Source organism: Magnolia sinica, chromosome 14 (genome assembly GCF_029962835.1).
Source record: "Magnolia sinica isolate HGM2019 chromosome 14, MsV1, whole genome shotgun sequence".
Classification (NCBI taxonomy): domain Eukaryota; kingdom Viridiplantae; phylum Streptophyta; class Magnoliopsida; order Magnoliales; family Magnoliaceae; genus Magnolia; species Magnolia sinica.
In genome coordinates this window covers 30672741-30744829 of record NC_080586.1, presented here as the reverse complement: position 1 = coordinate 30744829, position 72089 = coordinate 30672741, and the positions used below count along the sequence as shown (strand labels likewise).

Sequence of the window (72089 nt, the reverse complement as noted above, 5' to 3'; positions counted from 1 at the left end):
TTTTCTGATGGGGGCCCCACCTAGGAAAAACTTCAAAAAAATAAATTTTTTTTAAAAAAACAACAGTGCAGTTGTTGCTGCTGCACATCCAGAGGACGCTGCAGCAGCGTCCTGATGCTGCATGGGCGGAAGAGGCAGGGACCCACGATCCCAACCGTGGGCCCCACCGTGATGTGTGTTGACATCAACACTTTGCATTTAGTGGGCCCCATTCTAGCCATGGGCTACCCCAAAAATCAGTTGTATACAACACTCAGGTGGCCCACATCACAGGAAACAAAGGTGATTGAACTTCTGCCATTGAAACCCTTTTCGGTGTCCCAGAAGTTTTAAACCATTATGAAAATTATTTTTCTTCTGCATCCAGGTCTGCATGACCTTATTAACAGATTGGATGGAAAGTTAACGTTATGGTGGGCCCCACATGGGACCCACTGATGTATGTGTTTTACCCACACCGTGGTGGGACGGCTGGTGTACCTCACTCCGGCCATAGTAGCTGGAGTGGCGTCACCAAGTTCCATGGGTCCCACCTGTCTTATCCACGCCACCCATCTATGGGGCCCAACAAGATGCATGTGTTACATCCAAGCCGTCCAACCCTTTTGAAAGCTCGTCTTAAGGCTTGAGACTAAAAATGAGATGGATGTATAATTCAAGAAGACCCCCACCATTTAAAAATAGTGGGGACAGTGACATTCACCGTTCAAAACTTCTTAAGGGCCACTATGGTTCCGATCAAGCTGATGTTTTTGCTTTCACTTCATCTATCTCCATGTAAATTAATGAATAGATCGGATCCTAAAACAATACAAAACGATGGGCCCTGTATGATTTTTAATGGTGGAAATCATTGTCACCACTACTATTTGAAGTGTGGTCCAGTTGATCTTTTGATATAATTCATATATATATATATATATATATATATATATATATATATAAAAGGCAATATGATTGGGCCCGTCTTGATGTATTTGTGGCCGTCCGTTGAGGCCCACCTTGGTATATATATAAGGCCCATGTGATTAGGCCCATCTTGATGTATTTGTGGCCCGTTGTTGAGGCCCACTTTGGTATATATGAGGCCCATGTAATGCGGCCCATTTAACGTATTTGGAGCCCTTGGGTCGAGGCCCAACGAGATGTACATAAGGCCCATTGCCATATGTGATTCCACCATGGTTTATGTAATGATGTTCATGGCAGGCTATGCCTTGGAAGCAATGATGGTTTGACGTCCACATTGTAAGAGCAATGATGGTTAAATGTTCGCATTGTAACTCTCCCTAGGGCCCATTGATAGGCCCATACTTGTAGTGTGTAGGATGTCTAGGCCCATCTTCGTTATGAACAGAGTCCATCATCATATAATATGTTTAGTATAGATCCATGATTCTTGCTTATACGCATCATATGTATGCTTGATATGAGGAGTGACTAATCATAGAATATGTCTTCGGGCAGATTGTTTATGGGCTCCCTGATAGGCGGAGTTGCCCTTTATGAGCACGCGGTATGCGCAGGATTGTTGCATATCTGGTAGAGTGATTCATGCACTTGTATCTGTGTGATTGTGATTATTGTATGCCCTAGCGACATCAGGGTCATAGCCTTCACAGACACATCGTGGATGGCTGGATTGGATACCGAAAATACCGTTTCTAGTATCGAGGAGCCATAGATGTCCCTAGGTAAAAATTTATAAACCCGACGATACCAGAGGATGACTCCAATGTTGAGACCGACTGGACATATGAGCGCATGAGGGCCATATACCAGTAGGCCACGTCTCTCACTATGTCGTAGTCGGTTGGAAAGAGGTGTGACCTTACCCGCCTGAGTGAGGGAGCAATATCTAGGTTAAGTTTGATCAGCTTAAGGAATGGGTCCGCTATCGACGAGTCGGGCCCGATATTGGCAGGCGGATAGTGAGGTCTCTTCCACTCTCCCAGTTGTGCGTTCAGATAGAGGTGGCAAGTTGGCTTAGAGTGTACTAGACTCCAGTGATTATCCAGAATGAGAACTGTTCTGATATTTGATGAGTTGTATGAGGATTTGAATAAGGATTGGCATGATTGAGTTGCATCTCGCATCGCATGGTCTTGATATGGCCGATAGCATTTATATCTTGCACCGCATAGCCTGGTACGACTGATTACTTTTATATACCCATCAGCATGATTCCGTATTACTCTGGAATTATATTCTGAGCGCGTTCATACTACGCACACACTTACACCACCCTCTAAGCTTTCTATAAGCTTATACATGATTGATGCGTGCAGGTGACGTCAGGACACAACCATAGCCTCGCCATAGTTGGAGTATGCAGTCGAGCTACTAGAGTTTCTATTATTTTCATTATCTCGTATTTCTCTTTCATATGTATTGTACTCAAAGTTTTTGATCCTAGTGGATTTTGTGATGGTGTTTTTGTGGTTATTGTTCGTGGGTTATGCTCATGGTTATGCTCATTACAAATCAAATCATATTTGAAATCCTCCTTGTAGGATCCCAAGATCTGAACCTGGTGTATGGGTGCCGGGAGCCGAGAATGAGTTACTATGGATGCAGTCAGCACTGGATTTGGCGATCGAAAATTTTGTGAGCCCGATTTTCGAGTTTGGGTGTGATACCCTAAACACATCAAAGTGGGTCCCACATGTGGACATTCCACATAGGAGATGGCCACACATATGGGGTCCACAATATGAAGGATGGCATGGACAAAACATACATCATAGTGGGCTTTAGGAGGGTGGACGGCAAGCCCATGTCTGGACGCCAGCCCTATTAGGACGTCCAGCTACGTCCCAGCAGAGCTGCCATCCGGCAGCCACACTTCAATTTTCTGAGGTGAAATTGGTGGCCCACATCCCCAAGATGGGTCCCAACATGATCGGCCACAAGATGGGCTATTAGGGAAGCCATAAGCCCAAGCAAAAACATGGAGAAATTTCATAGACAGCAAGGTAAGAATTTAAAATTCTGCTGTACAAAAGTTGTTGTGCATACAATGTTCACCCCAAAAAGTGGGCCCAAACTTTGCCTAAGAGGGGAGGAATGAGTGTTTGATATTTTTTTCATAAAATACAGCAAGGTGGGGTCCACAAAAATGGCCCACCCCTCAAAAATTCAAGCTGGGTATTTTTTTTCCCCCCCCCCCCCCCCCCCCCCATTTTATAGGGCTAGACGGTCCAGCAAGGTGGACCGCCCACACCCCTATGGGCCTCATTTTTGGGTGCTATTGCATGGACAATCTAAGGTGTGATCCATCACACCTCAAGGTAGTGTCCACTCCTTCAAAATACACCCCACAACAAGAAGAAAAATAGTGAAAATCATGGACCAACCCCATGCCAAACATCAACTACAATCCATGCAAACAGTCCAGATTTTTGGACAGTTATATATGGCTGGACATACCAGCCCATAACTGAATAAATACAGCAATTTAAGAAAGGTGTGGCCTTCCTTAGTGGTCCCCACACATGTCCAGATCAAGAACTTAAGTTAAGACACTTGCATGCATCAAATAAGGTAGTAAATAGGACACCAGTCATCATGAAATGGGTAGTAGGGACGTGCCACTATTGCTGGATTTTCTAGACATCCCAGGCCCACCAAGTGGGCCACACATATCACCATCCACAAATAAGAGAAAAGAGAGGAAGAAGGACAATCTGGCCATGGGGATAGGGCCCCGCCACTAATGGGCCCTCCCAAGAACAATCACACCCATAGATCTACATTAATTTGTACTTACAATCATACAACTAACACATTCATGGTCTATAACTACAATGGATGGTTGGGACGTCATCCCAACATGATGTTAAGGTCTAGATGACCTTAGGATGTTGTAGATCATGAGATACATCATGATGGGGTCCATGGAAAATGGCCCCACCATGAAACATAACATGCATGTAGGATGGGCCAAAGGGCCACATTCATGGGATCAAATGGGATCCCCACCATGGATTGGTGGGTCCCATATAATCCATTCATGAAGAAATAAGAAGATTAAAGGATAAAAAACAAATCAGCAAAAATATAGTCACCCACATGCAATCCAAGCTCTCAAACTTCCACACCATGTATATCTTAGGCCAATGAAGAAGATTTGATGGTTAAGATGAGTTTTTAATGGTGGGATTGGAGGGATTTTGGAGCTTTAAGGGCTGGAGAAATGGGGGATTTTAGGACGTTGGGGAGAGTGGTTTTTGCTAGCATGGAGAGAATGAGGAGGGAGAGAGATAAAGAGAGAGAGAGAAAGAGCAATGATTTCCTTGTAAGGAGTAATGATTGCCTATGGGAGGAGAAACCAAAGTGATAGGCTTATGGTAGGCTTTAGTGGTGTGTGGGGTGGGTAGTGTTTGCCATGAAATTTTTGTGTGGTGTGTGTAGTATGCTTTGGAACATGTGACAAGGGTGGGGTCGCATGCATCATATCTAAGTGGGTCACGTGATTAAGGGTCATACAATGAAATGTTCACAACTTTTGATCTATATATTGGATGGACGCACAAGACGCATCGTTGGAACCGTGACGACGATGCGATCAAGATGGCACAGGTTTCAGGCCGATCCGAGTTGGGTCAACGTGACCAGACTTAAGGATGACCGTAAACACTATCCGAGGGTCGCGGGTCGCCGGGATTCAACCGGTAAGACCGCGGGACCAAGAGAAATGAAATGCATACCTACACACACACATGTACACACAAGAACTCGAGTCAGGTCTTACAAATACAATGCATACACGAGGTGGGCTTACAATGTGTGCATAAGATATACATCAAGGTATATTCACATTACTACAATGCATACAACAAAGTGGGTCAAAAGTTGCCATACAATGCATACATCAAAGTAGGCCCACGGTCGGATACAACATAAACAAGAAGGTAGGCTTATGGCGTGGTCATAACCTGTACATCAAGGTGGTCCATGACATGGGCCACAATACACGCATCCAAGTAGGGCCACGTCGCGGGCACAACATATATATATATATATGTCAAAGCAGGCCCTATGGTGCATCACAATGGCCCCTACACTTTGGTGGGCCTAAAACAACTAGAGAGAAAATAGGCATTACGATAGGCCCTACAAATGTTGCAATGGTAGGTAAAGTCACGCCATCTATATGCAACATGGTCCACTAAAACAGCCACGTGGTTAGGATTAACCCACCATCAAGGTGGGCCAGACCACACCCACTGGACCAGCAAGTGCGTCTAGCAGGAGGGCTCCCTCACTAGCATGGATAAGGCACAAACATTATAGTGTGCCTCTTAAGTGGATGGCCTAAATAACACATATATATCATGGCAGGGTCCACTGTGGGCCCCATACGCTGAATAGTTAGTCAAAAGTTACAATGGGCCCGGTGGAGTTAGTAATGATGGACGTCAATCACCATTATTTCTAGAGTGCAGCTTAGTTGAGGTTGGATCTTTAGTTTTGGGATCACACTCAGAAATGACCTGACACAACAGAGACGGGGGATATATAAATGCATGCACCATGGGTGGGTTCCACAGCCCTTGCCCTAGTAGTGACTGAACGACACTAGGCCCGACGCCCTAGATAGTCCAGTCGTTGGACAGGTTGTGGCTTAGATGGTGGATAAAACACAAACATTATGCTGAGCCTCTGCAGGGAAGGTTTTAACGGTAGGTGTCATTATCCTACTGATTCCTATGGTGGCTAATTACCACCATTCCCTAAGTTGTGGTCCACCTGAGAGTTGGACCTTGTTTCACAAAATCATGTCTCATTGTGATCTTTCAAGACAAATGGACAGAGTCGATTAAGCACGTACAACAATGTGACCCACCCACTAGATAGTCAACATGGATATAGAGAGTGCATGCATCATGGTGGGTCTACTCTAAAATTTTCAAATGACGACTGGGATAAAACATTTACTTGACAGTGGTATCCAGGGGGTTCTAACTCCCCCAATTGCATGTCAGTAGGCCCTGCCCTACACAACTTGGAAAAATGGAAAGATGATGTGTATGTTCAGTGGATTCCTATAAGAAGAGCTACAAATGTCTTAAAGGGGGGTGAATAGGATTAAACGAATTTATGATAATCAATTGTGGAAAATAAATTCACAATGGTAATAGATATCGAAATGTTGATTTCAATTGAATTGTAAGGCAACCATATTTTATGATGTCCTTGAATTCAATATTTCAAGATAATAAAAACAAAAATAAAATTATCAATCACCACAATATACAAAGAGTTATAGTGGTTCGGTGTTTAACACACCTACTCTACTCTCAAAATTACTACTCTACGTAATTTTGGCTTTCCACTATTTTCAAAGTTTTCACAAGATCACCTCAACAACCTCTTACAGTTCTTATGATTTTCACAGGCTAACCACAATAAAACCTCAAGTGATTTTCACGGGCTTATCACTCCACAACCTTATGAGATTTTCGAGCAATCTCAATAAACTCAATTGAAAGAATATATTGAAAATAAACACTTATCTTCTTATTGACGAATTTCTATGTAAAGATATTGATGAAGCCTTTTTGAAGTAGATGCTTCAATAGATGCACTGATCATTTTTCTTAGATGATGATGAAGCAATGTATGCTCAACCAAGAAGGATATAGGGACATAATTTCTCAAAGAATTAAACCCTAAAAGCTGCAGATTTAATTTTCTAATCTCAAGTTGAGTATAAAGTAATCTTTAATTGAATTTAAATCTACTTGAGAAGAGAATTGAATAAGCTATAAAAGAAATATAATAATGAATAAGAAAATAGCTTGAAAAATACTAGAATTTATATCTTTTGTTTCTAGAAGATTTCTCTCTTATTTTCGTACTTTGAAATAATTAGAAACGGTCTCTATTTATAGCCAAAGATTTGGATCTTTGGTTAGCCTAAGAATCCCTTCGGCTGGCCAGAGTTTCTCGATATTGTTCCAACAGCTATTAAATTTCGCGGGATTGGATTTTATCCAAACTTAGGCTGGCCCAAGCAAGCTTTGGCTGGTCGGAGACATGGTTCGCTAGCCTAAGAATCCGAAAATAAGAAATTTTACATTGCTGTAAACTTGACCTAAGCCACTCTTGGGCTTACCCAGGTTGGGTTCGACTGTTCGAAGGCAAGGTCAGGTTGTCCGAAGTTCCAGGACAAATAAGGACTTTTGTTGATAGAAACTTGACTTAGGGTGATGTTGGGATGACCTGAGATGGTTCAGCTGGTTGAAGGTATGGTTGGGTTAGCGGAACCCCCTTAATTTTTTAAGTAAAATTGCCACAAGTTAAATCTTAGAAAACCATATTGATGCACTTTATCCTAGGATCTTTTCTAAGGTCATCTTTACCTGTAAGTTGGCATATAAATGATCATTCTCTTAAAAACATTTTGAGCCTTCTACTCTAGAGATGTTGAGTCACGCTCTAATATTGAAATATTGAAAGAGCTGAAGTGTGTTGAAGTTCCATACATTATATGTAACGCCCCGAACTTTTCAATACCCGAGTATTGAAAGTTCTTGAGCGTTACCGTGAGATTTAACGTAACACGTACATGGGTACGATACCAATCTAGCTATCCTCACCTTGTGTCTACTCTTGAACACGAATCTAACCACTGGGAATGATCTTCATCCATAAATCAAGTCATCCGACTGTTGATCATGTGATGGGATACATGTACCTTCCTTTGACTAAATCGATGAATAACTCTTTAACTATAATAATTTAGAGGAAATTTATTTTATAAGAAATATTTAGAAATGGGAATAGAACCAAGTAGAACCATTAGATTTCACAAAACTCTTAGATCAGCAATAATTACAAAAATGCCACTAACCTAGACCCTGAATCATATATCACATGGTTCCCATTATCCGTTCAATGTAAAAATTTGTACTATTCCTATGTATCATAAATTAACCATACACGTCAAATTTCAGCTCTTAAATCATTGTGAAAGTGACCCAATCAATAAATCATTCCCTTAACTGTTGATTTTGGTGTCCATCAAATGAAGAAACCTTGAGGGTAGTCGTAGTTAATATTTCCCTTCATATAAATGACTTGGATTGCCCATCATATGGACCAAGTAGAAAATATAAAGACCCCAGTTTGGTAAACCTTTCCTTAGGCGCGAAGTTATCCTTTCAATGCTTATCAACTTGTTATAAATCTAGATCTTTAGATCTAGCCATTTTCTACCGTCCATCAAAACTCAAACTTTGACTACACCTTGGCCTTACATGAATATGACATCATACAAAATTTGTACCTAGATCTGTGATCCTACATCGTTGAACGCTGAAGTCAGTTCTTCCCTTTTGACGTAAAATGTGGTATTTTAGATCTAGCCTCTTACAACCATCCATCAACCATCAAACTTGGTCCAAGGGTCTACCTATCTTGAATGCACAATTCCTCCAAGAATTGGCTTTAATCATTAAGCGTGGACCAGTAATTAAGGTCAAGTCTGTTTTGACGTCTACCAATATGACTATCCAAATAAAGCCTCCAATCAACTCCACACTTGGGCCATAGGCCAACACAGCACATAGAAATCGATGAAGAGTGTGGATCTTCTTAATTGTCATCACAGTGGGCCCCACCTATGATGCATGTGCAAAATTCATGTGTGCACTCGTTGTGCACTAGTCCAAGGGGATCGGTCAAACCAGCCTGACCCGTGAAATACAAGGAAAGAAAGGGAATTTCTTTCCGTTTCGACTTTCCTGCGCCGCAATGAGCGGATAGATGATGTCCGCTCAAATGTGTTGTGGCCCATCATCCATGATCGGATGACCGATCCAAATCGTCCATCATGCGTTTGGGAGGAATCTGATCAACGTCTAGAAGATTCCACCCCACGATCAGCGAATAGAGGGCCACCCCACGCTCATCTGTACGAATTATCCAGAGAATAAGATCACCTCATATTTTGCTTCCTGGACTGAAATTCCACAACAAACCCAACGGAAGGATCAGATATCCCGTACAGCTATGATGGTGGACCCCACAGACTCCAACAAGATCCAGGTTTCTCCTGCATCAACTGAGAAACCGGACTTCTCACGATTCTTTCCGCGTTCGGGAACTTGAAAGCGACTGCACCTGTAAGATTCGGTTAAGTGGGCCCATTTAAGGTCAGATCATTGATCGGGACCGTCCGTTTTACCCTTAGGATGAGTCCGACACTCCCAGAGACGTCGAATGGTTGGAACGGAACTCGTTTCATCGGAGGTTCCGGATTTTTTGGGCATCCACGCAAATCGTAGGAAAGTTCTCCTGAAAGACGATCCAGATCCTACATCTAGGACGTCCATCTGGTAGGATCCATGGACCTCTTGGAGACCTACCCAAATCCGACCGATCCCAACAGGAAAGGGAGAGGAGATCGCGGAGTAAAGGACAAGGACCGCAGCTCTATTTCTCGGTTACGCGCAGCCCTGTTTCTCGGTTTTGCAGAACAGCTGCTGCGTAGGATTTTTGAGTCCGTTTTCTCCCTGCCGCATAAACAGGGATTATGCACGGAACTTTCTGGATTCAGACAACCTATAAAGGCTCGGCGTGCAATCAACCGCCCTTCCCACTACCAGGAAAGAAAAACCGAGAGAAAGCGGGAGAGAGAGAGAGAGAGAGAGAGAGAGAGAGAGAGAGAGAGAGATCGGTCGTTGACTTAGATTAAAAGCCATAGCCACCTGCTGCAGGAAAGAGAAAGAGAAGGAAAGAAAGAAAAAGAAAAGAGAAAGAGAAGAGAAAGAAAGGAGAAGGAAGAAAGAAAGAAAGAAAGAAAGAGAAGAAGAAAGAAAAGAAGGAAGAAACCCGAGTTGACTCACTGAGTGCTGGACCGAGTTAGGGCCAGGGTCTAGTTAGTTTGGGTCCTGTGAGTGCTAAGAACCCCAGTGAGAGGTATTCACTAGGCAGAGTTATATGCGCTATTAGTTACCTTGAATAAGGTAAATTATGTATTCACCTACCATCTTGGTTCAAGTTATGCTTAAATAGTTAATTAGTTGAGTCCGAACACTAGATTTAATCCTAAGCTTGTAAGCCTTATAGATTTTATAATATAGGATAAGATCGAATGTGAAGGAGTATGTAAGAACACCTAGCCATGAGGACAATTCGACTTTAAAGGTGAGGGTTTTATCCTTTAAGCTTACACTAATGTAAATTACTATATTTATCTTGCCTTTTCATACCTTTTATGATATGAATTATCTTGCCTTTTTATACTTTAATAATGAGAGTTATCATGCCTGTTCATAATGATGTGATTCATCCTGCCTTCCATGTTTATATTTTTTTTGCGAATTATTCTATCAATTGATTCCATTATTATCATTACAATTATTGGCCCTTTGGGTTTATGACATGATGTCAATTATAAAGGATTTCTCTAAATTTGTGTGAGGCCATGGATGCAAGCCTTGCCCCTGCCTCATCAGCCTTTTGAGTTGCTTGTCTCTTTATTTGAGTTGGCCATTGCCACTCTTCATATTATAGAGTTGACCATTGTCACTCTTTTCTTATTATGTTGGTCATTGCCACTTTTGTTGAGTTGACCAATGCCACTCTTCTTTTTATTATGTTAGCTTCGTGTTATCCATTTTTACGGCTCGGGCATATGTCTTGTCATTACAGAACCTCCATAATTCAATTGATATTCTTTATTATTCGGATTCTATTATATTTATTATAATTTAGTTTATATTCTCTATAAGTGCAAGTGATGTGTAAGATGTATCACAACTAGTGATTCAAATATTCTATCATGGACGTAATGCACTCTGGGTAGAGACCCTTTTGGGGCACGTAAGTTCTTGAGCTTTCGGGTAGTGGTGCACATTTCGATGTGGGTAATTCTCTACTATAGTTCCATATCACCTCGGGATTGGATGTTCACAAATAGTCGCTCCATGAACAATCGTGTCAAGTAATTCACCTAGCTCATGTGTTGTGCGCTCTGAGGACCCCTCATAAATCCACGGTAGCGTTGGCCATGCCGGCGAATATCCATAGTTATAGGATGCAGGTCAAGCTGGTTATCTATAAATCATATTCCACAATGTGATGATCACTACATATGATGAGCCCCACATACTTTGCTAGGCATGCATCTTATATAGGTTGTTTGCGCATGCTGATATTGTCACGCCCCAAACCCGGAAATCGGATTCACAGGAATCCCGATCACCAAATCTGGTGCCGACAGCCTCCGTAGTATCCCATTCTCGGTTCATAGTGTCCAAACGCTAGATTTCCGATCCTGAGATCCTACAAGGAAGATTTTTTTTTTTCAAAGTACATTTAACTCATAATAAGCATAACCATAAGATTACCCAATTCACAAAGGCAACATTATCATCACATATCCACTAATATAATCATTTGAGTATAATGTTAAAAGGAAATACATAAATCGAAAATCAAGCTCCAGAAGGTCGCTGCACGCTTCCAAGCTCAACACTGCGACAACCTAACATCACCTGCACGCATCTATCGTGCATAAGCTTATAGAAAGCTTAGAGGATGGTGTAAGTGTGTGCATAAGGTAAGTGCCAAGTAAGCAATATCAGAGTAATCAGAGTAAGCGGAAATACTGATAAACCCATAATCATACTATATCAGAAACACTAGCAAGATCATAAATCATACGAAATCAGAGAAATGCGAAAACATACTGATATGGCCATGAATACCATCAGTCTTATCCAGGCTATGCGACGCAGAAATATAATAAAAACAATATCATATACTAATGAAGCAATGTAGATCAACTATGCAATGCGGAGACAACAAGCCAAATATCAGATACCACTGATGCAATGCAATATACAAATCCTGATGAGTCCACGAATACTGTCAGTTGTATCTAGGTCATATAAATGCATAAACATAGTAACCCGAAATGCCATATGTGTCGGATGTAATGCGATATATGGTGCGAATGGAATGACCATGCTGGAGTGTGAAGTCGGGATGATAGTACGTAGTATCGCAGGTCACGGAGTCCATCACAAGGGACTTCTATCCAAACCAGTCCCATACCTAAATTTGGATAGTCAGACTCAATGTGGTAAACTCCTGATCTCAGGTTAGTCGCGCGCCCAACCGAAATCCTGGTCATGCGAATGTACACGTAACAAATGGTTGCGCACCATCCGCCCGAGTGGATAGTGAATGAATAAATGAGTATGCAATGCCTGCTCAATAAGTCCACATATCAGTACGGTTTCTCTCTGGAAAATCACCGGGGTCTATTACACTCCAAACCAGATCGCCGCCCCATCGCGCGCAACAAGGTGAGTGGAAGAGACCTCACTATCCGCCTGCCAATATCGGGCCCGGCTCGTCGATAGCGGACCCATTCCTCGAGCTGGTCAGACTCAGCCTAGCATTGCCCCCTCCTCTCGGGCAGGTAAGGCCGTACCCCCTTCCAACCGACCACGACACAGTGGGAGACGCGGCCTAACGGTATACGGCCCTCATGCGCTCATGCATCCACTCGGTCTAGATGTTGGAGCAACCTCTGGAACCAAGAGGGTTTAGGGACTTTCACCCAGGGATATCTATAGCACCCCATGTAGAACAGATTTTTGGTGTCCCATCTGGCCATCCACGATATGCCTGTGGAGGCTACGGCCCTGATGTCACTAGGGCTCATAATGCAAGATGCATGAGTCATACAATCCAGTCATGCATCAACTCTGCGCATACCGTGCGCTCATGTGAGATAACCTCCGCCTATCAGGGAGTCTCATAACAATCTGCCAAATGAAATATGCAATGATCAACCACATCTTATAACAAACATGCAGATGATGCGTATGGGCATGTATCATGATGCTATGCAGTCACATACTCATAATCGGAATCAATGACCGGCATCGACAATCGACCTCGATAATGTGGACATTTAACCAACATTGCCCCTGATGAATGGCCCTCATAGATCCTAACATATAATGGACCCATGACCTCTCACAAGGGTTAAATATACAACACCATGGGGCTCATTCAAGAGTCGTATATACACAACAGGTGGGCCCTGCTCATGGGTTTCAAATACATGACCTCTGGGCCATACACATGGGTCACGAATACATCAAATGCGTCATACATCCTGGGCCTAATACATATCACAATGGCCTTGCCCATAGGCCACTAATACACCACAACGGGCCTTGCCCATGGGCCATGAATATATCACATTAGACCTCAACTATGGTTCACATATACATCATAAAGGTCTCGACAATCGGAATCGGCTTTGATACTCGATCTCAACAATCGGGATCGATCGATAATCAGAATCGGTAAATCGGTCATAACAATCGAATAGATCGATAATCGGAATCGGTAAATCGGTCACGATAACTAGGATCGATCGATAATCAAGGTCAGTAAATCGGTCACGATAATCAGCCTCGATCGCTAATCAAAATCGGTAAATCGGTCACAACAATCGGATAGATCGATAATCAGAATCGGTAAATCAGTCATGATAACTGGGATCGATCGATAATCAAAGTCAGCAAATCAGTCACGACAATTGGATTGATCGATAAACAGAATCGGTAAATCGGTCACGACAATCGGATCAATCGATAATCAGAATCGGCAAATCAGTCACGACAACCGGATCAATCAATAATCAGAATCGGCAAATCGGTTACAACAATCGGATAGATCGATAATCAGAATCGGTAAATCGGTCACGATAATTAGGATCGATCGATAATCAAGGTCGGTAAATCGGCCACGATAATCAACCTTGATCGCTAATCAAAAATCAGTAAATCGGTCACAACAATCGGATAGATCGATAATCAGAATCGGCAAATCGGTCATAATAATCGGATAGATCGATAATCGGAATCGGTAAATCGGTCACGATAATTAGGATCGATCGATAATCAAGGTCAGTAAATCGGTCACGATAATCAGCCTCGATCGCTAATCAAAATCGGTAAATCGGTCACAACAATCGGATAGATCGATAATCAGAATCGGTAAATCGGCCTCGTTGCAAGGCGGGTCCATAGATGAACGGCCGATGATGGATCAAACAATATCAATAGGGCCCAAGTGTTTGGGTTAACCCACTAGAGGACAATGAGAATGGGCCTATCCAGGCCTAAGGGAAGGTCATAACGTGGATATTTAACCATCACCGCCCATCAATGTGGACATTCAACCAACATTGCTCCCAAGGAGTGACCTACATGGAGCTAAACATATAGCGGCCCACGGCCTCAGACAAAGGCGTAATATACATCGCAATGGGCCTCACTCAAAGGCCACACATGCACCACATTGGGTCTCGCCAAATGGGTCACAAATACATTACAATGGGCCAACTACCTGGGCCTATATACATCCCAATGGGCCGCATCTTATGGGTCAGAAATGCATCAAAATGGGCCTTATCGCACAGGCTTTAAATATATGACAAGTGGGCAGCATTAATGGGTCGTACCAATGGACCTCATATGCATAACAGGTGGGCCTTGCACCTGGGTCTCAAATATATTATATGAGCCTCAATGCACGGGCCTCAATACTAGGCCTCATATACCGAGTGGGCCTCATTACACGGGCTTAACAATAAAAACGGGCGAGCCCTGCCCATGGGCCAAAATACATCATGATGGGTCGCAGAATGGGCTTCATGTGTATCGAATCGGGCCGCACCAATGGGCCTCATGTTCAAACAGGTGGGCCCTATCACATGGGCCTCAAATTCGGAATAGGTGGGCCTGCACCTTCGAAATGGGCCCACCAAATGATCAGCATGGATGAACAATATATGAAACAGTGGGCCACACGTCCAGCGAACTAGACGGCGTGGTTATAGCACATACATCAAGATGGGCCCATTACATCACAAGGTGGACCTAATGGGGCAGCCCATAATCCCGGGAAATTGGGTGGACAGATTGCCTATAATGCATGCCTCAAGGTGGGCCGTTGCACCACCAAAATGGGCCCAATGGGCAGCCTATAATCCAGGAAAAATGGATAGGCAGCCTGGATATACAGTGAATTCATCCAGGTGGACCACTGTCCTGGGCATTGCGAGTATCCAGCACATAGATCACGGTGGCCCTACGTCCCGCGGGCTGTACAGATGTACATCATGGTGTGATCCACATCCAGCTGAACCACACGGCGAGGATGAAATACATGCAACATTGTGGCCCACTTCCAGCCCAACTGGACAGATGGCCGGTTGTACAATCATACATCAAGTGGGCCGTGTACAGACAACGGGTAAATAAAGTTCACATATTAAGGTGGGCCACACGCAGATGGAAGGCATGGCATACCACACATCATCAAGGTAAGGGCCCACACATCCTAAAACCGGCAGACAGCGTGGATGTAAAACAGATACATCAAGGTGGGGTCCACCTGCCCACACGTGTGGGATGGCCCCTCGTCCCAAAATAGATGGACGGATGAAAAGAAAAACACATACATCGTGGTGGAAACCCACCGTCCTTGCACTAGACGGTGAGGATACAACCCTTACATTATGGTGTGGTCCACGGATGATGTGGATAGAACACTTGCATCGGGTGGGACCCATGCCCATGCATGGGCGGGGTGGATTAAAACCCATATATCACGGTGCGTGCCACACCAGTAGATGGATGGCCTTGAGAAAAATTAAGGTGGGCCCCACAGGACTTGGTGACGTCAACTGCTGGTGGGACCCACTGAACTTGCTGCGTTAAAGCAGCAGCTGCAACTGCTGGTACACCACCAAGTGGATGGACGGGATATAACACATACGTTTGGGTGTGCCCCACCGTCCAGATCTGCTGAACGGTGAGGACCAGAACATACATCACAGTTTGGCCCACCGTCCAGCCATCTGAACGGTGGGGATTGCAAAACAGGTGGGTGGCGTGGAGCAAACTAGATGGACACGTTGATACAACGCATGCATCACGTGGCGTCCACACACACGTGGGTCCCACGGCTGCTGTAGCAGCAGGGTAAAACACATATATCATGGGTGGGGCCACAGAACGGGTGATCCTGCTCCCACGTCAGTGCTTGCTGACTTATTACAGCTATTACATACAGCTACTGTAGATACGGTGGGTCCCACGTGGCAGTGGCCCACCAAAATATAACTTTAATATATTATATTATATTATATATAAATAATATATTATAATATAAACATATGGCGTAGAAGCTCCCAAGGTCCAGAGAGTCTGGACGTTGGGTCATTGCATTCAGTAGGGTGGGTCCACGTGGTGGCCCACCACCGTTTGGATCAAGCTAACATTTGTGTTTTCTCTTCTATCCAGGTCTGTCCAAGCGCACACAGGTGGCGTGCCACTGGATGTCAGTGAGATGGGCCCCACAAATGGGACAGCGTGGATAAGATCATAGTGGGCCACAATATCAAAGAGAGAGAGAGAGAGATGGAGGGGACCCGCCACTATGGGCCCCTCTATACAATACATACATCAAGTGGGTCCCACTACAAGTGGGCCCTCAAATACTCAAAATCAAATCATAAACCACCCACCTCTTCCGCTTCTTCTTGGATCAATGGCAAGCCAAGCTCATCGGCTTCAACTTTGACGGAGAATGATGAACATTGGACGGTTAGATTGGGTGGTAGGGAGGTGGGCCACACATGACTTTTTCCTCACCTTAGAAAATCATGGACGGTTGCTCTTGGGAGCTTACTTGAAAATGGAGAAATGAGAGAGAAAGAGAGAGGGATGGGGTGTGAGTGATGGGTGAGGTGAGGTGTACTTGAAAAGGGATGGGTGGAGAGAGGGAGAGTTGACTTTGGGTTGCTTTTTGGGTAATGTGACATGTACTTGATTGATTTGACAAATTGATGAGATTCTCTCGGTATTGCCACGCGCGGTGTTTTCTTCGAACTGAACGCGGGCCCACATCTCCTTGCCTGGGTATCGCCTCGGCGCGCGAGACGTAGCATTGGAACCGCGGCGACGGCGCGGTCGCACGGGTACAAGTCTAGGGTCAAGCGGACTCTGGAAAATTGGATATGACTTAGGGTCACGCGCAACTGCCGATTACAGATCGCGAGTCGCCGGAATTTGACCTAGAGGACCGCAAAAGCCAACGGAACAGTACGGGCTAGGATACGGGCCTTACAGATATCCTCGTGTTAGTGGAGCACGTGACGGATTAGACCCTTACTTTACCGATTATGAATCTCTTGAATTATTGTTAATCTGAAAGGATAACTTTTATTATGAGTAGGGCATTGACCCTCTCCCAACCGTACAGATTATGCAGGTGACGTATAGATTAAAGACTTAGAGAATTACTTTCCTATAGAAGATTACCCTAAAAGAATCTGAAGATATTTTACTATTTAGTTTTATACTTCCGCCGTGAACTCTGATGTTGTAATAAACCTCCCATTAAGAGGGTATTTGGTTATTCTTTTTACATTGATATAATATAATTAATTACAATTGATTTCATTCTTGTGAATGTTACCTTCTTGAATGTATTTGGATGTAAACAAACAAAAAAAATATGGTGCGATTTTCTAAAGCATTCCAATTTATACATTATTAACACTCGGTTTCCTCGAGCACGAGTACAAACTCTGGCAGTGAAAAGTCGGGATGTTACACTATACATTTTGTCTACAAAATTTAACAACTACTTGTGTGCTTAAAACATTAGCACTTATAATCCCCTTTGTCAATTTTGTGACGAAATATTACATATACATCACATTCCACATCACACATTACATTATAAATACTTAATGATTACAAAGATTCAACAATCAAAATCAAAATATTGAAGGCTTCGAATCAAATTGTGAAGAAATTTGTTGTATGCACCCCCTAAGAAATATGCTCAAAACAATCTTATTTTCCACATAAATATGATCTTCCCCCTTTTTGTTACAATTTGACAAAGGAAGATGAAATTCAAGAAACGCATAAGAAACAGTAATATCAAATATTAAGCATTAACTATATCAATTTTCATTAGTTAACAAATCAGTTCAAGTTAATATGATTAAAAGTCTAAAAATATAAAGCAAGTAATATAAGTCAGAAACTTAAATTAATACAAATAATTTAGATTCTGATGAAGATGGAGTAGACATCTCAGGATCAGTGATCTTCAAAGTCTTGCTTAAACTATTAAAGTACTTTTTCATGTACTTCATATTAAGATTTTGATTTAAAGCTATAGCTTCATGAGAAACATGTAACGAATTCATCCTATGCTCCAAAGAGGATAATCTCTCATCAAAACTAGAAGGACAATAATTAGAATTATCCTCATCTTCAGCCGATTCTTCTTCTAATTTATTGAAAATGTCATTCATGTTAACATCTTCTTCCTATTCCTGCCTATCGCCATGTATGCCTTATTGCTCTAGTAGAGGAGTTAAGTTCATCATATACAAATTTAAAGAATTAAAAGGAAGCTACGATAATAAATGATGTCATGAGGTAACCAAATGAAAGAGAACCATGGTTTGGGTGCATCCGATAATGTATGATGGAGTAACAAATGAGAGTTGAAAGACAAATTTTAACTCCAGTAGTTATGGCATAAATAATACGAACCATGAATGGAGTAAGGTCGATTATATTACTGGCTCTTGGATAAACATTGAATGTAAAATTTTGGTGAAGAATGCGGTATTTAGGAAATAGTTTTCCAATTGGAAGAACATTGCCTAATCTCGAATCCGCATCAAAACTACATAAAACTCGAGTGATGGATTCTCTTTCAGAATTTGACATTTTGTTCATAAGAGAAGCAATTGGAATTTCATCCTCCACCAATTCAATTTTCATCAAAGATGTGATTATAGAGGATATAATTGAAATAGTTTCCTCTAAAATTTTAACTTTGAAGAATATGTCATTTTCAAGAGATAAATCAGAAATAGAAAAGTATGTTCCCTGTACAATCGATCGGTATGCATTTCCTCCCCATTAAAGAACCTTTTTTCCCATCCTACCTTAGAAAGAAGTTTATATAACCCATATTTTGTAATATGATTCAAATTTATAAATCTTTCAATAATAATGCTTCTTGTTCTAAAATTTCAAAGATTTTCGTGGTCATCCTCCAGTGGACGAATGACCAAAATATCACGTGAGCTGGATCATGAAGAGGAACTAGAATGTACTTTACGTGTGGTACATTTAGATCGTTATTCCATTACTTTTAAATAAGCAAGAAAATCAAGTAAATCAAATCTATTCGAAATAACTTAATAAATAAGTTTCAAAACTCAAGAAAATAGGTGAAAACAAAATAAATATGCAATGAGAAACTTAAATCAGTAATAAAATAGACTTAAATGCACTTACAATGTATGGAAGATGAGTAACTAAGTGAGGCACCGGGGAGCTAAAGAAGAAGAAGAGGATTTAAGGAAAATGAAAATTTTTCACTTTAAAACGTGTGCAGCACGGTACTCACATGAATTATGTCATAATTACCAAGCATTCGCTTCACCCACATGAGTACAAGCATTTCTTACAATAATATATTTTGTTTCTGCAGTAAATAAGGAAACTGAGTTTTACTTTTTGCTCATTCAGGATACTAGACAATTTTCAATATAGAAAAATCCACCACTAGTGAATTTTCTATCATTAATACTTCATGCCCAATATGCATCAGTATATCCTGCTATTTAAATAGATGTATCATGTGAATACCACACCCAGGATTAGTAATGCTTTCAATATATTTAATTACGCATTTGACAGCCGATAAATATGATTCTTTATGATAAGATTGATATCCGGTACAAATACCAACACTAAATGATATATCATGTCTATTAGCAGTTAATAGAATTATAATTGAACATAGGGCCTTCAGATTATTATTTTTCCAAATTCTTACGTTTGGAGTGTGCCCGAATTGATTGACCCCTCAAACTTTCCCACGATATATTTAGTCTAGTAATAACTTCAATATCTGAATAGTTATGCTAATTTGAATTGTAAATCAAGTAATAATTTACACAATACACATTACATGTGCTAATCTCAGGATGATTAATAGATTTCTTGGACTCTAGAAACTTAAATATATACACGTCATCTATTTAACTCTTGCACATTGCCTTAAGTATCTACAATTGCTGGAATATAACTCTTATTTTGTAAATTTCATATGAACATGAATTATAGCATGTTATTATATGAGTAACGTGTGCTAGATTGTTAGTATGCTTAAAATTGTAGAAATGTGGCAATTGAAACCTAATTGTAAAACCTGTTGAAAAGGCCGAGCTAAGAGTCTCGGGGGAGGGGGGTGTGAATAGGACTATGCCAAATTAAAAAATTACATGTGGAATAAGAAATAAATAAATAAATATAGCACTTATCAATTCGAATAGCAAAAATGAGTAGCAACCTCAAATGTACGAGTATTGAGAGGTTGATACAGATGTTGTTATAAGGACAACCTTACACCAAAAACCAATGGCTTATGGTAGGACAACCTGATTTCTAGAGTGGTCTGTGTATCAAAATTCCAAACAAATATAGAGGAATAAAGAATAAAACAGAAATAAATTTCTAGTACTATTATGACATTCATCGGATGTGTAGAAAGTAAATTACAATCATTCATCACAAATGCTGAAAATAAATTACAATCATTCACACACTTAAGCACATTCAACCATCTACCACAACTCTAACAATTATAGTGGTTCGTTTGTGTGTACACCAACTGTTAAAAACCAACCACACAACTATTCCACTCCCAATATCCTCACTCTCGGGATATTGGCTTCACTATGAAATAGGTTTTCCAAGGTTCACCCAAAACATTCACAACTGTGTTTTTAAAAAGGGCTACCACAATTAAAAACCCCACTCACTGAGATTTTCTGGCCATCTCAGTTAAAATAAAAAATGAAAGATTTTCTGGCAATCTTACAAACCAAATTAGAAAATTGAAATGTACTTATCTGAAGATTCTTCTTTTGATGAAGCCCGGTAGAACCAATTCGATATAGATGTTCAATGTACAAACTCATATATGAAAAGGTTCTTATATACACAAGATTTTTAGATTAAATTGACCTGGGCTAGCTTGATTTGATTTTGATCTCAAAAAGGGTAAAATCAATATTCTCTTTTCAAAAGAAATATAATTGAATAAAGATCACAAAATCAAATACAAAAAGCTATTAAAAGAATCTTAAATACTAACCAATTAGCTTCTCAAATGTGGGGACAAGTTCTCTCAGAGTTGTGACTTAAATATCTTGGAATAGAATAAAAAACTCTGAAAATCGTCCTCAATTTATAGACAAAAATACCGTTAACTCGACTGGCCCAGTGGTCAGTTCGACTAGTTGAAAGACTAACAATATTTCAAAAATTCTGACGTAATAAGATAAGATCGTTACTCGACTAGTCGAGTGGCCTGCTCAAATGGTTGAGCCCTGCACTCGACTGGTCGAGTGGGACTTATGAGTCGAGCCTGCTCGACTGGTTGAGTAGTCTCCAGGATTGGTCGAGAGTCCAATAGAAATTCTGAAAATTCACAATAGACGTTGGACTTGTCGAGAAAATTCTTAGACTGGTCGAGCCAGTACTTGAACTAGTCGAACATAGGCTAACACTAGTCAACAAAAAGCCTATAAAATTATATAATGACCCAAATTAAGTATGCAATCAATATGACCTAATCTATGGTCAATCTAGGGATTCATACCTTATAGGTGAAAATTGAACGTTGAAACATCGTTCGCTTCGGTTGATAGTTTATCTTGAAGTACATGAAGCTTGTTATTATATACTTGAAGATGAGCTTGAACTTGAGAAGATTACTTGAGCTTGATTTCTTAAGTAATGCACACTGTCTTGATATAGTTGAAGCTCGAAGACTTGATCTAGTACTTGAACTTCTTGATGTAGTTCGAGCTTAAAGACTTGAACTTCTTGATGTAGTTCTTGAATGTAGGCAAGGATGACATGAAGTTGATCTTATAGAACAGCTACACAAAATACAGATTCCAAGAGGTTTTGGCACTACAAAATTTGATAAATCTAGGAGCTAGATAAGATAGCATTTACACCTGCGGGCTATTGCAAATTATTTATGTGATTAGGATTGTCATTTTATGAATTATTCATGTTGCTACTTCCATGAATTGTTTATGTATTTTTTATCGTTAATGCTATGAATTATTGAAAGCACACCATGATCTAGTGGCCTTTTTTATGTGTAAGATTGTGTAAACTGGATCAAATCCTTAGGATATTTGTTGTCTTTGTGACTTGGTGAATTAAAATATGTGTTGTATCATTAAATGGACTTAATTGACCTATGTGGCTTGATTGGTTGAAATAATTGTCATGTCCGTGAATGGATTTGATTGCCCTATATGACTTGGTGGATTAAAATATTTTTATACCCTTGAATAGATATGATTGCTTTAAGTGACTTGTTGGGTTGAATTCTTTATGGTGTCCATAATTAGACTTGTGATAGAAAAGATTATTCGATTGGCATATTATTACTGATTTGGTAAGGCCACTATTGAAGGGGATTTTTATAATTAGTTTGTATGAAAATTGATTGGACTAATCATGCATACATGGCATGTAGGCGTTATTGGGCGTCTAACCATTATGAGCACATACTTGTTGTATTTTCATTGGTGAATAGTACATTGTAAGAATGTCTATTTTTTTGGTGGAATTTTACCGGGTGGCTAATTATTATGAGTATGTATTTGTTGTATTTATGCTGGTGATTAGTCACTATACAGCCACCTCCTTTTTGGTGTAGGCATTATTGAGTAGTCAGTCATTGGGAGAACATACTTGTTGTATTTTCTCTAGTGACTAATTAAATTGCACGTGGTGTAGGATACTATAGCTATGCGTGGAAGCTTGACAAAGCTATAGAATGGTGGCTATGTTATAGAAGAGGGTGATTAGGACCAAATAAAATTTATGTATTTTTAGTATATAATTGCCTACTTAAATTAATATGATAATTAAACTAAGACAATTAATTCTAAGGCTTCAAGCCAATAGATGATTGAATTATAAACTACAAATGATATGATAATAAAACGACTAGTCTCTAAACAAGATAGTGTACGTGTGTGGGTTGTGGTGATTATGAACTACTAGCATTCATCTAATCATGCATACATATAATTCATCATTCAATCATATAACCATAATTAAATAAGTGCTCAAATGACAATTCCAAATACAAGCATGTATAATAGTTTGGTTTTCTTACTCCACTCTCAGCGGATGCACTCAACTCATTAGTGTACCGGATTTCACTATCGGAGCTTTTAAATTAAGTTCATCACCTTTACAATCTTACACAAGGATTGACTCCCTCGGAGACTTACATGGTTTTATATAGACTTGATACAAATATCAGTTCTACTTAAAAACTTATACGTACAAGCATGTGTTGGTGGCCTACACAAGGACTTGATTTAGGTCCTACACAAGAACCTAATTAAGCTTGGTAATTAAACTCTTATACTCAATCCTACACAAGATAGGAGTATACATGGACTCTATAAATGACAACCTTACTTGTCAGATTAAGCCATGTTGATGCACCAATCTTGAGTCTCTTCTTCAAAGCTCTCCTGTGCTTGAATCTTCTCCTCAAAATGTTCTATCGATCTTGATGTTGATGTGTTGTCAATGCTTTAGTTTTAAGATCAAATACATTGTATGCGCTGCTCGATGTGGTGACCAAGGTGATGGGAGGTCGTGTGAATCTTCTACAACTAATGGAATGTTGTAATCCTGTAAGATTTACTTAGATGGGTGTTCTAGACGGTTTAGATAAAGATTTGACTATTGGTTTAAGTATAGTCTTTATAATAATGTAGAGATTAACTTCATCTTCTTTATTGAGGTTGGAATCCTCTTTTAAGTGATGAATCACAAGGAAGATAACTTCAATCTCATGAGCTTAGAGGCTTAGGATGAGAAATCAAATCTCGAACTTATAGGCCGAAGATGAGAAATATGATCATAGAATCACATATGCTTCTATTGCACCAAAAACTCATCTATTTTTCCGAGAACCAAATACCCTTTATAAGAAACCAATTTGCAACGGCTATAAAACAAATAGTTAACGGTTTTTTTGATGGGATCAAATGACCATTCGATGAGATTGAATATTACATCGATCTCATCAAGAAAAGCTAAGAATTTCTCTGATGGTTGATGGAGTCATTCTTCGATATGATCGAGTGGACTTTCAATTGGATCGAGTCAAATCAACGGCATATCGATGGGATTGAGGACCATTCGAAAACTGTTATTTTGGATATAAGATTTCACAACATCTTTAGACCGCTTATAACCTTACTTATCGTGTTCCGATTAAGCTCATAAGGCTCGAGGATGATCAAACAAAGTTTACTTATTAAGGTTATGATTATCTAAAGGTTATGTGGTTGTTTCGAGACAAGGGCTAGGGTCACCAATGCACCTTATTTACCTGTTCTTCACTCCTTGATACTCATGTCCTCTTGTGTCTTCGGTCTTCAGCTTTCAAGGGCTCAACCGACTACATGACACATGAACTTACGTGATTGACAAATAAGATGCACTAACAACCATTGTACGAACATCCATTTTGGTATGGCTAGTTATTATGAGCATGTACTTGTTGTATTTTCATTGGTGATTAGCCACTATTTGCCAACTATATGTGCATCCTCAGGTCTGAGTGCATCTCCATGTATCCATGCATTTAAATAAGATCGCATGACAGCTTATTATTATAGTGTATGCCTCTACTTGAAACTATACTTGGTTGTTATGTCGTGAGTAAAATCTTGAGGAATTTTCTCACTGAGCTGGTGACTCACATTGTTTGTTATGTGTAATTGCACCAAACAGGTGGTGGTGTAGAGTAGGTTGTCAAGAGTCTAGAGATGTGGAGTCTTTTTATAGTGTGTCTAAGTTATGAGAGCTCGACTAGTTGATTATGGTTCTTTTCTTGAGCTAACTTTATCCCATACATTCGATTATACATGGTTTGTGCATAGTCTTAAATTGACAAATCCAAAGCTCAAGTGGACCACACCAAATAATGCAATGAGGACATTAATGTCCACCGTTGAAACCCTCTTAGTGCTCACCATGATGTTTATTTACCATCAAACCTGTTCATATTATTTACCATCAAACTTGTTCATAGGGTCACACGTACTTTGAATGAAGGGAAAATACAAACAAAATTCAAGGGAAAATACAAACATAAGCCTGATCGAAAACTTCTACAGCCATCAAGAAGTTTTCAATGGCAGGCATTCAATCTCCACTTCTTTCTATAGTATTGTGGTTCACTTTAGATTTGGATGTGCCTCATTTTTTGCCTCATGCGCTATATTTATCTTGTAAAATAGATGGACGGTTTGGATATAACACATACATAATGGTGGGGCCATTAAACTTGTTACATCAACACACCAATATGATTACACCACGCAATCAATCCGCTAACAGTGGGGAGATAATCCTTACGTGGATTGCCTCCAAAGAGAAGTGGGGCCACGGTGATGTTTGTATCATCAGTTTTGCCGGCTCATTTTAAGACACTAGATAAAATATGAGGGAGATCCAGGACTCAAGTGGGCGCGCATGTCGGGGAAAAAAGTGGTAAAAGAAATGCCCACCGTTGAAACCTTCTTGGAACCTACCTTATATTTATATGCCATCCAAACCCTTTATAAGGAATGACCTGAAGACAAAATAATAATAATAATAATAAAATAAATAATAATAATATTAATAATACTTGCTTGAAGAAGATTTTTTTTTTTTTTGATAGAAGACTTCTACGGCAATACAAATGTTTCAATGGTCGTCATATGATTCCCATTGTTTCCTCTTGTAAGGCAGACCTGAGTTTTGGATTCAGACTGTTGATTTGATGAGCTCCATTGGAGATGGACAACGCACCAAGACTCACCCAGAGTTTCAACCTTATGTCTATTTTTAATTGACTGTGGACAATTCTACGGTATGTCATACATCCCCTGGTGGGGTCCATCAGATCAGCGGCCTGGATAATCAACCATGATCCCGAATGTGCAGAACCTTGTGCCTGAGCCAACTATACATTTACCGAGTTCACGAACCATTGCTTAGATAAGCCCTACAATATCGTTACACGGCTAAAACATCCGACTCATACGACAATCAAAGCAGTTGGATCAGGGGGCTCTTGCCGGTTGATGCAGAGGTTGCTTAGTTTTTGTCTTTCAGTGTCTATTTCCAGGCGATAGGACCATCTGATTGATGCAGTTTATGAGGCAAGGAACTCTAAAATTGGGCCCACATGATGATGAGTCCAATGTCCTCCAAGAGATGTTTTATAGATAATGATAGTTTTCAGCGACCAGTGAGGACAGCATTTTCTACTGATCCTTAAATGGTCAGAATACAACTTCCATTTAAGACCGAATTAGGGTTTCCAATTTATTTTCGTGCCATCTAGTTTCCACACGTGTCACATGAGTAGCCCATATTCGTGTCGGGACATCCCACTTCAACAGGCACAATCTCTAGGCGACATATCCATCAAAAAAAAAAAAAAACACCCATCATAGATGAATCTACAGAACCTAACTACACAGAAACATCAACTTAGGAAGACAGCCGTGCTGCAGCATGCAGCACTTATCAAGAACGAGAATGGTGGGTAAAGAATGGCATTCAGTCTGTTCACTGATAAACCAATCTTCAAAAGTTTAAATGCTGCAAAACACTTCTCAATGCCACTATGTAATGTTTATAGGAGAGCAGAAGGGTTTCCCATCACAGTTTCTCTTTTCCAAGTTATTCATAAGATGGATCACGAGCATCCTTGACTACTCAGACCACGGGCATGCGCTCTCAAATGCCTGTTGCTCTTTGCGGCATAGATCAAACTCGTTGGTGTGATAATACATGCACCCTGCGTAAGCATCCATCTCTTTCGTGCACCTCTGGTGAAGCCCTTTTAGCCTGCATAAGAGCAATGTAAATGTTGAAAAGTGGAGCTTAAAACTCAGCATGAAGGAATTCTATAAGATTGCAGTTCCAATCTCGAGAACCATGTTTTGAAACACAATGGTGAAGAGATTGCAGCAAATGACCAGATAAGATTTTTGCATCCGAAGGAAGAGAAATTCATTAGGGTTCTGTTCGGATGCTGAACTGAATTGAAGTAATTCAATCCATTAAGGTGGAAACACCAAGGTAGGGCTAGCTCTATTCTGTTCATAATGAGGAAGGGCAAGCCCCCCGATTGGAATTACAAAGGTTTCAGGTCCAACAGAAAATGCACAGAACTGCAATCAGGGGTTCGGTCCTCATTACAAAAACTTAGAAGGCAACATCTCCCCTTTGGTTATTCTTCTATAATGAATCAGGACATTGTCATTCAGGTCAATTGAGCATCCAACCCAAATTCAAAGACATAAATATGTAGCCTTGAAACTGATGCAAGGAGAAGCACACTATCCAAATATGCAACAGGGTAAAAAATAAATTAGCAAGGACAGGCAAAAGCAACAAAGCAATGTTGAATAGAGGAAAAGGTAACTAAGGTGCAGTAGATCATCTACTGAGTGTTCTACGTCCTAAAGAATTTGTTACAGTATACAGCTATTGACGTTATGTAGAAAAGAATTGGTAGCCTGTGAGAATTATAATTCTTGCCTTGTCACTGATAGAAGACATGGGACCCAAAGGTGGACAGGACCCTCCATGGTTCCCCATGCGGCAGTCAATAGGAGGTCATAGAGGGTGAGAACTGAGGGTTATAGTTATCAAGGGCTACCAAGTCAGCCTGATTAACAATGGAAAAAGAGAAGAGAAACATAGCTGATGAAACAGACAAACAGATGGCTCATGATATAAGCTCACATATAACCAATACAAGAAGATCAGTGGGCGAAAAATGCACAAGGCAAAGTCCACTGTCCACCACAAGCATGCCAAGTGATCTTCACGGGAGTTATGTGAAGGAGACAAAGCGGTCGACAATGTGGCATCCATCAAGATTTTGCACAATCTCCAAGAGTGTTTGGATGAACCGCGAATTGAATTGTATTTATTAGTCAACAAAACTGTGATTTTGTTAGCCATATCGAGGTTCAGGGACTCCAGGCTCCAATTGCACTGTATGTTACTTCCAAGTCGAGCTTTCAAGGAGCACAACTGCAATTTGCAGGTTATTTCCTCATTACAGACACATACACATCATTATTTTTTGTCATTTTGTATTGATCGAACACAATGTTTTTATTTATTTATTATTTTTTTATTTTATTGAAAGGTAACACTACCAGGGATTGAACCCTGGATCACTCACACACACTAGCTGTCTCTAACAGCTCATCTAACGAGTGGGAGACACAATGTTTGTGATTTTATTCACTTGTGATTCCAAATGCAGCATAAAGGACATTTCCATGTAAAACGTTCTCTTCCCAACAGAACCAAGTTATAGCATCTAAAACTAACATGCAATCCAAAACATTGTGGAGGGAAAGCAACACTAACACGTCAAATCATGACCAACCAAAAGAGAAGGACGAAATCTGGAGAGAATTTAAACACACAATTCTCCACAAGAATTTGAAGTTAAAGGCTAGTCATATTTGAGATGGCACCTCATGATCATCATCATCATCACCCTATCCCAACTAAAAGGCACCTCACCCTTCAAGTTACCCTATACTGTCAGACGAAGTTGAACACAGGAACAGAGAGAAAGAGGACAGGAAAGGCCTGCTACAACCCAAAGAGACTAAACAAAATTCAAGAAGCAAAGATTGGGAGGCAGGACTACCAGTCCACCACCTTCCTTTTGATTAAGGAGAACCCAGGAGATAGGAGAGAGAATTCTGGAGGCTGCTCTTTCCGAATAGCCCAAAGGGTAGCCATAATAACTAGATGCCAGATAACTTTGAAATACTACTTGTCGCCTCCCCCATGACAAGCAAAAAGGGAGATCCCTTGACAGAATTAGGCATAACCCAAGGGGTATTGAAGAGAGCAAGGATGCAGGACCAAACTCCATGGCCGAAAGGGCAATGGGTGAAGACGTGGTTAATTGATTCCACCTTTTCCACACACAGCAAACATTTGTTGGTTAGAGTCATTGCTCTTCACTGCAAATTATCAATAGTTAAGATTCTCCACCTTCCTAGAAGCCAGACCAAGGCAACAGCTTTAGGCAGAGCTTCATAGGACCACATGAAGGATGGACTTTTTTTATTCTTCTTCTTCTTCTTTTTTTCTTTTTTTTTTTCTCTCTTTTTTTTTTTTTTTTTTTTTTTTTTTTTTTTGAGCAAAGAGAAGAGCAAGCTAACCGAAAATCTGTTTGAACTATTAAAGGACCACTAGTGTTTTAAATAGCAGTAGCGTGTTGCATAGCGTTCAACCCTCCGTAGCGTGTAGCGAAATAGTGCAGCGTAAGCTACACAATCCTTCTATTTTTTAATTTAATTTTTTTTTAAAAAAAATGATACCACAGTGGACCCCACGCATGTGGGCCATGGCATAAAACACCACAAAGGACCCCACACATGTGGGCCATGGCATATAACACCATAGTGGACTTCACGCATGTGTCTCACGTGATGGTTAAATGGGTCAAATCCATGTCATACACACCACAACTCCCATGCATCTTTGTTACATAAGAACCGACCTCCTAAAAAGAAAAAAAAAATGAAAAAAATGAAAAAATAACCACAACTTTTCAACATAAATAAAAAGAAAAGTCATTAGCAATAATTAAAGGGCCCCCATGCATCTTTGTTACATAAGAACCGACCTCCTAAAAAGAAAATTAAAATAAAATAAAAAAATGAAAAAATAACCACAACTTTTCAGCATAAATAAAAAGAAAACTCATCAGCAGTAATTAAAGGGCCAAAACATACCTTAAATAGAGATTTAATCAACTAAAAATGGATTATTCTGAGTTACGTATCCAAGTGGCTGCGAAAAGAGGGAAACGTGATTTCTCCCTTGTTTGGGCTTCAATGCTCTCGAAAATCCAGCAAGAAGATACTTTTGTAGGTCCGATTGAATGCCTAAAATCTTATCTTCAAGGGGCCTTTTGATCAGTAGGAATCAAAGCTTGAAAATGGCAGCAAGTGCGGCTGCTGTGGCACTAAGATAGGGCTGTTCTAAAGCCCTATTTCGATAGTTTAAAGTTTTTTTAAAAAAAATTCTTAAAATATGAGTCTCCCACCATCTACTCAACGGGAAAAAGTCTCATCCATACATTTCAAGGCCCATTTTTAATGGTTTAGATTGTAAAAATGTTCAAATAAGTACATATTTATAACCTACAAAGTGCCACATGTGTGAAGGATGGTTTGGATGGATTTACATGCTGCCACATGTGAAAAATATGGGCCACCACCATTTTAAAACAATTTGTTAACTCACATAATAAAATAGAGCTTTTGTTTTAAAGAAAAGTATCGGTCCTGAGGCGTACGCGACGTACGCTACACGCTACCTATGTGTAGTGTACGCTACAACCCTTGTAGCGTATGCTACAGTGGAAATACACTTTCTATACGCTACGTAGTGTTTTTGGTACTCTATGCTACGTAGCGTACGCTACAAGCTATGCTACAGCGCTGTTCACAACATTGAGGACCACAAAAGCAAATCCTCTTCTCTCGGGGAAGGACAGATGCCTCTTAAGAGCTTGAGAAGCCAAAGGAAATCTTCAAGCTCTGAGTTCAAGAGATTTCGCCTACAAAGGGGAGACCAAATCCTAGATCTAACATCCAAGAAGCAATCGGCGACAAAAGTGGATCTATTCAAGGCAATACGAGTTAGGCTGGGGAAGAGAGATTGGAGGGGGCAACCAGAAATCCGCAGTCCTCTTAGAAATGGATACGGGACCCATCGTCAAGAGAGAAGGAGAAGCCTTCTTGCATTTGAGGGCCCATTTGTCAATGGCCTTCCAAATGTGAGAGGCTCTATAAAGAGAATCTCTCGCATCCCATATTTACAGGTGTGATCTCTCTTGACTGACTACCTCCCTCCGAGCCAAAGCACCGGATCCATTTACCAAGGAGGGCCAAGTTCGAGGAGGCTAGATGCCTACAACACCATTTGATATCAGCTTGCATACCTCCTAGCTAAGGAGATAAAATTTGTAGCTATAGGTGCTCCTGCTCCAAAGAAAGCCTCTTTTGAGCCTATTCGACTTGTCCAAAACAGATTTTGGGTAACGAAAGAGAGATGGGAAGTAATCGGGCAAGTTGGAAAGAGAAAATTTAATGAGCGTCAGACGCCCCCCAAGGGACAAGGAACAACTCTTCCAACAAGAGAGCTTCCGCTCAACTCGTTCAATGACCGCATCCCACAGATGCTTGGTGGGCTTGCCAATGCACAGTGGGAGGCCAAGATACCGCAAAGGAAATGAGCTAGCCCTACATCCGAAGACATCAACCAACCTAAATAGAGCAGCGAAAGAAAGATTGATACCAAGCATCTCACCTTTGGACAGGTTAATCTTAAGGCCAAAGAATGCCTCAAAACAATGCACAATTTTTCGCAAGTTTTCGGCAGACGAGCATTGTAGAAGAAAATAGTGTCATTGGCAAACTGAATATGGGTGATGAAGAAACTTGCACTTGCCACCTTGAAACCACTAATAAGGCCAGCAAACACGTTACTCAACATTCTGCTAAGGCCCTCAACAACAATGACGAAAAGGAAAGGGGGGATAGTAGGTCACATTGTCTTAGACCTCTAGAAGATTGAAAGAATCCTTTGGAGGTTCCATTAATGAGAACAGAAAATTTCGCCAAGCAGATGCATACATGAATCCAGCTAACCCCATTTAGAACCAAAGCCGAGCTGTCCCGGCAAGTTAAGGTAGACCCAATCGACATGATCAAAAGCTTTCTCAATGTCAAGCTTGTAGACTACAGACTCCCCTCCCGATGGTGGAAATTAATACATTCATGGGCAATAAAGGCACAATCAGGGATTTATTGATTGGCCACAAAAGCACCCTGGTGTCTGCTCCTTTCATTTACTTATAACGGAGAGAAATTACAATAGAGATAGAGACCAGTGAAAAGGATAAGGTTGCTACAGCTGAATGTAAGATAAGAGCAAATAAAAGGTAAAGACAGCATATGGTGGGGTGTAGGAGCACTGAACTGTGTGCGTATGGGTTGGTGACTTGCACCCGGTACAGTGCACTGCACGAGCACTGGAGCACAATTACATATCTAAAGGAAATAACAGGCTTTTCAGCAGCATGAGGTTTCCATAAACATATTCACTGATGAATTCCCTAACAAACCCCAAAGTGATGTGCCAGATGGCAAGCCTGCATAAAGGAAGGTTGTTGATGATGATGGTGGTGGTCAAAGAGAACAAGAATGGGAGTTCTTGCTTCCTTACGTGGCTCATGAACATGAGTTAGAAAAATGATGTGTTCTAGTTGTGTGATCTCATAGTTGCATGAAGTGTGAAGCAAAGCAGCAACAGATTCAGTTGCAGGAGCGTAGAAGCGTATGTTTCAAAAATATAATCAAGTATAAATGGCTACGAAGCAGGAGCAGGAGCACGAGTCTGAAGTGCAATTCCAAGTGGAACGGCGTGTAGTTAGAAGGATAATCTATTGAATCCAGATCAACATCTCTAACTCTACTAGGAAGCACGCATTATATGTAGGATGTGTCAATGCACTGCCACATTTATGTGTACAGAAAACTGATTAGTCTGATACCATAGTTGAATGAAGCATGAAGCGAAGCAGCAACAGATTCAGGTGCAGGAGCATAGAAGTGTATGTTTCAAAACATAACCAAGTATAAATGGCCGGGAAGCGGGAGTGGGAGCATGAGTCTGAAGCACGATTCCAAGTGGAAGTGGCATGTGGTTAGAACTTAGAAGGATAATCTATTGAATCCAGATCAATATCTCTAATTCTACTAGAAGCGCGCATATAAAGGTTGTGTTAATGCACTGCCACATTTGTGGGTACAGAAAACTGATGAGGCTTTAGGTGGTTTTTCATATTTCTAACTCGTTGATATGATGCTCCATAAACTAAACCCACAGTAAATGACGGCAAGATATTCACAAACTATTGTCTAAGGTTCTAAACTTCCAGTGCCATGTGAAGAAGGTTGTTGTGTCTGTCAAAGAGAATCAAATTGCACATGAAAGAAAGCCTTCTTTAAACTGAGAAACTTCTTGAATCTCTCTGTGGCACATAATGCAATAGGAAAGAGGTGGACAAAGAGACATTAGGGCCTGTTTGGATACCACCAAATAAGTTACTTTTTCTACTTACAGCAGTAGATAAGTAACTTATTTGAGATAAGTTTGGTTTAAGATCAATTATGAGTAACTTCTTTACTTCAACGCACTTGATCACTTCATATTAATAAGTAGAAACCAAGATATAAGCTACTCAAGGCATAAGTAGCTTATCTTAAGTAACTTATGATCCAAACGCACCCTTATTGACATTTCCTTTTTATGTCTTCTCCTAGACAACTTGGGACTAAATCTTCCCATTTGACAAAACCAGGTTTGATCTGTTTACTTTTCCACCAAGATGGAACTCATTATATCTCAAACCTATGGTTGAAAATGACAAATAACACAAGTGACAAAGATAACTAATCGCTGATTATTATTTTTTCTTTTATTTGAAGATTATTAATGTGTCAATGTTCACATCGTACTAAGGGGCATTTGGCTCCTCAAGGCAATAATATACAGGCTGTGACCTTGTTGCAGTTGAGCAGGTGCCTTAGAGCTTAGTTGCACAAATCTTCTAACTCGATGCCACTTCCGCTTTGAGTAACGACTCCCGCTTCCAAACTATTTATACTTGCTATCATTTTTCAAATAGATGCTTCTCTGCTTCCTCACTCAAATCTGCTGCCACTTCCCTTCATGCTTCGTGCAACTATATACTCTACAGCTTCACAACAGTGTTTGCAGTATCGATAGTATCGGTCGTTGCAGGTCAGTGATACAAAATAGCCCAGAAGTTTCCAATCTTCCAGGTATCTTGCAAAATATCACTAAATATCAATGTATCAACGATGTATCGATACATTGCGATATTTTCAAGATATTGCCGTTACATTCTACTTGGTATGGACGATACTATCGATATGTATCAATGGTGTCGATGATACCCAGACAACGCATCCCCCTTCTGAAAATTTTGAAAAAAAAAAAAAAACAATTTTCTCTCAAATTTTTTGCTTCTAATCCCTCCCTTACCTGGTTTCAACCAACCCTAAAGCTTTCTAGCATCTAAAACCCAGAAAGAGTTTCCCTTGCATAACCTTAATTTGATTCCCACAGAGAATATATATCCCATATATAGAAATACCCAAAATACCCTATTCAGTCTTGACTGGGTGATGCCTCAATCAGTAGTTGATTTACTTTGGATGTGGGCTGTGGCAGGGTGTCATGCTCGCTAAGGGGAGGTTAGCAGTTGGCAGTTGATAATGATTGCTGTCCCTTAGAACATCTGGGGGGGAGTGCAATCATCAACTTCCTCAACAAATGGGGGCCATGAGAAGTTGTGTGGAAATTAAAAGAACCGCTGGGGTGGGGGGTTGGTGATGTTTCTTCCATGTTTAGGCTATGATGATGTTTTCCACTCTTGTTGTATTTCTTTTTGTATTCTTTTCTGTTTGCCTTTAAATAAATAATAATAAAAAAAAAAAAAAAAAAAAAAAAAAAAAAAAAAAAAAACACTAGAACTTACCCTGCACTTTTCTACAAAATATGAGAACCTATTGCAATAATTCTTAGATTTATAAATTATATGCATTGATTTGAATATAGTTACATCACTTCTGCCAAACAACGCATAGTTTAGGACCTTATACAAAGCAAACTTATTATGTGCACTTGTTTTTATGATCTTTTGATTTCTAAGTGTGCAATGATTTTCATTTTTAACGTCTCCCGAAGTTCCATTGAAAAATTTGACCAATTTCCCAATGTTTCCTAAAAATAGCAATACATTACACAATACATCATAAATCCAATATTTCCCATGCAATAACCGATATGTTTCCATATCCCAAGGGATACATATGATATTTCCCATGCGATACTTGATATGTTTACATATCCCAAGGGTGCAATAAATCCGTCGATACAAATATTGAAAACAATGCTTCACAATAAGCTCAAGCAAAGGGGCCTTGCTCCACACCTACATCAAGGTATTCCGTAACAGTAACGGTGGCTATAATGGCCACCACCATTACCTTTACAATACGGGCTGTAATGGCTGCTACGGTCTCTTTAAAAAAATAAAAAAATTAAAAAAAATTAAAAATTAAAAAAAATTAAAAATTAAAAATTAAAAATTTAATGAAAAACCTATATCGGCCCCATAATGGGCCATTACAACTTTTACAGAGGGAGGGGTAACAAGCCATTACAGGGGTTGTAACGGCCATTATGAGTCATTTTTTCCCTAACGGCTATTACGACCTCATCACATGTAACGGTTGCCACCGTTACCTTTACGTAACTGTCATTACAGCACACCATGACCTACATAGATGAACTCCTCGAGACAATTTATTGTAACCACTCCAATATATCGATTTGCGAACTTGCTAGATGCCTAACCTTCCTCTCCTTCTGAAAAATTGGGGCAAAAAACATGGAAATGAATTCTACTCAAAATGATATTCCCCCCACTTTTTTGTATAAAATTGTTATGATACACCAAAAGTACAATCTCATGAAAGCAGATGATCATTGGTTAAGTATGGGGAGCATGAGGGGGGTGGTGCATGCAAGCACATCTCAATATAAGGCCATAGGAATTTAGAAAGCTCTTTCATGTAGAGAAATGATTGTCGAATTTGGGGGTGGAAGTCGAATTAGATTATGGAAAGCTCTTTCAAGATATCAAGAACAGCCAATCCCAAAACAAGTTTTGAGAAAAAAAGGAAATCAAGTGTTACTATTCATCTTTAAAATGTTCTGAAAATGACCAAGATTTTCCAAAACCGCCCAAAAAGAATTGATTTTATGAATGAATCTATATGGAGATTATAAACAGACTGCGGGTGCATCACTTAAAAATATCTAAAAATAAAAAAGAAAGAAAATTGGAAAAAAATGGTCAAATTGGAAAAAAATGGTTAATCAACCAAAATAGCTCAATCTCTTGGAAATCCATTAACTTGATTGAGCCAGTGATGGGGACATCACGCGCACAAGCGCGCGCACGCCGCCCCCTACGCACGTACGCTAGAAGGAGGGCCCCACCGTCGATCTGAATCGATGACGATGTTCAGGGAGGGCCTCCTAGTTAGAAAACGAAGTTTGGTTCAAAAAAGTGGGCCCGATAGTTAAGAAAAGTCCATCATGAGATCTCATGATCGTGGCCCACTAGTCGGATTGATTTCATATTTTAGGTTTTGCTTATTGTTATTATTTAGAACATCATGAACGCTTTGGATTTCTTTGTTTGGGTTTTATTTTAGTTTACTTCATCGCCAAGTAATAGGTTGCGCGCATGGCACGAGTTTTGGGATATAGGGTTTTCTTATAAATAGGCACCCCTTGTAGCTCTTTTGATTCATTGAAGATTAATAAAAATTCTGCGTTTTCCTACTCTCTGAGTTGTGAAGCCTAATTGGGTGTGAAGCCCTCCCTTCATCGAAGGGTTAACTACCGTGGTGCAAAGCTGCATCTATCTCAATTCGCCCCCATCTATCACCATCTCTACTACCCATCTTCTACCATCCCTTCTTCTCATCTCACCTCATCATCTACACTTCGAATTAATCATCGATTGTAGCAATTCTCCTCCCCACAACAGAATTTTAGAATCTGGCCCTACAAGAGGGCTGAAACTTCGGTGGAGCACCACGCACAAACCGTACATTGGATCGAGCTGAGATTTGGAAGTTTTGGAGTCCATCCCTGGCCGACCAGGTCTAAGGTGGTCTTTTTCTGAATAATGGGCCCCACACACATGTGGCCGGGATCCACGCACGTGCATCTGGGCCATTATTGTTGTCCACGCGTGCGGTACTTCTCCGGTTCGTCTCTTTTCTCTCTTTCACTCCGCTTTCACCCAAAATCCCTAAACCTAACCCTAAATTACTCAAATCTCCAATTTTATGCCCATTTTCTTACCCTAAGGTTCCCCGAATTGGAAATTTTGAATCCCCTGGATTATGGACTAATTACTATGCATGTGTGGATGATTATTTCTTATCTTTGAGTATCGTTTGGTTTATAATTTTTATTGATCCAGCCTCATCATGTGTAGGCCTGGACCCGCATAGATTCCCCTTAATTGAATGTTTGGACTTTCATGTGGGATATGGAATTTGTGTAGTTGTTTATGAACTAACGTAATCTTAAGCCTGAAATCTCGCATATCATATTTAATTTCCATGTCCTGCATCAGCCAAGATAGTGGTTGAGAATGTAGATATCTGGAGAAAGGAGCATTGGTGCGGTCAGTATTTTATTTTTGTAGTTTTCAATGATATTTCTATTGGTTTCCAATGGTTGTTCTTGGAGTTGTATGGTCCGTGTAAATATGAAGAAAGGGCAGAGTTCTGGGAAGAGATGAGGCTATTCCTGCAAAATGGGATCTTCCTTGGTGTTTAGGGGGGATTTTAACGTCTCTCGTTTCTCCTATGAAAAGTCTCCTCCTACACATTTATCCATAAACATGAAAGAATTTGTTGGGAGGATTCATAGCTTTGATTTGGTGGACATTCCTATGTCCGAGGCTAAGTTCACTTGGACTAATGAACAAAACCCCCCTGTTTTATCCAAACTAGACAGATTCGCCGACGTGGATGGACAAATTTCCTATGGTCCAGCTTGTTGGGTTGCCTAGACTATATTCATATCATAGACCCATGCTCCTTCAAGTGCAGGCATATAGTTGGGGCTCCAAACCCTTCAGATTTGAATTGGCATGGCTAGAGATAGAGGGCTTTTGTTGCTTTGGTCGAGTATTGTTGGAGGTCTCTGAAGGTGAATAGGTCAGCTCAAGGTATTCAAAATTGGTTGCATGTTAGCTGTAATGGCCAATATGTAACGGTAACGGTTGATACCATTACGCAATACGACCTCGAAACGGGGGCACCTCTGTTTTTCGGGTCTATAATGGCCGTTACAGTAATGGCCCCATGACATTTATTACACACAATAACCCTTAAGAAAAAGGGGGGGAAAAACACATTTTTCTTTTCTTCTTCTTAGGTTGTTGCGATTGCAGCGCTGCTACCGCTACGATGCTACTGTGGTTGTGGCGTTGTTGCAACTGTTGTTCTTCCTTCTTCTTTCTTCCCATGGTGTAGCTCTCTCTCTCTCTCTCTCTCTCTCTCTCTCTCTCTCTCTCTCTCTCTTTCTCTCATTTCAATTTGCCTCTCTTTAGAAAAAAAACGAATGCTCTACAGCGTACATGGTGCAGTGCACTTGCATTGTTTCATTGCGTGGGGCCCACCTTGATTTGTGCAGCATATCCATGTCGTCCATCAATTTTTCTAGTTCATTTTAGGGCACATTCCCTGAAATGAAGGGATCCAAATCTCAATTGGACCATGCGGTTGGGATTGAATGCCCACTGTAAAAAAATCTTCTTAGGGCCCACGATAATGTTTATTTTCCATCAAATCTATTGATAAGGTCACATAGACTTGAATGAAGGGAGAACACAAATAACAGCTTGATCCAAAAAAAAAATAAAGGTCCTAAGAAATTTTTAATGGTGGGATTGTGTGGTCCACTTGAGATTTGGATCTGCCTCATTTTTCGGACTATGCCCTAAAATGAGTTGGCAAAAAGGATGGACCACATGGATATACAATAAATGCATTGAGGTGGGCCCCACATTTTAGGTGATACTCACTAGTGGTCCACTGGAGAATTAGATCTACCTGAATTTTTGGACCATGCCTTAAAATGAGTTGGCAAAATAGATTGACAGCATGGATATACAAATACATCGAGGTGGTGATGAGGACATCGCGCACACGCACGCCCGCACACCACCACCCCTACGCACGTATGTACGCAGAAGGACCCCACCATCGATCTAGCTCGATGACGACATCCAGGGAGGACCTCTTAGTTAGAAGACAAGTTTTGGTTCAAAAAAGTAGGCCCGATAGTCAAGAAAAACCCATCATAGGATCTCATGATCGTGGCCCACTCGTCGGATTGATTTCATATTTTAGGTTTTGTTTATTGTTATTATTTAGAACATTGTGAATGCTTTAGATTTCTCTATTTGTTTTTTATTTTAGTTTACTTCATCGCCAAGTAATAGGTTGCGCACATGCTGCGAGTTTTGGGGTATAGGATTTTCCCTATAAATAGGCACCCCTTTGTAGTTCTTTTGATTCATTGAAGTTAATAAAAAAAATTCCTACTTTATTTTTCTGCTCTCTTCGTGAAAAGTAGGTGCGAAGCCCTCCCTTTTCGAAGGGCTAACTACCGTGGTGCAAAGCCACATCAATCCCGATTCACCCCCATCCTTCATCATCTTTTTTTCCATCTTCCCCCACCATCCGTACTTCAAATACATCCCTTTTATTGCATCAGATTTCTTCATTACAGCAGGTTTCCAGATTTCAGCCTGCGGAGGAGCTGAAACTTTGGCAGAGCACCACACTCAGACTAGAGCTCGGATCAACGTCAGATTTGGGGTTTTGCAACCCAAGCTTGGCCGATCAAGGCCTAGGAATCCGTTTCTGGATTCCGTCCCCCACCACACGTGCGGCCAGCCTCAGGCGCACGTGTGCACGCACCTGGCTCGCTGTCCACACGCAGGGACTGTCTCGGGTTCAGGTTTCTTCCTATTTTCCTCTCTTTTATACATGATTTCATAAATCCTGACCCTAGATTACATTATCCCTAATTGATTTGACCCTTTTCTCATCTTAAGGTTCCTTGAATTGAGATTGGGGAATCCCTTGGATTAGGGATTGATTCTTATACATGTGTGGGTGATTTCTATTTTCCTTTGAGTATTATTGTTTGGTTCATAATTTTCATTGATCCAGCCCTAACATGTATAGGCCTAGATCCGCATAAATTCCCCTTTAATTGAATGTTTGGATTTTCATGTGAGATGTGGAATTTGTGTGATTGTTTCTGAATTGGTGTGATCTAAGCCTGAAATCTTGCATATCATATTTCAATTCACGTCCTGCATCAGGTGGCCTGCCTGGCCCCCTAGTGGTCCACCTGAGATCTCGATCTGCCTCTTTTTTTTTTTTCCTTTTTTTTTTACCATGCCCTTAAATGAGTTGCCAAAACGGATGGATGACATGGATATAAAATTCATAATTGAGTGAGCCCCATGTATATGGCCCTAAAAATTTGTACATGAGGTATATATCAATTCAAAATTAACCAATTAAATTTTGCGACCATTATTGCTAAGTCACAATCCCAAAATTAAATTGTTTGAACAATTTTCACCATTAATTTGCAAACACTTGTTTTTTGAAATAGGATCATTTGATATTTTTCATTCTTCATTGTCCAATAAATGTGTCCATTAGTGGGATAAGTGCCAATAGATTGCATTAATTTGAGGCCAATTTAGGGCATCAAATGGTCCCCAAATCAACCCTGAATCGGCAACACTATTTACCCCAATTTTTTCTTAAGATCTATGGGAGAATATGATATCAAATTGTTAGGCATATGAATTACATAATAGGATATAAAAGTCCCTAACCTCTATATATTGAAGTGAAATGTATGCAAGCCGCGAGGTATGTAATGCATCAATACTACCAATAATAATAAAACCTGAAAATATGAGATGCTTTGGTATTACATTCATTATAGTAAATTTATATAGATATTATATAGTTAGAAAACTAAATAAAAAAAGTTTCCAGTCAATTCTAGGTTGCCAGGTTCATAAACCCATTAGACAACCCAATATATCATTATCACCAAATATTGGATTGTTACATTACCATAAACATATTCAAAATTATAAATGAATGCATATTTGGAATATTTATAATTTTTCAAATTTTCTGAATATTTTTCTAGATTTTTTGGAGCAAAAAGAAAAAAGAAAAAAGAAAAGACCACTATAAAGGTATATCGCCCGTTACGCCCATTCCACGTATCCTTAATGGTGGGCATTGTTATGCCCATCGTTACCGCTACAAAACACCTTGGGTCAATTGGTTCCAAACTTCATAAAAAGATTAAGCTTTTGAATGACAAATTGCAGGCTTGGAATAAGGATGTTTTTGGGGCTAAAGAGGCTGAGATGGTTGTAATCCTGGATGAATTGCATCAGCTAGATTTAAAGGAAGCAAAGAGAGCCGAATCCTAAAGAGGTATAGAAATGTTCTTCCCTTGCATTTGAATATGAAAATCATTTAAGAATGGAGGAAATTAAATGGAGGCAAAGGTCGTGGGCTCTTTGGCTCAAGGAGGGTGAATAGAATAACAAAGGTCTTTCATGGAATGGCATCTGCTAGGCCTTGTTTTAATAGATTCAACTTTAGTTGTGGAAGAAGCTCGTCTAGACAAGGACCAAGCGTGCAAGGCTATAGTGGAATAATATCAAAAGCTCTTATCCAAAGAGGATTGGGTTCATCCAAGGCTTGACTACCTTCATTTTGACTGCATATTAGAGGAAAGGATCGAGTGGTTGGAAAGGTTGATTACTGAGTCTGAGGTTAAAGAGGCAATTAACAGCTTGAGCAGGGACAAAGCCCCTTGTCTTGATGGATACCCTATGGCATTCTTTTAGGCATTTTGGAATGTTGTTAAGGAGGATGTTATGGACTTTATTTTGGATTTTTTTCAACAAAGGGAGAATATCCTCAGAGCTGAGAGCATCTTTTATTGCTTTATCCCCAAGAAGGAAGGAGTAGAAGGCCTCAATGATTTTAGGTCGATTAGCCTCATAGGGAGCCATATAAGATTTAGGCAAAGGTGCTTGGAGATTTAAAGAGATCTTGGGAAGCACTATTTCCATGAATCAAGGGACCTTTGTGGGAGGAAGACAGATTCTGGATATAACTATTCTAGAGAGCGTTAGTGTATAGTGTGTGTAGTTAGCAACTCTTTCAATGTAAGTGCATGTGCACACTTTCCTCCTTTTGCAGTGTATTATATGCTCCATTCTAATAAAACATTGTGCTAGGGCATGTTGGCCGACACACAACATTTCCCCAAACTCTCTTCTTTCATCTTATTCTCTCACTCTTTTCTTCTTTTCTCCACACCATAATCATCAAATCATCTTTTACTTGGTATCGGAGTATATACTAAGGCATTCTGCATCTAACAAGTTGAGAGGTGACATGTCAGCTTGCTGACGTCAGCAGTTGTATGGCTGACGTTAGCATTGTACGAACGCATGGACCCCATTTGAGCTAAAAGTTTAAGAGTTTGATAGATCTTGATTTTAGAAGATTTACCATGATTTTTTTCAGAATTTTTGAGACTTTTCATGGTGTTTTGACCGAAATAGAGAAATTCGAAAAGTAGGTCCCTAATCAGATTTTCTTCGATCTATCTCAAATCAGATTGAATGAGAAAGAGTTGTTTGAATTGGTCTTTCTTACTTGGAGTCTCATATGGACGACAAAGGGCCCTCATCTCTTGGCATGGGCTCTCTTGAATTCAACCCCCTACAGATTATCTCCATTAAGTTGAATAGCGACAACTATCTTCAATGGGTGCAATCTGTAAAAGTATTCTTGGGAGCCCGTGAGAAGCTGTCATATATTTTAGATAATCCTCCAAGCTCTACAGATGCTACCTACAAGTCTCGGACAAAGGAGAACTATCAAGTTATTGCATGGTTGTTGAATAGTATGGATTATTCGATTAGCGACTCAGTGATGTTTTCATCCTCAACTAAAGGCATTTGGGATATGCTTCATGATATGTTCTCGGAGTCTCATAATTTTTTATAGGCATTCCAGCTTATTCAAGAAATTAGCCGGTTTTAACAAAATTTAAGATCATTAAAAGATTACCATTCGACACTTCGAAGCATGTGGGATGAGTTGGACATGTATCAGCATCTTCGTTCCAAATGTAAAGACGATCATGAACATGCCCATAAGTAACAGGATGATACTCATATCATGCAGTTCCTAGCCGGGTTAGATTAAACTCAGTTTATCTTTATGTTCGGGATCAGATCGTTGTGAAGGATCTTCTTCCCCCGTTGACGACAGTCTATGCCATGTGTTAGCGCGCTACTATTTCCGCTCTTCCTTTCCATACATTTATGCCACGCCACCAGAGTGTTTGGCACATCTTGCTAGTGATTAATCTTCTCTTCTTCCTGGCCTTCAAGCACCATCCTTGCGTTCAGGGCACACTTTTGGTTATGGTGGTCGCAGTAGAGGCTACGAGGGAGATCGTAGTCGTGGTGGCCATAATCTTCGTAGTCGTGGTAGACGTGGACAAAGATGTGATGGTTCCCACATTTGTTTGCATTGCAGTGGAACCAATCACACTATTTATTATTGCTGGCAGCTCCATGGTTGTCTTACGTGTGTCGTTGCTCCTGTTACTTCCACAGTTGCTCCTGAGGGACAATCTTCCACCCCAGTAATTGAGCAGTCTTTTTCAGGGGAGTCTCTCATCATTTCTCGAGCTACGGATGATGCCCTAATGCGGCTTCATGTTCGTGATGTTCCTGAGCCTTCTCATGCAACTTCGACCCAGTGAGGTACTGCTCTTCTTGCGTCATCCTCTCTTAACTCATAGGTCAGACTCTAGAGCATCCTCCCATATGACTGATAAGTCACAAATTTTTTCCTCTTATTCTCATTATTCCCACTCTCGGTATGTCACAGTCGCATATGGAACCCAAACTCCCATCTCTGGCATTAGTTCCCTATCTCTTTCTCCTTCTTTACCTCTGTCCTCAGTCTTGCATATACCTTGTTTTCTATTAAACTTATTGTTTGTTAACTCTCTTACTACATCATTAAATTGTTCCATTACGTTTTCCCTTTTCATTGTTTGTTCCAGGACCTACAGACGAAGAGAGTGATTGGTAGGAGGCATGAGCAAGGCATTTATCTTCTCAATGATACACCTGTTGCCGCTTCTAGTACTATTTCTCTGCATCAAGAGTCCATTACATGATGGCACTACTGCTTAGGCCACTAATTGTTAGCTAGATTGAGACTTTTGTTTCCCTTCTTATTTATCACCAGACCTTTATGCTCTGATATTTGTGAATTGCCTAAACATCATCGTGCTACATTTCCTCATAGCTCTTCCGGGAAGAAACCTCAACCTTTTGCACTGGATCACTCGGATGTCTGGGGACCAGCCCCAATGACCTCTACTTTTAGATTTAGATATTTTGTCATGTTTATTGATGATTATTTACGCACGACTTGAGTTTATCTTTTGATATTTAAAAGTGAAGTGTTTGATGCGTTTAAAGTATTTTATCATGAAGTGTGCACTCAGTTTCAATATTCAATCAAAACTCCATTTTGATAACGGGGAATACATGTCCACTGTTCTTGTGTCCTTGCAGGAGCATGGTATTTTGTCTCGGACGTCGTGTGTTCGCACATCTTGACAAAATGGTATCGCAAAACGAAAGAATTGTCATCTTCTTAAAGGTGCTCGCACCATTCTTCTTGGTATGCACCTACCAAAACATTTTTAAAGTGATGTCGTCCCAACTACCACTATTCTGATTAATCGTAGACCCTCAAGTATCATGTCTTACAAATCTTCATTTACTATACTGTACCCTCAAGTTTTTTGTTACACATGTTCTGTTAAAATTTTACATGGAAGTAATGATTAAACTTAGCCCCAAGGCAATTAAATGTATTTTCTTACGGTACACTCGGAGTCAGAAAGGGCATAAATGTTACAACTCGGCTCGCAAGAAAAATGTCTTTGCCGTTGTAACCTTCTTTGAGGATTTTATTTTTTTCTCAACTACGGGTCGATCCCTCTGTTATCCTCTTGCGAGTCAGGGGAGCATGACTCTTATCCTCTTCCTATTTCCACTAGTGATCACGAGGAAACTCTTCTCTCCTCCGTTCAGTATCATGTTGGTGGATTTGGGTGGCCCTAAGCTTCTGAGAGTGTATCATCGTCGAAATAAATCTTTACATGCTAAGTCATCCACCCTTCCACTCACTTTGGATGTTGGCTCAGGTGACTCCGACCTCGAGTCTAAATCTCCCCATTGTCTTGCGCAAAGGGTCACGATCTTGTACTCAGCATCCCATTAGTAATTTCGTTTCATATGATCATCTTTCACCATCCTTTCAGTCGTTTGCAGCTTCCCTTTCGTTACAGACTATTCCTCGGTCACCCTCACCTGCTCTTCCAAGTCCTGACTAGACGAAGGCAATGAGAAAAGAAATGTCTACTCTTAAGAAGAATCATACTTAGAGGCTTGTGCCTCTTCCTTCAAGGCATAAACATGTTGGATGTCGATGGGTTTACACGATCAAGTTCCTTCCAGATGGCTCCATTGATCGCTATAAAGCCCGTCTTGTTGTTAGGGGCTACACGCAGACTCATGGTGTAGATTACTTTGAGACATTCTCTCCGGTGGCTAAGCATAATTCTATTCATGTTGTGATCTCCTTGGCCATCAATTTATCCTGGTCCTTGTTTCAACTTGATGTTAAGAATGCATTTCTCCATGGGGACCTTACAAAGGAAGTCTACATGCATCAACCTCCTAGCTTTGTTGCTTCCCACAACTCTACGCTTGTATGTCAATTGAAGACGGCTCTTTATGGACTCAAACAGTTCCCGCATGCATGGTTCGAAATTTTTAGTCAGGCTCCTATGTAGTTTGACTTTGTTTGTAGTCATGTTGATCATTCCCTCTTTATGCGTCGTCGATTAATGGGCATCATGGTTCTCACTATATATGTGGATGATATTGTTCTGTCCGATAGTGATTCGGTTGGAATGTGGGAGGTCAAAGAATTTCTAAAGACCAAGTTTGAGATCAAGGATCCTGGTCCTCTTCACTACTTCCTAGGAATTGAAGTTGGCCACTCCTCATCCTGGGTGGTATTGTTAAAAACGAAAATATGCACTTGATCTTCTCATGGAGACCGACATGTTAGGATGCAAACCCGCTACCATGAATATTTCACGGAAGCTTCGGCCAGATGATGGTGCTCTCCTTTCTGATCCCAGGATGTATCAACAACTTGTAAGCCAACTCATTTACTTGACTATTACTCGCTCAGATCTCTCCTTTGTGGTGGGCGTTGTTAGCCAATTCATGCAAGCTTCTCATTCTTCGCATCTCACGGCAGTATATCACATATTTCGGTATCTAAAATCAGTCCCGAGTATTGGCCTCCGCTTTCAGTCGCATGGTCATCTTCATCTTTCTAGCTATTCCGATGCTGATTATGCAAGTAGTACTTATGATCGCCACTCTACGTTTGGCTTATATCCTTCCTACGTGGCAATCTTGTCATGTGAAAGAGCAAGAAGTAACTGGTTATTGATCAGTCCTCGGCTGAAGCAGAATATCGTGTTATAACTCATTCGACGTGTGAGCTTGTGTGAATTCACACCCTACTTGAAGAACTAAGTTATCCTCCTTTGGCTCCTATTCTCCTTCATTGTGACAACCAAGCGGCCGTCCATATTACTCGTAACCCGATTTTCCATGAGCGCACTAAGCATATTGAGGTCGATTGTCACTTTATTTGAGAGAAAGTTGCCTTTAAGGAAATCATCACCCCTTTTGTTCAATCTGAGGATCAGCTTGCTGATGTTCTAACAAAGTCTTTGAGTTGAGATATGCATCATCGTGTTCGTGACAAGTTAGGCATGGTCAACATCTATGCTCCAACTTGAGGGGGGTGTATAGTGTGTGTGGTTAGTGGCTTTTTTAATGTAACTGCATGTGCACACTTTCTTCTTCTCCTGCAGTGTATTATATGCTATATTCTAATAAAACATTGTGTTAGGGCATGTTGGCCGACACACAACATTTCCCCAAACTCTCTTCTTTCCTCTTCTTCTCTCTCACTCTGCTTCTCTTCTCCCCACCATAATCATCAAATCATCTTCTACTGCTCTAATAGCACATGAGTGTATTGACTCCCGTTTCAAGGAGAAGAAATCGAGCACTATATTGTAAGTTGGATGTTGAGAAGGCGTAACCACATCGTCTAGGCTTTCTTAGATTATATGTTGGGCAAAGTTGGTTGCAAAGAAACATGGAGGAAACGGATGTTGTCTTGTGTTTCTTCGCCTTCCTTTTCAGTGTTGGTGAATGGTTCCCCTAAAGGCTTCTTTAAGTTTTCCAAAGGGCTAAGGCAGGGGGACCCTCTTTCACCATATCTGTTTCTTCTTATCGGGGAAGCTTTTAGTCTAATGCTAGCTAAAGCCCAAGAGGAAGACCTCTTGAGGGGCTTCAGGGTAGCCAACTTGGGAAGCAGATTTTCACATTTGCAATTTGCAGATGACATGATCATCTTTTGCGAAGCAGATGGTCCAGTGATTAAAGACCTGCGGAAAATGGTGATGTGCTTTGAAGCGATTTTGGGTTTGAAGATCAATACGGGGAAGAAAGAAGGATTGGGGGCTAGAGAAGCGGAATTTGATCTATTTTGCTCAAAATTCAGGATTTCGATTCTAGAAGTCTCCTGTCAAATGAAGATCGATTGGAACAGTCGGTGCTCTCGAAAAAAAATATGCTTCTTTTATCAAGGAAGATGAAATAAAGTGGTGGTAAGGGTCGAGAGCTCTTTGGTTAAAGGACTGGATAAGAACACTAGCTTCTTTCACTCGATGGCGAGCGCGATATCTAGAGTCAATAGAATCTCCTCCCTTGTCATCACTGGTGTTAGAACGACGAATAAAAATGTTATATGTGATTCTATCACTCAGTTTTACGAGAATCTCCTTTCCTATGACAAGTGGTGTAGACCAAGGCTCGATAATCTTTCTGTTGTTTTTCCACTGAGGACGTGGCATTCCTTGAATCTCCCTTCTTAGAAGAGGAAGTTAAAGCAGCCCTTGATTCTATGTGTGGAGATAAATCCCTGGACCTGACAGTTTCCTTATTCTCTTCTTTTAGAAATTTTGGCAGCTAGTTAAAGCAGATCTAATCAAGATGCTCTGTATCGGTAAACGGTGGCCATAACGGTCACCACAGTTACCGATACGGAGAATTGATATAACGGCCTATACGGGGCCACCGTCTACCGATACGGAGAATCGATATAATGGCCTATATGGGGTGCGTAACGGCCGATACGCCTCCATATCAATTGATTTTTATTTTATTTTTTTGCTAAAAAAAAATCGGAAAAATATGCAGAAAATCCGGAATAATGTAAATGTTCCAAATATACATTCATTTTTAGTTTTGAATATGTTTATAGTAGTGTAACGGTCCACTCTCTGCTGAGAATGTTGTATCGGGCTGTCTGATGAATTTATGAACTAGACAACCTGGGATTGACCATGACATCTATATTTAATTTTCTAATTATATAATATCAATGATAAATTTATTACAATAAATGTAATACCAAAACATCTCACATTTGCACGTTTTATATTACATACCTTGCGAGTCGCGACTCATGTACATTTCATTTCAACATATAGACTCCAAAGACTTTTGTGTCCCATTATGTAATTTCTCTATCTAACAATTTGATATCATTTCCCCCAATAAATCTTAACAAAAAATTGAAATTAAATTGGAATGTATAGCGCCATCGATTTGGGGTCGATTTGCTGGACCACTCGATGCCCAAAATTGGCCTCAAAATCATCCAATTTATTGGCATTTATCCCACCAATGGATCGGTGGATATTTTTTCGACGGTGAAGAATGATAATATCAAATGGTCTTATTTCAAAAAATAAGTATCAACAAATTAATGGTTAAAATTGTTCAAACAATTTGATTTTGGGATTGTGACTTGGCAACAATGGTCTCATATTTTAATTGGTTAATTTTAAGATACATGCCTCATAAATAATTTTTTTTGGGACCGAATTAGGTGGGACTCTGATTGATGGCGTAGCACACCACACACCACCAACCTCAATGGAGTGTTAACGTGACGAAGTTTTGTCGGCTCCACCTTGATATATTTGTTATATCCACTCCATCCATCCATCCATTTTGCGAAATAATTTTAGGGCACGAGCCAAAGAATGAGGTAGATTCAAAGCTCAAGTGGACCCCACCGAATGGCGATAATGGCGCCCACTATTGAAACCTTGATAGGGCCCACTATGATGTTTATTTTCCACCCAAACAATTCATAAGGTCACACGGACTTGGATAAAGGGAAAACACAAATATTAGCTTGATTCAAAACTTATGTGGCCCCCAAGAAGTTTTTAATGGTAGGTGTTCAATCACATTGTTTTCTTTGGTGTGGTCCACTTGAGCTTTGGATTTGGCTCGTATCTGGGCTCATGCCCTAAAATAATATAGAAAAATGGATGTACAATGTAGATATAACAAATACATCATGGTGGGGCCATAGAACTTCGCCACATCAACATGCCACTAAGGTCGGTCGTGTGTGTTGTACTACTTAATCCGATTGGGTGAGGCCCTGAAGGTAGGGCCCATGTCAATGTACGTGTTTTATATCCATGCCGTCCATTTGTTTTGCCAATTCATTTTAGGGCATGGTCTCGAAAATGAGGCAAATCCCAATCTCATGTGGACCACATGATAATGTTGAATTCCCACCATTTAAAACTTCTTGGGACTAAATGTTTTGAATCAGGCTCCTATTAGTGTTTTCCCTTCATCTAGGTTTGTGTGACCTTATCAACAGGTTGGATGGCAAATAAACATTATAGTGGGCCCTAGGAACTCATTAATTGTGGGCATTTAATATGTGTAGTGTGTGGTCCACTTGAGAATTGAGATTTGGATTTGCTTCATTTTAGGGACTGTGCCCTAAATGAGCTATAAAAAAAAAAAAAAACTAATGGACGGCATGGATATACAACATACATCAAGGTGGGCCCACGAAATAGTGTGCATGCACAGACAACTCCATACACCATTGGACTATTAAAAAACCCTTAAACATGGTTGTGGATTAGCCACGTTTCACTTTCGATTAAAGAGGGGAGAGAGAGGGAAAATGAAAAGAGAAGAGAGAGAGAGAGAGAGAGAGAGAGAGCAGCAGCAGCAGCTGCAGAGGCAGCCGCAATCGTTGCAGGCTCGTAGTAGTAGAAGAAGAAGAAGAACATGATGAGAGATTGAGAGAGAGTTGCGGCCACCGTAGCAGCCACTGCAGCCTCGTAGAAGAAGAAAAAGAAGAAGAAGAAGAAGAAGAGAGACAGAGAGAGCTACGGCGTAAAAGAAGAAGAAATCGAAGAAGTAAATTTTTTTATTTTGTTTTTTTTCTTTCTGAAATTGTTGTTATGGAGTAATGGCCGTTATGCCCTATAATGGTCGTTATGGGGGCCGTAAAGGCCGTTATGCTTCAAAATTTCAACCATGCCCTGTTTCAACCACGTATCGCATAATGGTCACAGCCGTTACCAATACGAAATGGTCAATACGCCCGTATCGTAACCAATTTCGTACACCTTGGATCTAATGAATTTCATGTCCAAAAAAATTTTCCCAGAAGTCGGCTTTCTAATAAGATGGGAGCGACTTTCATAGCCTTCATTCTGAAGATTGATGGAGCAGAGCAGCTAAAAGACTTTAGTCCTATTTGCCTTATCAGTAGTGCCTACAAAATTCTCACCAAAGTTCTTTCTCTTTGCTTTAGGGCAGTTCTTTCTAAGGTCATTTCGGTAAATCAAGGAGCTTTTGTTAAAGGTAGGCAGATTCTAGACACTGCCCTCATAGCCCATGAATGTATTGATTCTGGGCATAGAGAGCGTTCAAGGGGCTTGGTGTGCAAAATTGATATCGAAAAGGCTTACAATCAAGTGGAGTGGATTGAGATTTCTTGGATTATATGCTGGGTAGAATTGGATGTGGCACAAAATGGAGAGGGTGGATTAGTTCCGCCGTTCAATTGGCTTCCTTCTCAGTTTTAATCAATGGATCCCCTCATAGCTATTTCAAGGCTTCTCACGGTATTTGGCAAGGAGATCCTCTCTCTTATTTGTTTGTCATCATAGGAGAGGCGTTCAGCTGTGTTCTTTTTACGGCCAAGGAAAACAATCTCATCTCAAGATTCAAGGTCACTAATTCAAGGGTGCAAGTCAGTCACCTTCAATATGTGGATGCTACTATTGTATTCAGTGATGCTAATGTGATTTCGGTGGATAACCTCTGCAAAATTATTATATGTTTTAAAACCGTTTCGGGTCTGAAAGTTAATGCCTCTAAAATTATTATATGTTGGGGATTCATGTCAATAGCGATGAGCTGCCACATCTAGCTAGTGTTTTCATATGTAAAAGTGGAGCTTTCCCCTCTTCCTACCTTGGCCTCCTTATTTGTATAGGTAAGTCAGCGCTAGGAGAAGGTGATCGAATGTATTGAAAGCATTCTTTCCGCTTGGAAAAATTGTACTCTTTCCCTTGGGGGTCGTTTACATATTAAAACAACCTTCTCTAACATGCCAGTGTACTTTATGTCCTTGTTTTGGTGTCCTACAACAATTTTGGATAGACTTGACAAGTTGAGAAGAGATTTTCTATGGAAAGGAGATAGGGCGAAGGAAATTTCATCTCCTTAAGGGCTTGTTTGAATTTTCATTTCATTGGTAAATACCCTGTAAATGGGTAATGATTATTTCATCTGGTATTTACAGCACTATTCCCAGTGCTTGATTTGACCAGCTGCTCTTTAGACGCAAAAACCGAGAAGGCCACAAAATATTTGTGGGCCCCATCGTGATGCGTATTGCTTATCCACACTATTCATCCATTATGCCAGCTGAATTTATGGCATGAGCCAAAAAATGAGCCATATCCAAAGCTCAAGTGGACCACGCCATGGGAAAAAGGAAATCGAACACTTACCGTTAAAAAACCTCTTAGGGCCACTCTTTCTTTTGGTGTGGGCCACTTGAGTGTTGGATCTGCCTCATTTTTCGGATCATGCCTCAAAATATTGTGGTAAAACAGATGGACAGAATGGATATATAATACACATCACATTGGGGTCCACAAATTTAAATTAACTCTTTTGAACCGGTTTCCAAGGCAGAAATTTGTTTGATTTTCAAATGGGGTGAAAGGGTAATAATTACCCATTTATAGGGGTAATTACACAAGCTTTCACAAATCAAACAAGCCCTAAGTAGGAGGATGTTTGTAAGCCGATTAAGAAAGGGGAAGATGGGCTAAAAGATTCAGGTCTTATGAACGCCGCTCTCCTTAGTAAATGGCTTTGGTGGCTTGGAACCAAAATGGGAAATTTCTGGAGGAAACTCTTAGCAACCAAATACAGCATTCAATCGGAAGGGTGAGAAACAAGGACCTCTTCTCTTTATCGAGCTTCTAAGGTATGGAAGGCTAACGTTTCTACTGAGCATATGTTCCAAAAGTGTGTTGTTTTTTCATTGGGCAAGGGGAACCGCATTCGTTTTTGGATAGATGAGTGGTGTGGAGATTTTTCCCCCTCAAGAACGATTCCCGTCTATCACTAATCTAGCGGTGCATCAGTTTGTCTTCGTTGAAGGTTGCTTTCCCATTTGTGGTGGGAACGTCATTTTGTCTCCTTCATGTCGAATAAATCTGACTGAAGATGAGCTTGTTGAATTTATTAGCCTCGATTTTCTCAAGTTGGTTGTTCTTTCGTTGATCGAAGAAGACTCCTTGGTTTGGACAGTTCATAGTTCGGGGATCTTTTCAATCGAAGAAGACTCCTTGGTTTGGACAGTTCATAGTTCGGGGATCTTTTCGATGCACTCCTACGGTCTCATTTCCAAGCTTTCTTCTCTTTCCTTCCCTTTCTACCATTGGTCTTGCGGCGCCCCTCCAAGAATTCCAGCCTTTGTTTGGTTGATGGGTAGGAAAAGAGTGCTCACCATCGATAATCTTCAAAGGAGATCTCTCATTCTTCTCAATATCTATTTGATGTGCATGAGGAATGCAAAGCCTATTAATCACCTATTCATTCATTGTTCCTTCATGCGCACCATTTGGGATCACTTTTCCTTATTTTCCATATCTCATGGGTGATGCCAGAGTCAGCGGACCAACTCTTGTGGGCATAGCATGGAGCGGTTGTGGGGAATTCTCGTTCGCCTGTTAGGAAGTTGGTAGCAATGGCGATTTTCTAGTTTGTGTGGAAGTCTTGGAACGGTCATTGCTTCCAAAACAAGGAATCTTCAGCTCTAGAGATTATCTACCTTGTTAAGATAGCAATTTCAAAATGGGCTCCCTATGTGAAAGCAACCATTAGTGTTGATCTTTCCTTTTTGTTTTCACCCTAGTGGTGTTTCCTCTTTGCCTTCGGGCAGAGCTAATAAAATTTCAGTTATCTTTCAAAAATAAAAAATAAAAAAAGAAAGAAAATTCAATTAGAGGAAGAGCAAAATGTTGGGTATTCATCTCTCTAAATCTGAGGTGGTGCATTTTGCGTCTCTCTTCGGGTGCAAGGCGAGATCCTTTCCATCCATGTATCTAGGGCTTCCGTGTTGCATCGGAAAGCCACCCATACACCTTTGGGATAGGGTGATTGAAAGGATTGAACGGAAACTTTTGAAGTGGAAGAGACACTATATTTCCTTAGGAGGCAGACTAACCCTTATCAAGATAGCTTTTGCTAACATGCTGGTGTATTTTATGTCCTTGTTCAAGTGCCCTTAAAGTAGTTGGGGATAGACTCGATCGACTCAAAAGGGATTTCCTATGGAAGGGATTAGAAGAAAGCTACAAGTTTCATCATCTAAAATTGGGAGGAAGTTTGCAAGCCTTTATCCCAAGGTAGGGGCAGGGTTGAGGAATCTTGGCAATATGAATTTGGCCCTTCTTGATAAGTGGTCATGGCCGTTTGGAACAGAAGAAGATAGCTTCTGGCACAAAGTTATTGCCTCCAAATATGGCTTACGAGATGGTGGGTGGGAAACAAGGCGCTCCTAGTTATACAAAGCCTCTCACATATGAAAAACAGTTATGTCTATTAGAGACAAGTTCTAGCAAGGGATTTCTTTTGCTTTTGAGCAGGGATTCAAAATTAGATTTTGGGATGATGTTTGGTGTGGCTATTCACCTCTTTGTATGGAATTTCCTAACTTAGCTCACCTCGCTCCTGTAGAAGACCTAGAATTGATTGATTGCTATTCTATTGGTGGTACAGCCGCAGTTTGGGGCCTGCCTTGCAGGCGAAGCCTGTTGGACGGGGAGATAGATAAGGTTGTGAGGCTTTTGGTTCGGCAGCAGCATTATCATCCTTCGGGGACTGTTGATTCTATGGTCTGGACTGCTCATAATTTGGGTCACTTTGCAATCAGGTCCTACAATCTTATCTGGCCCAAGGATTCCAACTCTCAGGGAAGTCATGTGTATCTTTTCAGGTTTTATGGGATCCCGCCTATGGTAGCGGTGTTCACTTGGCTGGTTGGAAGGAAACGTGTGCTCACGATTGATAATCTTAAAAAAAGATCAATGCCGATCCCCAACATGTGTTGCATGTGTCTTCAAGATGCCGAAACCATGGACCATTTGTTTATTTTCTACCCCTTCACCCAATTAGTGTGGTATCAAGTTTTGGCGATTTTCTATATGACTTTGGTGATGTCAGGTTTAGTTAGAGATCTCCTTTGGGCATGGCACAACGGCCACAGGGGTAAAGGAGATGAAGATTCTTGGCTCATGAAGCTTCCGGTTGTGTGGTGGTTGATTTGGGGCGACAGGAATAGGCATTGCTTTCAAGACTCTTCCAGATTAGTCAACGCGATTGTGAAGTCGAGGGTGGATCTCGGCTTGGAAAACAGCCACTTATTAGGGGCAGTTTGGGGGTGACCCCGTGCGGTTAGGCATGATTTGGTGAATTAGTTCTGAATGTGCTGAAATACAACCAAAACGAGAAGGAAAAATAAAAGCATAGTGATTAACTCCTTTTCTTAGTTTTCCTCAAAATGCCAAACTCTGTTTCAATTTCCCTAAACCCACTTAAATGCTGGATTTTGATCTCCAAAATAGTGCTAGATCCAGTATAATATATATATATATATATATATATATATATATATAAACATGTTCCTAGGCCTTCTCTAATGTCTAATCTAAGAAAAGGAGAGAAGAGTGAAAATCAAAAGAAGGGCCCCTTATAGCATACCACTTACGAACTTATGGCCGCTATGCCCCCTCTCTTCCAGATAGCATCATCAGCCAACCCATGTTGAAATGGCCATTGCATGAAATTCGGCCACGCCACAATTTGCTCACTGCCCAATTGGGTTTGGCGAACAATCTCCATTGATCAAGCTTTGGAATGTGGTTTCTGCACTTTCCAAACAAACAGCAATTCGAAAAAGCAAATCAATGCCGTCAAATAGCACAACCAGACATTTGTGCTATTTCCAAACCGGGACAAAGCGGGTTGCAATTTGAAAAGGGTCTCAGCTATTCCATGAGAAAGCAGATCTCTTGCTTCAGCTAGGCACCTAAGTATTTCATCATTCACGATCTTGCCACAAAGCCAACAGTCTTTTGATTCTTTTTCATGAAGTTTGTTTCAAGAACATTTCCTTTTCCACAAGACAAAACCTACTATACTGCCACTACCTCATTGGCTGTAAGAATGAATCCCAAGAGATACTTGATGAACAAAATCCTCAAAAGAAATTAATGAATCATAATGAAAATGAATCCAAATGCGAGCAGAAATTTTGTGAAATAGATGATGGATCCCCAACATAGACTCATGACGTGGAACAGAAATCAGTTGTTTTCCCAATCATCCTCCCATATACCCCAAATCTCATGTTGTCCAACACTCGCAGGAGGACAACAATGTAATTATATCAGAACACCTCAAAGCTTCTCTGACCTAACTAGATGGGCCCTACCTGAGATGCTCCTGGATTTTCCATTTCCTAACCTGAGACAAGTAGAAACCTAGCCTGTATCCAAAGTTATTTTCCTTAATATATGGGGGGGAAGTTATTTTCGTTAATATATAAGTTGGGGGGTTGATATTTAAGTAATGCCTACCTTGAGGGAATCCCACAGCTATGCATCCATGTCTAGGCAAGGGTTGGACTGACCTAGACCCTAAGGCTGTCAACAGGTTTGGGTTCAGTTACCATATCCAGACCCACCTGGGATAAGGTTCAAGCACTATTGGGTTGGGGCTGGGAACCATACTCGACATATTGGAACACAAATTTGAACAGATTCCAATGCCCATTGGGTCTTAGGGACTATCAAAAGTTTGGGTTTTAGTAGTTACCTTGTGACGATTGACTCCTGGCTCGTGATTGGCGACTTCCTTCAATGCCACTCTCTTTGCCGAAGAAAAAAGAGGAGGGACAGCAATGGATACAGTAGGAAAGAATTCAGAGAAGCGGTTGAGAGATGTTGCCTTATTGACCTAGGAATGGTGGGAGGGGGTTTAACCTGGAGTGACCACAGGTTGGGTCTTGCTCAGACCAGAATCGAAAGATTCCTGGCCCGAGTCGTGGAGCGCTATGAGTCGTTCAGGACAGTATGAGTTTCTACAGTGGAACCCACAATGCCCATGGTCTAATCTGAATTACTGTGTGCCACATCGTGTACGAATTTTGAGCAGTGTGCATACCAACCATCACACTATGCCAGAGTATCAACATGTGTACATTAGTATTAAATATTAAAATGTGGCCATTGAGTACCCATTTACATACCCAACCTGACCTGATTTTTTTTAAGGGCTAGATTTTAGGATCTAGATCTGATTACATCAAGTAGTGTACCTCAGGTACCAGTGGATCCGGTACTCATTAACAGCCCCAGTAGACCCAGTCCTGGCCGGATAATAGTTGGATCCTAGGATGAACCTAAGAGTGGGTTCAAACCCAACTCCAAGTGAGATCAGGTCCCTCAGGTCATCAAGTCAAACTGGCCAATTCACAAAACGAACTTCCAATGGTCCAACTTCCATCCCAATCCTCAAAACAATGTGGCCTGAGTAAATTACATTAGATACCACTATGCCAATAAAAATTTCTGCCCCTCTCAAACTCACTCCTGTTGGGAAACATATAAAGCTTACAAAGGCCCACCAATCTGATTGTAGGTGGCAAATTGTTGCCATCGAGGACCTGGATGCATCACAATAGCCCATGCCAGATTGACAGTTCTATACTTTCCACATCAACAACATGACATGCAGCTCCAAAGTCTCAAATGAAATCCTACAAGGTCATCAGGAAAGGGAAAAGAAAAGAAGAACAGATGACTTGACACTTTGCCCGTCTAAGAAAAGAAAAGAATTAAAATAAAAAATAAAAAAATAAAAATAAAAAAACAGCCTTCTCCAACTCCATCATGAGTGCCCTATCTAACACTCAGGACCTCAAAATTTCTTGGCTCCAATAAAGGAGATGAAATAAATATCAATAAATACAACGAACGCACGCACGGATGAAATAAAGTAAACTAAACTATCACTGTGTTGTCCAAACTTTTTTCCCACCAAAAACTCAGCTCTCTCTCTCTCTCTCTCTCTCTCTCTCTCTAAAGCATTAACCTCCCTACAAGATGTTATTCATCAATGGATGCATGCATAATATCAACCCCTTCCACCAGAGAAAACATCATGAAGTCAGCCTCAACAAAGTGTTCTGCCAGCATACCACTGCAAGAAGTCATTGGCAAAGACCTAGGTGCTCAATAAAATGTACCATGCATCATTTTAAAAACCTGACCAAACCAGATGATTGGCCTGATTTGGACCAAAACCAGTGTAAAGATTGCAGGTCACTATAAACCTGGAACTGGGATTAGTTAAGTGTTTAGATTTTTCTTAAGAAATGTAAGTTCAGTAGTCAAAGCTCGAAACCACAACCTCTACTCAAAAAGAAAATGCTCTGACCTCTATGCTAGCAGCAAATTACTCGGTTGATAACAAAGCCGACAACAGTCCAGGTGCAGCATTAACCTCCCAACAAGATGTGATTCATCAATGGATGAATGCATTATATCAACCCCCTTCACCAGAGAAAACGTCATGGAGTCAGCGTCGACCAAGTGGTCTCCCAGCATACCACTGCAAGAAGTTGCTGGCAAAGACCTAGGTACTCAATAAAATGTACCATGCTGCATTTTGAAAACCTAACCAAACCAGACAATTGGCCTAATTTGGACCAAAATCGTTGTAAACATTGTAGGTCTCTATAAACCTGGAACCGGGATTAGTTAAGTGTTTAGATTTTTCTTAAGAAATGTAAGGTCAGTGGTCAAAGCTCGAAACCACAACCGCTACTCAAAAAGAAAATGCCCTGACCTCTATGCTAGTAGCATATTACTCGGTTGATAACAACACAGACAACAGTCCAGGTGCAGGGAAAGTCAGGCAGCTAGAATTGTACCATTAGTGATTTTTTTTTTTCCAGTTGGCCCATCACCAATAGGGCCCATGAGATGGACTGTCCAGTTCATCTGACCATCCAGCAATGCAACTCCAAACAACCGACCATCAAACGTGGAAAATACAAGATTTCCTCTCAACTAAATTTCTTTTGGGAAATAAGGCAACACATTGAGTTCAGCTCTATTCACCTATTTCTAAAGAATCAAATAAATGGTATTTTGGCATTCAAATAAATTTCCCCAAACTATCCAAATTCAACAGAAACAAAATGATTCCTACGACAATCCTGATTTTACGTTGCATTCAGATGCTGAAATGAATTGAAATTAAATAATTAAATCCACTGAAACGGAAATGACCAAAGTTAGACCATCCACGTGCTATTGAAAACAAGGAAGTACCTCCCAAATTGCAATTATGACCATTTCAGGTCCAACTCCAAACACATGGAATCAAGGTTTAAAACCGTGTATCAGGTACCGTATTGTTCACCACTGATACAGCCCCATATCACCTGTATTTTTGCTGTTCTGGGACAATGCAGGCGGCCCTATACTACCGTATCATTCATGAGCGATACAGATAGGTACCATTTTCAGACGATACTTTAAAAATTGCATGGAATTGCAATTTGAGATTTAATGGTAATGACAAATAGAAACGATGCCACCTCATTAATTCAATACTGAATTAGAACAGTCTCAATTCGGTTCAATTGAGTATCCAAACGCACACTTCGGCAATCTATGAGCGCAATCAACAGTCCAAAGGCCTATTTACCAAGCATCTATACAGAAACGATATGTAAACACGAGAAAGCAAGGGGAGAGAGAGAGAGAGAGAGAGGGATATGGAAAGATAGATACTACTTACAGGCCGAGAACACAGCGAGTAACTTGCTGGCCCTTGTCGAGGCATTTCTCAGGGTTGGGATCTTTCTTCTTGCAGTTGATGAATGCCACATTCTCCGATCGGCATTTCGTCGCGATGTGCTTGGATGAAGCCATGAGGACCGCCGATGTCGGGATCGGCTCTCCCACCGCATCGACGGTGCTCGCCATTGTTTAGATGCGCCGGTCGATCGAATTCTCCGAATCTCTAAAAACTGAGATGGGAATTAGGATTAGGGTTAGGAAAAAAAAGAAAATAGCGAAGAATCGGAGATTGGAGGAAGCGTTTGGAAGCTGATGACCTGAGTAATGCTGGAGACTTCAGTTCTGTTTAGGGGGGATTACAATGGGAAGGAGATGAGGATGTTTGGCCTTGTACTCAGGCGCGTTTGGGTGGGGTCCTGAGTAAACCCCAAAACCAACGCCTGCGATCTCAACCGTCCATCTATTTGGCCACCATTGTATCCCTAGATAGGAGGGGCAAATGGGGACGTGCCGAGCGTTCCGAAGCATGTTCAAGCGACTGGCCCATCAAGTTCGGGCTGAGTTCAGGCCCATCTCAGCCACTGAACCCACCAAATACGCTGGCTGGTCTGGCCCCCCAAATACTCGGCCCAACATTGTTGAATAGGTTGTGTCAATAAGGAAGCGGATTGGCTGGTGTATGGTACACCAGCTATATAACTGCTGTAGGTACGTGTCGTGTATGGATGAGTTTCTACTGCAGAACGAATGGTGGTGACCACACAGTGTGGTCTAAATCACCGCAATGATTAGTTTACGATCCCTTGTATCGTACGCGGATCAGGTGGTCTTGCCCATACCACTCTCTTAGCGTTGGAGGGGTGATGTATTGGGCACTGTGGGTCCCACTGTAATGTATATGTTATATATCCACGCCGTCCATCTGTTTTTCCAGCTCAATTTCGTTATAAAACGAAAACTGAAGCAGATCCCAAGTCAGGTGGGCCGCACCACAGGAAACAGTGGCAACTGAACGCCCAATATTAAAAACTTTTTAAGGGCCACAAAAGTTTTTTGTCGAGCTGATATTTGTATTTTCCCTTCATCCAGGTCTGTGTGACCTGATCACCAGGTTGGATTGCAAATAAACATTAAGGTGAGCCTTAGGAACGTTTCAACGGTAAGTGTCACTATTCCCACTGTTTTCTATGGTGTGGTCCAATTGAACTTTGGATCTACCTGATTTTTGGATTCATGCCTTAAAATGATCTGTAAAAACGGATGAACGGTGTGGATATAAGATAATTGTATCATGATGGCCCCACAGCGCCGGACACATCACCACACACCACCTAATCATCGCCATGCTAGTTTAGTACCATTTTATAGAATGACGGTAACGCGTCAACCTCTCAAGTAGCATGTACAACTATGTTTGTGGGTCCCATTGTGGATGATGCAACCGATCAACTTGAATGTAGACCGTTGGATTCATTCCTTTCAAATGACTTTTTTCTTTTTTCTTTTTTACTTTTTTTCTTTTTTTTTTGTGTTTTATTATATGAAGGAATATATTAAAAGCATTTAAGTGGGAAACAGAGATTTATCAATTTTTAACCTGGCCGAGCCTGGTCTAGCCTAAACCCTCCCATTTCTTAGGCTGACTTGGGCTTACTGTACTAGGCCTATTGCAAGCTCGGACCTTGCATCTTGTGTTGGGCCGAGACGGGGCCTAGCCTAGCCTATCTAGTCTGCCCAATGGCATCCCCTAGGCGGACCATGCCGGCTATCCCAAGCCATGGCTCCCCGTGGTTCAACCCAAACAAGCGCAAAGTAGAATCTAACTCCAAATGGCGGCCCGATCTAGCCCGGCTCAAGGTCCAAAGCATTGCATCAGGAGGCCCTTGACCTAAAGACTTGCACAGCGAGGCCACCAGGATCTAGACCATTATTGAGGTTAACCCCTCGGTGGATGGACCACGCCCTGAAGATCTTTCGATAGAATTGTTTGCATCTAATCACATTAGATTCGATGATTGGTGTTGACACTGAAATCCGGTTAACCCTTTTTTAACTTCAAGGCACCTGCACATGAAAACGACAAAAGGAGACTCTAACGGTTGTAGGGGGACCCTCCGATGCCGAAGTTAGGATAAAGCGACCTGCGTCCAGTAGAGTTGAGGATTCACTGGTGCTCCCTAAATTACAGGTATGTGTTCAGTAGTTGTTTCGCAACCATTTTTGCCAAATCCTCGTTGTTGATAAGATCAAGTGATCGAGCCCTGAAAATATAAGAAGCTGATGGCTGAGGTCGACCATCCAAGCTGAATTCAGGAATCAAACCTATGGCCGCTTTGACAATGATCTTCCTGGGCTGGGTGCTCTGTAGGATATGGTTAGTTTTTCTTTCAATATATCTTCAACCTCCTATCAAACTCTTGGGTCGTGGTCACATATCTGAGCAAGAAAGCCGAACTGCCTTCATTTGAGACCTTAATGGTATCTTGAAGGTACCAAGGATGACTATCCTCTTTATCTTATCATACGATGCAGAAACTCACTTGTAAACCCGAGCCGTACAACCCCACGTATGAGATCACGGCTCGGATGACCCCAAATGGATCACAGACAAATCTCCTCGCAAGAGCTCGGAAATGAATGGGACCGTGATAGGGCTTGATCCTTGTCCTCTTTTGAAAGAAGCGGATGTACTTCATCTCTTGATGAGCGAGGTCATCAGGCGGGCAGATCTCCTAGCAATGGCAATGGATCAACGCTACTCTGGCCGTTGACATCACCCGAGCATACGACATGTACAGATATCCGAGCCGAGCTCATCTCTCTCACCAGCTCATTTCTACCCATAACAACTACTAAGATGATATGGGGTGGCATCACTGTAAGGAAGATTAGGACGAGCTCCTCACAGTTGATAGAATTTATAGGAGGAAATTGTGGAGTACAAGGAAAGTTATCACCACAAGACACATGTCAGCACACTTGAATAAAAGCTATCACAAGACATATGGCAAAATAAGAGTGATCACATGCTCCATAATGGCCTAAAAAGGACAATTTCAGATACAAATACTTCTTTAACTTGCGGTGATCCTTCTCATGACAAATGGCAAAAGTTAAATAAATGCACATACGTTGAGTTATAAGTGAAATGTTCTAAAAAGCATGATTGGCTAAGACGGTTATTAACAACAGCACATGACATAACATGATTAGCCACAAACATCTGGAAGCAAGTTGATTATGTGAAGATCATGAAGACCTTTCGAGATAGAAATACAATTAGATACACTTGCCAAACAATTGGCCAATTAGAGAAAAATCTCGAGAACTCTTCTTACCTTTGAAGTATAATCAATTAAGTCCGCTAATTGGCCAATTAATTTAGAGAAGATCACGAAGGTTGATCCTAATACGAGTCTCTGGCAAAGCACCTTACACATCTATAAGTCTGCTAATTGGCCAATTAATTTAGAGAAGATCAGGTCCAATGATCTTCCATAAACACCTACCATTATTATTTAATTTAAATCTTCTATTGTTGGCTAGTGTCATATGTTGCAAACCACCCCGAATCGATTAGATTAAAATTTAGCTAGCTTGCCACCTTATGTTCACAATTACATCGTTGGACCTAGGAAGATCCTTAAGTCTCAAACAGATGGCCAGCAAAGCCATCTTATTATATACCTAGAGATTTTACTTGACTATCTCATCACAAAGTTCGATCAGAGCAATGAATAAGCCATTGCTTAATTGTGGTTGCCTTGCCATGAAGCCTAGTTAAGTGATGAATATGTGGTCGTTCCATGATAGTCTTGCCCACTGAGTGAAGTTTTAATCAACAAACGGATAATCATCTCATGAATAACTCACCACAAAGTGAGGATCTAAAATGATCAGGAAGTTGTCATCCCACCGACCTTCTCAATTGTCTAAACCATGATCGACTCGCTTGCGAAGGTTAGCCATGTGGATTAACAGAGGATTGTCATTCCCAACAACCATCTCACCATGAAGCTCATCCGTGTGACAAACGGACTATCGAAGATCTACCCACTGTAGACACCCCACCTCGGGCCGATAAGCTTGATTGAACAGAAACCCTAATTCGTATCATAACTCTCATTCAAACCCTAGTTCATATCTTAAACCTTAATCCAAATCCTGATCCAAACTCCGATCCATACCCAAAACTCCACTCTAAACCCTAAACTGAGTCAAAACCTTAATCCAAACCCTATGACTCTGAAAACCCTAAAACCCAGTTAACCCCCAATAACCCGATAGAACCCTAAACCTGGTCCCAAACCCGAATTCTAGGAAAAACCTAGCATTTAGAGTCAACACATCGAGTCAACTCACCTAGTCATCCCACATATCCTACCTAGTCAACTCACCTTGTAAAACCAAAGCTGTTGAGGGTCAAATATTACATATCAGACCCCAGTAATTGCCTGATTTTACGTACATGATAATGCTTAATGTCATATTTTAATTGTGTTTTTATTGCAGGATGTAATCAGGAGCGTTGACTGAAAAATAGTATCAAAAGCGTGGATTTGACACTCCGAAATCACCAGAGCAAGGGACGCACTCCAGAGAACCAAGACTGAAGAATTTATATGCCAGGGATCCGAGGAAATCGAGTCATTCACGTTAAAGAGACCCGAAATTGGTGAAGAACACAAGATCACATAGTTTCTGCCATCTGATTGGGCCTAGGAGATATAAATAAACTGTACATATTAAATTTCAACCATTGAAGATCTCGGGAAGTGGGCCAACGGATAGATCAGCCCACTAATCTCCAATTTGGGGCCCACCTAGTCTCTGGATATGCCTCAAATTTGGTCTCAACGCCTTAAATGGGGAGACTAATTGAATGAATGGATTGGATTTTAAAAAATCATCACAATGGGCCCCGTATGTACAGCGTGTGTACATAATGTACACACGTGCCCGCCGTGCGCCGAACCGAGTAAGGTGGGTCAGCAGGCGCTGACCCGCGTCTGTCTTAAAACGGTAACTGCTGTTTTGGCGCTGCGTAACGGACGGACGGTGTCCGTTTTGCGGATGCTAGTGGGCCCCACAGAGTGACCGTACGGATGATCCAAGCCGTCCATCGTGTAGAGGGCCACGAATACACCAAACCTATGCTGACTGTTTGTACTCATGCAAGCACATGTGCGTGATACAGAGGCCATAAGTGGACTGCCCTGCAATGTTCAAATTGATTTTAGCATGATTTCTTCTCTGATCTGAATCAATGGACATTCAAAACCATCCCTTTCTGACTGAAATTTTGAGGGCAATCTAATGGACGGGGTGGATTTCCATGAAAGCACCTCTATGGGGCCCACCGATCACGACAGTGCTGGACGTGCGAAAGGCTACACACGTCCATGAAATCCAGTTTTCCAGGCGGTTGTGGCCCACCATCTTTGATCATATGACAGATCTGAACCGTCCATCGTGTAGGCCAGCCAAAATACTTCCAAGAGACGTTGATTTTACAGAAATAATACAAGGAACGCAAGAGTTATGAAGCCCCGAACTTGGCTGCGAAAAGGCTTTCGCTGCTCATGCGATAGCTTTCCAAATCCGATTTCCACCACTCCAGCAGCTATAAAAAGAGTTCCAAAACGTGGAGAAGAGGGTGTGCTTGAACAAGGGACGTCAGATAGAGAAAGAGAGGTGGAGAGAGAAGTGTTAGGAATTTTTATATATTTTCTTTATTTTTTTTTCTATTTTTTCTTATGAATTATGTTGAGATTTAGTCTGATTATGTTAGGCTAGACCTCTTAGCTCTATATTTTCTTTATTTTTTTTCTATTTTTTCTTATGAATTATGTTAAGATTTAGTCTGATTATGTTAGGCTAAACCTCTTAGCTAGGGCTAAGAGGTAAAGCTTGTGGCGTGATGGAATGATCCTACGGTTTGATTCATGTTGAACTTGTTATTAATTGGTTTGATTTTAAGGAAAGCTTTAGTTTTTGATGGTTTATTATGACTAACATTACAGTAAATCTGTGATGGCGTGAGTTTTTCCTTTTCATTATCCTGATTATGCAGTCAAGAAGTCCCGTTGTTCACCATCGTCTCCTGGGCATGGTTGGATGATGGAATCCTTCCTAACATTCATACATCAATCTGATTGATTGTTGATTAGTGTAATTCTGTTGTTTATTTTGTCTCATGGGCATGGTTTTGTGATGGAATCAATTCTAATTCTCATACCTTTCATCTCTTTGAAAACTAGATCGAAGGAAGTTCAGATTGAGTTTTAGTGACATATCTTCCAACTGGATGAAGATGAGACTCGAAATCTAGTTGAGTTCATGAATCAAGCGTAGATCTCCCTGATCTCTACAAGTGGATCCTCTGAATCCCTAGTTTCCTACCTCTAAATTTCTTAAGTTTTACATTAATATTTCACCATTATTCCCTCAAATTCATTCGATTTAGATTTCATCTTAATCTAGTTCTAGTTCTAGTGAGTTTCAGATTACGCACAGGTTTCAGTCCCTTGGGATTCGACCTCGGTCTTACCGAGTTTATTACTACATCACAACCCTATACTTGGGGAGTGAACAAGTTTTTGGCGCCGTTACTGGGGACTAACGGTTACGTTTTCTGAAATTAACTAGTTTTAGAATTAGTTTAAGATTATGATTTTTTTAATTTTAAGTTTAAATTTTTCTGATTTCTAGAAACTAACCTGTTTTCCTGTTTTGTAGGATCCTGACACAAACTTCTAAATTGGTAATCCCTTTTTAATTCCTCTACTTTTTCTATTTTTAGAATTAGGGTTTGAATTTTAGAAATTTTCTAATTCTAGTATTTTTCTATTTTTAGGAAATAGTTTATTTTTAGAAACTTTCCTCTTTTGTTTTTAGAAAATAGGTTAGTTATTTCCCATTTTAGAAATTCTTTCTAATTTCAGAAACTAACTTAGCTTCTAGGTTTAGGGAACTTTCCTTTTTAGAAACTAATCTCTTTCGTTTTCCTTTACAAGATCTTAACATAGGAACTTCTCATTTGGTACCATCTTTCTAACTTCTTCTCTTACTTTTTGTACTTTTCTAATTTTAGATTTAGATTCTTCTTTTAAGTAACTTTCTATTTTCTAGTTTTAGAAATTTTTCTTTTTTTTTTAGAAACTAACTTTCTATTTTTATTTTTAGTAACTTTCTAATTCTAACTCTTTTAAAATCTAACTTTGTTTCCTAATTTATTTTTAGAAATTTTCTACTTGTAGACTTTTTGTTTAGAAACTAACTTTCCTATTTTGTAGGCTTTTAAGATAGAAATTTCTAATTCGGTAAGTTCTTTCTCTAGTTTCAATTTTTCAGATCTCTTTTAGTAACTTACTTTCTAGTTTAAGACTTTCCTAATTTATTTTAAATTTCCACTTTCTTTTAGGAATTTCTTCTTTTAGAAACTAGTTTACTTCTATCTTTCTTTTTAAGGATTTTCTAATTTTAGACCTTCTCTTTAGAAACTGACTTGTTTTGTTTTCTTTTGCAGGTTTTTAACTTAGGGACTCCAATTTGGTAACTTCTTTCCAACCCTCTCTTTCTTTCTAGATTTTCTTTTCCTTTCTTAGGATTAGATTTCGAATTTGATTGAGGGCTGCGAGTGTTTCATGCCCAAGTGGGCCCGTGACAACATTCGATGTCTCTTGACTGAAGAAGGATTGGTTGAGGGGTTGACTATCCATCGCAGGACTAGACACCACTCGAAATCCCCTAAGTTAATTGAAGTGATGGCTGAAAACTAACCTCTTCTACCCCAACCTAGGGTGAAGGACATTCAGGATGAGAATGAGGTGCATCAAGCACCCTCGCCTCATACTTTACGAGATTATTTACAACCAGCGGGGGTGAGTACACCCTCATGCATGATTTTTTCTAAAAATATAGGACATATGGACATCAAGCCAGGGGTTATCCAACTCCTTCCTAAGTTCCATGGGCTTGAATCTGAAGAACCATATCTACATTTGAAAGAGTTTGATGAGATCATAGCCACTTTATATTTTCAAAATGTGTCTGAGGACACAGTCAGGCTAAGACTCTTCCTTTTTCCTTGAAGGAGAAGACTAAGATGTGGTTACATTCACTGCGTCCTAGATCCATTGGCACATGGAATGATATGCAAAGGGAATTTATAAAGAAATTTTTTCCACATCATAAAACGATTACCCTTAGAAAAGCAATCATGAACTTCACCCAAAAGGAGGATGAAACATTTTACCAATGTTGGGAAAGGTTCAAGGATTTGATCAGTTCATGCCCACAACACGACTTTAAAATGTGGTGCATTACAAATTTTTTCTATGATGGACTATGCGCCAAATGGTCGAGACAATGTGTAATGGAGAATTCATTAATAAAAATGTTGACGAGGTATGGGATTTTCTCGATAGTCTTGCTAAAAAAACACAATCATGAGACTATTACCCAAAATCAAATACCACGTCTAGGCCGACTCAATCTAAGGAGAAAGGTGGATTGTATCTCTTGAAAGAAGAGGATGATCTCAAGTATAAAGTGACCACGCTCATAAGAAAAGTTGAGGCCATGGAAGGAAAGAAGGATAAGGTTAATGAAAGTGTTTGCGGCATCTGTGATTGCAAATTCATACAACTGAAAATTATCCTATGATACCCGCCTTTCGAGAAGTGTTGAATGAACAATCCAATGCCGTAAATAATTATCAAAGACCTTTCAATGGACCAACCTTTAATACGTACAATCCTGGTTGGAAAAATCATCTAAATTTTAGTTGGAGAAATGGACAAACAGCTACTCCTCAAGGTTTCTTCAATCAAAATCCAAATCAGGGGAAACCTCAAGAATAACCGGTTCAAAATTCCATGCAAGAGTTGACCCAGGCAATGCGAGACTTTATGCAAAAGATGGATTCACGTATGACAGTTATAGAAAAGGGGATGCTTCCTGCACAACCGCTCCCCAATCCTAAACCGTAATACGAGATAAGTGATCCCAGCTCTTCAAATCAAATGGGGCACGCTAAATCCATCACCACTCTTAGGAGTGGGAAGATCATTGATAAAACCCTTCCGGTTAGAAAAAGCCTCAAGAACCAGAAGATGACAACAATAATGGATCTAGTGAGGCCCCATAAAAATTAGAACCGAAACTTCTAGAAAAGCCAGTTGCTCCATTTCCCCAACGGTTGGTCGCACCAAAACCTCTCTCTAACTCTCAGGATATCCTAGAGGTGTTGAAACAAATGAAAGTCAGCATTCCTCTATTTGATGTCGTAAAACAGATACCTTTATATGTCAAATTCCTGAAAGACTTATGCACGACCAAACGACGTTAGAGTATTCAAAAGAAGATCTTCTTGACTGAGAAAGTGAGTGTCATCCTAAAGCAAGACGTGCCACAGAAATTCAAAGATCCCGGTAGCCCAACCATATCATGTGTAATCGGGGACCATCGAATTGATCATGCACTTCTTGACTTAGGAGCGAGCGTCAATCTAATTCCCTACTCTGTATACAAACAGTTAGGTTTAGGTGAATTAAAACCCACCCTAACCACACTACAACTTGCTGATCGCTCTATTCGTGTACCAAGAGGGATAATTGAGGATGTGTTGGTCCAAGTTGATAGATTTTACTACCCTGTAATTTTATCATCCTGGACACCGAACCCATCAATAACATGAGCACTCAGATTCCCGTCATTCTTGGTCGCCCATTCCTCGCCACTTCAAACGCAATTATTAATTGCAGGAATGGTGTCATGACTATGTCCTTTGAGAATATGACATTGGAGTCAAATATCTTTTTCAATAACGGCAGAAACTTAGAGGATGATGATGATTTCCATGACATTAACATGATTGACTCTTTAGTGGAAGATACGACACCTCTGACCTTATCCTCTGACCCTCTAGAGACGTACTTGGCCCACTCCCATGATTTTGATGATGACATGATTAGGGAGACGTGTGCCTTGTTTGATACTGCACCGGTACTTGAAGTTAACCGTTGAAGGCCACAATTTGAAGAGTTGCCCCAAATTGATGTAGTGCCTCTACCGTCTAACCTCAAGCCACCGAAGCTTGACCTAAAACCTTGGCCCTCTGATTTGAAATATGTCTATTTAGGTCAAGATAAGACATACTCAGTAGTAATCTCTGCCCACCTGGAGAAAGAACATGAGAGTATGTTTATATCTACTCTCATTAAGCATAAGGGAGCCCTTGGATGGACGATAGCGGACCTCAAGAGAATCGACCCCTCGATTTGTACTCACCGCATTTATCTTGAGGATAATGTTAAGACCGCTCGGAATCACAATGTAGACCAAATCCAAACATGAGGGGAGTGGTTAAGGCCGAGGTTCTTAAACTATTAGATGTGGGTATCATATACCCCATATCCGATAGTCAATGGGTGAGTCCAACTCAGGTGGTTCCTAAGAAGTCCGGGATCACCATCGTAGCCAATGTTAATAATGAACTCGTGCCAACTAGAGTTACTACTGGTTGGAGAATGTGCATTTACTACAAGAAGCTGAATACCGTCACGAGGAATGACCACTTTCCTTTGCCCTTCATTGATCAAATCTTGGAAAGGCTAGCTGGTCATTCCTATTACTGTTTCCTTGATGGATATTTGGGTTAGAACCAGATAGAGATAGCCCCTGAGGCCAAGAAAAGACTACATTTACATGTCCCTACAGTACCTTTGCCTACAGAAGGATGTCATTCGAATTATGTAATGCCCCTGTCACCTTTCAGCGATGTTTGATGAGTATCTTTTCTGACATGGTGGGAAAATATCTAGAGGTCTTCATGGACGATTTCTTTGTTTTCGGCTCATCTTTCAGCGAGTGCTTAGAGAGTCTTAAATGTGTGCTGAAAAGATGTGAAGAAAAGAACTTGGTACTTAATTGGGAGAAGTATCATTTCATGGTTCATAAAGGAATTGTCCTTGGACATATTATCTTGTCCAAAGGAATCGAGGTGGATAAGATAAAAATCGATCTTATCTCTAACCTACCTACACCCAAGAACATTAGAGACGTGTGATCCTTCTTAGGACACGCAGAATTTTACAGGTGATTCATAAAGGACTTTAGTCTCCTCTCTCGTCCTTTATGTAATCTACTTTAAAAGGATGCACCATATGAGTGGACTGAGCCATGTCAGGAAGCTTTCACTAAGCTTAAGGGCATGTTGACTAGTGCACCCATCATATAACCACCTGACTGGGGCATTCCTTTTGAACTTATGTGTGACACATCTGATTATGCTCTTGGGGCGGTTCTAGGCCAGAGAAAAGATAAGAAACCCTACGTTATTCATTATGCGAGTAAGACTTTAAATCCTGCCCAAGTGAACTACTCGACTACGGAAAAGGAACTCTTGGCCGTAGTGTTTGCTTTGGACAAATTTCGGTCCTGCTTGATTGGATTCAAGATCATTATTTACACTGATCACGCGACGCTCAAGTATCTTCTGTCTAAGAATGATGCTAAGCCCCGCCTGAAACGATGGATCCTCCTACTCCAGGAATTTGACCTAGAAATAAAAGATAAAAAGGAAGTAGAGAACGTAGTGGCTGACTATCTTTCTCTCCTTAATCTCTCTAATCCCCTTGAAACGACACATATCAATGACATGTTCCCTGATGAACAATTGTTCAGAGTTTCCCATTCACCTTGGTTCGTTGATATTGCTAATTATCTTGCCACAGGTTCCATATCGACACATTGGACTACGCAAGATAAGAAGAAATTTTTCACCAAGGCACGCAACTTTTTCTGGGATGATCCATATTTGTTTAAATATTGCCCAAACCAAATCCTGAGGAGATGTGTGCCAGACGATGAGCATCAGAGTGTCATCTCCTTTTGTCACTCACAGGCCTGTGGTGGTCACTTTTCTACTAAAAAGACCACGGCCAAGATTTTGTAGTGTGGCTTTTACTGGCCCACTATGTTCAGGGACACTCATGAGTTTTGCAAAGCTTGTGAGCGTTGTCAGAAATTGGGAGCATTGTCCCATCGAAATATGATGCCCTTGAATTTCATTCTTATCATCGAGGCATTTGATTGCTAGGGCATTGACTTCATGGGGCCATTCCCCCAATCTTTTAGAAATCTATATATTTTGCTCGCTGTAGACAATGTCACTAAATGGGTTGAAGCGATTCCGTGTCGGAATAATGACCATCGCATGGTCATTAAATTCCTAAAAGAGAACATCCTTTCCCGATTCAGAACGCCTCGAGCTATCATTAGTGATGGGGGCTCACACTTTTGTAATAAGCCATTCGAGAGTTTAATGAAGAAATATGATGTCTCTCATAAGGTGAGCACCCCATATCACCCACAGACAAGTGGGCAAGTTGAGATTTTCAATAGGGAGATCAAACACATTTTGGAGAAAACGGTTAACCCTGACCGTAAGGATTGGTCAATCCGATTGACTGATGCCTTATGGGCTTACCGTACTGCATTTAAAACCCCTATTGGAATGTCTCCCTTTAGACTTGTCTATGGGAAGGCTTGCCACTTACCTGTGGAGTTGGAACATAGAGCCTACTGGGCAATAAAAAAATTAAATTTCAATCTGGACAACGCTGGCTCACTACGCAAACTTCAGTTGAATGAACTCGAAGAAAT

At 40.6% G+C, this 72089-nt stretch overlaps 1 protein-coding gene and 1 non-coding gene across 2 annotated transcripts; both read right to left on the bottom strand.

The window, feature by feature from the left end:
• Positions 1-26649: 26649 nt before the first annotated feature.
• Positions 26650-59888, bottom strand: LOC131225366 (NADH dehydrogenase [ubiquinone] 1 alpha subcomplex subunit 8-B). The gene is made up of 3 exons (XM_058220889.1): positions 59738-59888; positions 59419-59650; positions 26650-27047 (listed from the first exon to the last, which is right to left on the bottom strand). Exons 2-3 carry the CDS (start codon positions 59604-59606, stop codon positions 26912-26914), a joined length of 324 nt encoding a protein of 107 aa, XP_058076872.1. The 5' UTR covers positions 59607-59650; positions 59738-59888; the 3' UTR covers positions 26650-26911.
• A 7735-nt stretch (positions 59889-67623) lies between these two features.
• On the bottom strand, positions 67624-67730 carry LOC131226419 (small nucleolar RNA R71). Its single transcript, XR_009161805.1, has one exon. It is a non-coding gene; the product is annotated as a small nucleolar RNA R71 (small nucleolar RNA).
• Positions 67731-72089: the final 4359 nt, after the last annotated feature.

Excerpts from the sequence above, each read along its gene's own strand:
- LOC131225366 (XM_058220889.1), bottom strand. The coding sequence starts at position 59,606 with ATGGCGAGCACCGTCGATGCGGTGGGAGAGCCGATCCCGACATCGGCG. Across the intron at positions 27,048-59,418 it reads ACTCGCTGTGTTCTCGGCCT|GCTAAAAGGGCTTCACCAGA; the intron begins GTAAGTAGTATC and ends GCTCTTATGCAG.